Below are 64,102 nucleotides of genomic sequence, written 5' to 3'. Positions count from 1 at the left end.
AAGTCGTGTGTTTAAGCTGCGCAGCGTAAGGGACAGAGACGACGGTGCAGAGACCAGAGTCCACTTAGTATTAAAAAAAAACAAAAAAAAACCTTAATATTATTATATTTTCATTGACAAGCGGAGGAAAGGTGGTGCTTTGGGAGCTGCAGCACCGACAACATGCACGCCGCTGTTTAAAACACCGTCACGTGACGCCATAAACATGATATTTAACCAAAGTGGTGAACATGGAAGGTTTACAAGTCTTCCACTCGGCCCCGTTCACACGACAACGAATACGAGAGTATCCGCAGAACAGGCGAGAGGTTTTACTTTCTTTCTGCTCGTTCACTTGTAAACAAACATGGCGGCCGGAAGCGGAACTACTTCACGCTCGGTTTTCTAGTTTTATCGTCCTCGTCATGCAGTTTAATGGTTGAGACTCACCCCTGATTAGCGTCCGACGCTCCGTCAGTCCATACGGGTGTCGGATTCCCTCCATTTTCTTCTCCTTTATGACGTATTATCGTTCTCTGTACGCGTACGTGTGGTTCCATTACAGAAACAGGCCACAGCGCCCTCCAGCGGCCGGGCAGACTCACTGCACCCTCGTCTCTGTCCCTGCTGCTGCAGTGGAAACACACAACTTATCAAATGTTCAAAAAACAAATAAGTGATTCGCTGTGCACTTTGCATTTTCTCCCTCTGTGTGCATTAGATTCCTCTCAAGTTTCCAGTTGAACAACATGAAATTCAGATTAATTGGTGACTGTAGCCGTCATCAAAGTCAGCTATGCAATTTAAGTTAATTTGATTATTTTTGAGTTAAAACCAGGAGTAATTTAGTTAATAAAATCATATTAGTTGTTTTATAAATACGCTAAAAAAGGTTAAGAAACACAAAGGTGAATATTGTTTGAAGTGGAACCTTTCTGTGGAACAAATGTTGTTATGTTGTGGTCAGGTAATTTATGTTAGATGCACTATATCAGTCAACGCAACTGTTAACACAATGAAAGAAATGAGAGGACTGAAGAAGAGTGCAGTGTTTTCCTTTGGAAGTTTTCTTCCCCAAGTTTATGTGGCCAATGAGGTATGAAACTTATGCCTATGTTTATATTGTGCTGTTGTTTGTGTTTATTACGCATTTCTTTTAATTGTCATTTTCTGAATATGTGCTTAAACTTGTATTTATTTATTCAGTTCTCACGGCATTGACGCCGGCATTTCGCCACTTCGACATGACGTCGGGAATAAATGTCTGTATGAAAAGGAACACCTTGTCTTCCGTGATTAAACTACAGTGACCTTGAATTGCCTGAATGTGTGTGTGTGTGTGTGTGTGTGTGGACGATGGACTGGAGGTGTGTGTAACCTTCCTTCACCCAGTTACCTGGAATCCTACAACTTGATCCAGTCCCGGAGAAAATCCATGGATAGATTAAAATTGATAAAGGTACTGAAAGATCAAGGAGACGATATGTTTGTAAATAAATAAATAAATAAATAAACAAACACTCAGTGCTGGATGGGGTCCACTTATAATCACAATAGAAAGTTTTCAATAGAAGTAACTTGTTTCCCTTCATGCCCAGTGGATTTGGGTGTTTTTGTACGAGCGGACAAAGAAGATGCTGCAGCGCAAACTCCTCATTGTTTGTGTCCTCGCCATCAAAACCACACGCCACAGTCGGTTTGTAAGAAAAACAACAACAACCAAAAAAAAAAACAATGAAGGCGGCAGAATCCTGCAAATATATAACTTAAATGTTTCTGTATTTCATGAAACATGAACACATGGAAGATGCTTTTTTTTAACTGAGTCATGGTTTTTAATAGAAAATAAATGTAATTTTACATTGTAGCTTACAACATAATTATATTTGACCCCCACAAAAAAAATGTGGATTATTTAACTGATGTGGCTCTAAATGGATTAAAACGGGTTGAACAGCCTAGAATATATCGAGCAGGTTTGGTTTGTGGTTAATAATGACCAGCGAGGATATTGAGGTTCAGATGGAGCCACATAGAGGATCATCAGGAGGTCTGGACATTCCTCTGGAGGCTCAGCTTCTTCTTCTTCTGCTTCTACTTCTTCTTCTTCTTCTTCTTCTTCTTCTTCTTCTTCTTACAAAGCAGCTCACACCTCACAGCCTCTCCTCACATCCTCGACGTGCGTGTTTCCTCCTCGCATTGTTCTTCTGGTCCTCGCGGGGAAGCGTGCCAGGATATACAAGGGGGCACTTCAGGCACGCGTCCCCCGCTTCCTCATTTCAATATGAATAGACCCCCCCCCCCCCCCTACACACACACACACACGCTCTGCCCCCCCCCCTCCACACGCATGCACACAAAACAGCCTGCATGTTTCCAATGCAAGAATAATAAATCCATAATTCCTCCAACGTTTATTAAAAGCGTTTAGTGAGTTTCCAGCGTTTCTCTACTCACGTCACGCTCGCGCGTATTATTTATTACATTGGTCAGAACTTTAGAACCCGGAAAGTCTCATTTATCCAAACATAGCTGTGCTTTTTTCTTCTTCTTCTTCTTTTAAGGCTTAAACTCTAAAAAACCTAACAAGGTTTTGGTCCACAAAAGTGAGTCCAACCCGAAAAACCAGGGTTTGATTGGTGCAAATAGAATCTGAGGTGTGTTTATTTACCCTCCGTCGTCACGTGACCGCGGCGACAGGTGCTGAACCGTGTGCGTGCGTGTGTGTGTGTGTGTGTGTGTGTGCGTCCAGGGACGAGACGCTGAGGGGAGACAATAGCGGGGTCTGGAGCCGCGCACGGGCCACCATGTGCCGTTGATTACCATACAGCTGTTCGCATGAGGGCCAGACAAAGGCAACATGATATAGTCTAAATCCCCCCCCCCCCCCCCCCCCCAAGACACACACACACACACACACACACACACACACACACACACACACACACACACACACACACACACACACACACACACACACACACTGGGTAACTGCGAGACGCACAATAAGGACTCATCCGGGACGCGCCCACTCTTTTGTCACCTCACACGCGTCTGAGCAATTATAATGTTGGCTGTAAAGAAAGAAAGAAAGAAAGAACGAGAGAAAGAAAGAAAGGGAGAAGGAAAGAAAGAAAGAAGGAAAGATGCACTATTCTTTCCAGTTCCTTCTGACCCGATGTTTGTTTGGAGAAACAGAACGAGACTTTGCCCAGAATGACCCGCAGCTCTGAGGAACTCGAAGCGGCGGGCGACGCGTTCACACCAACACGAGTTCACAAAACATGAACTCTGAAACACTGTTTATCCTTGACAAAAGTATAATTGTATTAAATTGCGAACTAACGTCTGTCGCATCCCCTTATTTATATTAAACAAAAGTCAAACTGACTCATTACTTTTTTGGGGGGGGAAAGTTCCAACTTTCATCAACACTTCACTGTTTTTCCTTTATTTCTCAGTCCCACCGTCACCATTCATTTGCATTATGTTCTGGCCGATCAGGAGTCATGGACCAGATCTACCTCCTGCCAGCCTCACATGCATATTCCTCACCACTCGAGTCCAGATGTAACGTGGGGGAGTCTAAATCCCCAGGCAGGCCCCCGGGTGTCAGCCCCGCTCCCCTGAGGTCTGCCGCGGCTCCGCCCCTCTCCGCGCGTGACGCGCCACATCGCAGGGCTATAAAGCCGCCGCGCGTCTTTACGCACCAGAACCCCAAACAAGCCGGAGTGAGTCAGGGCCAGCAGGGAGGAGGGGAGCAGCAGGGGGACGCAGCAGGCGATTAAAGGATCCATTAGACATCTGAGTAACTTTTTTTTTTTCTTTTTCATTTTTTTTTTTTAAAGAGAGAATTTCTTTTTCCACGCTTTGACACAATCTTTTCCCGGAGGATATTATTGCACGCGGCGAATGAGGACATTTACTTAGAACCGGACAGCGAACTTTTTAAGAAGAAATGGCGCATCTGTACTTGAGATACCTTCTGGCTTTGGCCTTGGTGCACGTGGTAAGTTGACCTCCGCTCGCGGTGAAACTCCCGTCTTTGCGCTGCGCTTGTTTCCGTGACACAACGTCTCCCGTGCCCGCAGGTGTTCCCCTCCGGGGTGTTCGAGCTGAAGATCCATTCGTTCCACACGGCGCAGCGCATCTGCCGGAGACACCGGGACTGTCACATGTTCTTCAGGATCTGCCTGAAGCACCCGGAGGACGTGATCTCCGCGGAGCCGCCCTGCACCTTCGGCACCGGGCACACGAACGTGATCAGGGCCGACCACACCTCCATCTCGAGCAGCGCGCCCATCAGGGTGCCTTTCCACTTCAAGTGGCCGGTGAGTGACGAGACGAGTCGACCGCGGCCGCGCGCCCCTTCCACGCGTCTCCAGGTGCGCGTGCGTAAAACTAACGCGCCTTTTCGTGCCACAGGGGACTTTTTCGTTGATCATCGAAGCCTGGAACGCAGAATCTCCCACTGAATACACAGGTTGGTTGTTTCTCCTGCGTCACTACGTCACGGGTTTAATAAAAGTTTACACTTGATCGGCCTGAGAAGCGTTTTTTTTTGCTTTTTGTTTTGGTTTCAAAACGTCCCTTCGCTTTACGCAGACAACCAGAACAACCTGGTGAGCCGCCTGGCGACCCGGAGGCGGCTGGCCATCGGGGAGGACTGGTCCCAGGACGTGCACTTCGGCGAGCAGAGCGAGCTGCGCTACTCCTACCACGTCTTCTGCGACGAGTTCTACTTCGGGGACGGCTGCGCCGACTACTGCCGGCCGAGGGACGACACGCTGGGACACTACACCTGCGACGAGGAGGGGAACCGCATCTGCCTGGAGGGCTGGAAGGGGAACTACTGCTCTGAACGTGAGTGTGGATGGACGCGTGGCCGCTTGGGGCCCCCCGGGGGCCGCGCAACGCACCGGGATGCGCTCACCAGCTGCTCGTCTTATTCAACGTAACGGCCTCCTGGCGTCGTCTGGCGTTATGTTAATGTCTTATTTATTTACTCCAACTTTTAATTCATCTCACCTCAAGCAAGTCACTCTTTCATTAGAGGTTTTGTGTGAACATACTGATGAAGAAGATGAAATAAACTGTATATATATACAATAATGAAAAGACAAACACATGAATGAATAAACTTTTTAAAAGGTTTGTATTTATATACTTTTCAACTAGAAACAGCAACTTATTTTTTATGAGACTAATACATGCTTACAGTGATTAAGTTATTACACTAAAATAATACAATTCTAATGTAAAAAAAAAAAATCCAAACAATTATTTTGCTCAGAAAAGAGATATTTGATATTGAGCAGAAAAAATGAAGAAAATAGCCAAAAAACACAAGGTTATTTTTAATTTTTAGACTTTTTTTGACCCCAACAAGTACAACTGTGATTTTGTTGTCGTTTGAGAAGTAGAGAAAAATACAGACTGTGGATGAGAAGACATTAAATATAAATATCACTCAGCAAAAGATAATGTCAAGAAACTTTCGTCCTCCAGTTGAGAAATTTGACTCGAGTTGCTGCAGTTTGGCCGAAACTTGTTTCTGATCTTGATATTTGATCTCCCGTACCGCCGCTGAGCAGGAACCTTTCAGAGTTTTGTTTTGTTGGGTTTTTTTTTTTGTCTTTTATGCGAGGACTTCCTGTGGTTGTTGTGTTTTGGACCGTCAGTGATGCTCCATCTGTCCTTTGTTCTGTTACAATGAGAGAAAGAGAGAAAAAACTGCGGCCCCCCGTCTCACATACACATTTTTCAAGGTGTGTGTGTGTGTGTGTAATGGGGGGGGGGGGGGGGGAGATAAAAGAAAGCGTGGCTCCCCGGCGGTGTGCCTGCCAGCTGCTTGGGTTAATACTTAACCAACAGTGAAGTCTGGAGCAGGACGGGGTCAGACGGGGGGCCCTGTACATGTGTGTGTGTGTGAGACGTATAAGAAGGCGTACCCATTGTAACCACCCCCCCCTCTCTTTCCCCTCTCCCTCCCCCCCCCTCCAGCCATCTGCTCAGCGGACTGCAGCGAGAAGCACGGTTACTGCGAGGCCCCCGGGGGCTGTACGTGCCGGATGGGCTGGCAGGGCCCCTCCTGCGCCGAGTGCGTCCGCTACCCGGGCTGCCTGCACGGGACCTGCGGCCAGCCGTGGCAGTGCAACTGCCGGGAGGGCTGGGGGGGCCTGTTCTGCGACCAGGACCTCAACTACTGCACCAACCACCGGCCCTGCGCCAACGGGGCCACCTGCACCAACACGGGCCAGGGCAGCTACACCTGCGCCTGCAGGCCCGGCTTCGGCGGCACCAACTGCGAGCTGGAGACCAACGAGTGCGACAGCAACCCCTGCAAGAACGGCGGCAGCTGCAACGTGAGTGTCCGGAGACGAGTTTAAAAAAAAAAAAAAAACCAAAAAACTAACACTCTAGAGTAGATCAGTGTTTTTCAGCCTTTTTTGAGCCGAGGAACACTTTTTTGTTTGGAAAAATCTCTTGAAAAAAGTACAAAAGCTCAATGAGGATAATTTCATATCAATAACAGTGTAAAAGAAGTGAACGTGAAATAGATGATGGGTGTAAGAAAGCAAGAAATTCCTACAGGGGAAATGATTGATATCATGTTTACTCTGTTATACGTTCAGGATTGTTAAGCCGTGGTGCAACTTTTAAATTAAAAGTGTGTAATTTACACACACACTAGATCAGTGTTTTTCAACCTTTTTTGAGCCGAGGAACACTTTTTTCTTTGGAAAAATCTGGAGGCACACCACCACCCGGAAATGGTAAAATGTAAAACTCTGTAGCCTCTATTAACAATATAAAGTCATTCTCATTAAACAGGAATCGAATAAATACAGAAAAAAATATTTTAAATTTTTACTCTCTCGGTGTGAAACCTGGACCTGATGGATGAAGAGCTGAGATCCTGGTTTTCAAAAACTTCTCCATCACTGTCACTGACACAGTACTTTGATACAAGATGGTAGCAGGAGGTGGAGATGAACCACACTGACGTCTGTCACTTTACATTTCACCGGCAAAGTTCTGTGCTGCCCTCTAGTGGTGAAGAGTATTTATACATGATTACTCCGCAACACACTGCTCAAAAGTTTTTTTTGGAAAAAAATGTGAAATTGGATAATTTCCCACGGCACATCTGACTATATCTCCCGGAACACCAGTGTGCCGCGGAGCAGTGGTAGAAAAACGCTTTTCCTTGTGGAAACAGAAAAGCACTCATCTTTCTTTCACGCGTTACTGAAACACACAAATAATCAGAAAACGAATACAAGCCGACCCGTCGGAGTTGTCAGAGCCTCGCCGAGGACGAGACTTGAAGCCGCAGCGACTCGTTTCCTCCGGGCCGTGGTGGTAAAAGAACGTGCCTTGACCTCTGACCTCCCGCCTCGCAGGACCTGGAGAACGACTACTCCTGCACCTGCCCGCAGGGCTTCTACGGCAAGAACTGCGAGATCATCGCCATGACGTGCGCCGACGGGCCCTGCTTCAACGGCGGCACCTGCGTGGAGACCGTGACGGGGGGCTACACCTGCAGGTGCCCCCCCAGCTACACCGGCTCCAACTGTGAGAAGAAGCTGGACCGCTGCAGCAACAGGCCCTGCCTGAACGGTGAGTGGAGGGCGACGCCTGGTGGCCGCAGAGCGGAACTGCAAGCCTGATGACAAGCAGGAGGCGCAAACTGTTAGATAAGATAAGATAAGATAAGATAAGATAAGATAAGATAAGATAAGATAAGATAAGATAAGATAATATAAGCCTTTATTGATCTCCCAGTGGAGGAATTTACTCGTAACATTCAGCTGTTAAGGACTCATGAGTAGGAAAGACAAGGAATGTGCAAACAGTTAGTAAGAATAGAGGAATCTTATATACAATGACTATCAAATAGGACTAAAAATAAGATAAAAATCACAAACCATAATAAAGTATAATAAGTTCTAAGGCAAAATATACAGTAGGATGAGATACAAGGAAAATAAACTATGATGGGGGGCAAAGTGTAGGATAAGCACAATAAACATACTATAGTAAAAAATACTACCAGTGTTGGCAGTGCAGGGTCAGTCCTAACAAGTGGTCAATTAGTGGCGTAGATAAAGTGACGTAGATGCAGGAGTTGTTGCACATACTGTTGCTGTTACTTTACAGCAGGACGATTCAACTCTATTTTTGGGAGGGCCACATTTTCAGAAAGCGAAGGACCCGGGGGGGCCGGACAATTCCCTGAGCTATTACTCCTGATCTCAACCTGACACAAAGCTCTGCCACATTCAAAAGTCTTTTATTTTGGTACATGGCAAAAAAGCTGACTTTATACACATCACACTGTTTGTGTTTTTTGGAACAAAGGCTGTTACAGCCCCATAAACACATATTTGAAACATCTGAAAGATTATGCATGTCTTTCTGTATAATTTTGTAAATTCTGACATCTCTACTTGTAATACAAATCCCTTTCTTTCAAGCATTTTAAAATGTCTTTCTTTAAAAAAAAAAAAGAAAAAAGTAAACAGACGATGATGTCATCCCGCCAGTTGAATAGACCTGCCTTACAGTCTTGTTGTCCAGTGTAAGGGCAGAACGTGAGGCGCGGTTTGGCCTGAGCGCAGTGCTTCTTTCCCCCCTGCAGGTGGCGAGTGTCTGGACCTGGGCCAGAGCATCCTGTGCCGCTGCCAGGCGGGCTTCGCCGGCGCCAACTGCCAGGTGAACGTGGACGACTGCGCCGCCGCGCCGTGCCAGAACGCCGGCACCTGCCAGGACGGCGTCAACGACTACGCCTGCTCCTGCACGCTGGGCTACACCGGCAAGAACTGCAGCGTGCGCTCGGACGCCTGCGGCGCCCGGCCGTGCCAGAACGGCGGCACCTGCTTCACGCACTTCACCGGCCCGGTGTGCCAGTGCCCCAAGGGCTTCATGGGCCCGAGCTGCGAGTTCACGCTGCAGCCCAGCTTCAAGCCCGCCCTGCGCCAGACCTCGCAGCCCTCCTCCGCCGCCACGCTCACCGTCTCCTGCGTGCTGGCCGTGCTGGTGCTGGTGCTGGCGGCGGGCGTCGTGCTCCTGCGGCGGCGCTGGCGGCGGCGGCGGCTGCAGGGGAGGAAGCAGCTGAGCGACATGGCGGTGTACAACGACCTGGAGGCGGTCAACAACCTGGGGGCCGGCGAGCGGGAGGCCTTCCTGGGGCCCGCCGGCCTCTTCAAGATCAGCAACAGCGCGCCGCGGCTCTCGCTGTGCGCCGACGGGCGGTCCGGGTACCGGCACGGCCCGGCGGAGGGCGGCCCGGGCCGGGCGGAGCGGCAGGACTTCCTGTGGAGGGACGAGGCCGGCCTGCAGGGCTGCGGCGGCGGCGCCGGGATGAGATGAAGCTGCGGGGGAAAGGAAAATAAAGAATCTGTTAGCACTTGTTGCTCCGCTCTCTTCACGGAGGAAAAGGAGCAAAATCCACCGTCTGGCTTCTGCTGGAGTCTCAGAAATAATAAATGTTCAGGGTGGGGGGAGGGGGGGGGGGGGGGTAAACTTCAAAATGGAGGTGTTGTGATGTGGATGATTTACAAAGATTATTGGAAAAAGTGTAAAGGGCAAAGCTCTTCCGTGTTTCAGACCCAAAGAGACGAACAGCGTTGATGGAGGACCTACGACACAAACCAAATCCAGGAGGACGCGCCTCTCTGAGCAGACCTGGAAAGAAAAAACCTGCCCAAACTTTTAATTTTCACGGTTAATCCCTTTAATTTGCTCACTTTCTTTCGTTTTTTTAAATTTTTTTTAAATATATTTTGGAAATTTTGTTTCGCTTTTCAATCTTCCTTTGGCCATTTGTTCCTTATTGTGTGTACCATCATTTTTCTTTTATCCTTTTTATATTATTATTTATTTATTTGCGGACTTGTGTTCACGGTTTGTCACAGAGGTAGAGAGATATTTATATTTATATTTATATGATGCTGAATGAGGACCGACGCCGGATGCTGTCACTGGATGTGTTTCTGTGTGAAATGTCCCAAAGACGGAGCGACCAGGGGGATGTTATGTGCTTTTATCACACAAAGTCAGTCGTTGATGTAATTTCTATTTATATATAAACATGGATTTATATGAGATGTGCTACTGATCATGTTGCTCTTTCATGTGCCAGTTATTTTTTATTTTCTTTTTGTGTTCATGCCAAAGTTTGTGTTTCGTTTCCATTCATATTATTTAAGTTCATCATGTTGTGGTTGTGATGTGGAATAAAAACATTTGCGTCGATGCAACTCGGGAGTGAACTTTGTGAAAAACGAGGATTTAAACGAGAAGATCAAAGTCAAAAGAAGATCAAAAGGACTTTTATCTCTAGGATAAAACTGCTTTAAAAGAAACAACTACAAAAACAAGAAGCTAAAATGACTTGATTTTGGAAAAGGAAAAAAAAGAAGTTTAAAAATAAGGAAAATTAAAATAAACAAAAGTGCTTGGAAATGAGAAAATGTCTGAAAATGACACTGGATGGTGAACCGATGCATCGTATTGTTGAATTTGCAGTTCTTTTATTGAAATTCCACGTGTTTTAAAAGCACATTTCATTAAATGTGAACTTCTTCATGCTATAAATTAACATTTTCGTTTCACCAAAACAAAGACGGATATTTAGAGTTTCGGTTATTTATTTATTAAAGTGCTGTTGTTTACCAAACTAAAGCCCCTGAAGGAAATTATTCTGACACTGGTCTCAAGTTTAACAGGAAAAAAATAAATGTAGGTCAAGATTCTAATAAGATTTTTATTTATATTTTCTCGATTATAATTTCTAAGAAGCCGTGTGAAGTAGAAAACGGCTAAAATAATAATTTAAGCTCTCAACTATTCTAAATACGACCAATTAGTTTGATGTAATGTTCAGAATGGATCAAAAAGAAAATTAATAAAGTCAAAACTTCAGTGAATGGTATAATAAAATAAAGATTTAAGCAGAAAGTGAACCAGAATTATAGAAAATCTGACATACAATTTGAGCTGTAACAGTAGAAAAATATAAACAATTAAAAAAAATGAGGTCTCAACAACTGAACCTCTTCACATTTTTGTGTTTATTGTCATTAAGGCTACAACGTGGAATTATTGGGTCAGAAGAAGTTGTCAGGTTGAATAAAAAGTTGATGATTTCTGCTCTCGTGGGAAGTTTTCGCACAGTGACGTGTCAATAAAAACTTAACGGTGGTCAGAAAACGGTGATTGCAGCCGACTCTGGTCTATTCAAGTAAAGTTCACTGCTTCACAGAGGAAATTCTGAATATCGACACATCAAAGCTTTGAATTTTCCACATTTGTTCCTCTGGTCTAGAGTGATACGATCTTCATGAGCTCTTTGATGCTCTGTTTTCTCTATCTTCATCTCGCGGCTCAAATAAAGACTCAAAGACCTCCATTCAATCACAAGAACATTTTTTCCATTATGTTGTGTCAAGTGGCCGTCGTCACACTGCTTTACTTCACCAGACGTTCTCCGTCAACATGCTTCAGATGAACGGCCTCGGTTTCTCTTCAGTACTTTAGCCAGGCTGACAAAAATAAATAAATCACCGCTCAGTGGAAACTCATATCCCTTTAACTTTAGGCAGTGATGACTTTGTAAACGCTGAAACTATCGGGGATAGAACTGAAGACTTACTCTTCCAAACTGTCGCTGGCTGATTTGTCAATAGAACCTGATCTGCGGTTCTTCTATAGAACTTTGACTTATCCTCAATTATGGCTCCATGCCAAGTCAGCTCTGTGACCATTCCTGTACTGACGAGCTATTTGAGTGTGATCGGTCTGGATTTAGAGTTCGTCGTAGTGCAGAGAGTGACCCCCGAGTGACCCCAGACCCCCTTTTATTGCAACGTTTAATATCTCACTGAATGGGAAGAAACGCTGCAGTATGAAGAAGGTGGACACGATGTCAAAGGTGTGAAACTGATGATGAAGGCTGTTGATTATAACTCCAATTATAACTCCTTCATCAATCACTGCCAGTCTCAACAGTTTCTACTCATCCAGACTCAAGACTCAATCACAAGTTCTTCTTCCTTCCACGATTTAATCCACAGAGGCTGCAGACCCAACCCGAATAACCTGAAAACTTTACGATTAACGCCAGAAAATGACAAACGCTCTTCAATCAGAGGGTTACATTCTTCCACGGCTTGTTTACAACAAACACTTTGACTCTCCGCCAATCAGATGTGCGGACAGCCACACCCCACGTCAACCCGGGACAAAGTCGTTCTCATTGTTTTTTTGTGTGTTTTTTTTTTTTTACTGTCTGGAGATCTCAAGTTATTTCCTGCAATTTAGAGGAAAACAAATGACTTCCAAGGAGGAATAACTGTCGGAGTCACGCAGGGGGAGGGGAGGGTGCGGAATGGTAATCAAGGTCAGAATAAATAAACAAATGCGCATGTGTACAGAGTTTCGTCGTGTTCTTATGAATAAACATCCCAGGGGGGAGGTTTAAAAAAAAAAAGAAAAAAAAGAAGGAGAAGCGTGTGGCACAACGCGCCGCCGTCGCCTCCCCGCGCTCCTCTCGTCTCTCCTCCGCGCGTAAAAAGACGCACACAGAAAAACCACAGTCGGACCAGTCGCGCGCGCAGAGATGGCAGCCGAGCGGCCCGGAGCGCAGGACGAGCTCCAGTCCGCGGCCGGCGGCTGGCCTGAGGGGGAACCCGCGGGGCTGCACGCCCCGAAGCGCCACGCCAGGGTCACCGTGAAGTACAACCGCAAAGAGCTGCAGCGGAGGCTCGACGTGGAGAAGTGGATCGACGACGGGCTGGACCGGCTTTACGCGGGTCAGGTACGGAAGGGCTCGACTCCGGGGGGGGGGGGGGGGGGGGGGGGGGTAGCTCAGACGAAAAGCCTCAAAAGTCTTCTGAATTATATATTAGAAATAAAAAAAATATGTGCAATGAAATACAAGCTGGACTGTGCGGTTCAGACGCGGTGACGTCACGCCGGTGATGGACGAGGTGTTTCTCTGATGTTGGGGGGGGGGGGGGGGGGGGGTGCGCTTCGCCTTACAAGGCCACTCGTCCTCCAGATGTGTGGTCCCCCCCCCCCCTTTCTGCCGCATCTGTGGATGTCGTTAGAGACTTGCTGCCTTACAAGGCAGCGTGGGAGGAAGGTTTGGTTTCCTGGAGGACGGAGACGCTTAACATCTGGCTGCACATCAGCCACGAGACGTCTTCGGGGGGGAGAAAGGAGAGTTTCTGACGTGAAAGTGAAAGTTTGCCACGCCGGTTGGCACAGCGAGTCTTCCTGCTCTTAACTGCGGCTGATGATCAGTGTTGAGGGTGAATTTCAGCCGCTGATCGACGTTCCTGCGTCTTTTCTCTCACGAGCTTTGACTTCACGATGCAGGACGTGGTTTGATCTTTTTGGCTTTCCGTGGCGATGATGATGCCTTTGACGTCACGTTGCGTCCCCGATATTCTGCTACTGCATGGTTTTTTTTTTAACGGATTTACAAACATTTTTAACATCACGACACTAATAATCACTGGATTTAAAGATCCTGTTAAAATCAAAGTTCGAGGCTTTTAGAGGCTGAAGAAAGATTCAAACCTGATCTGTGGTTTTGGTTTTTACACTTCATTTGGACTTTGTCTCTTTGACACTGACCCCATATTGTCCTGCTGCTGTGACAGATTCATTCATTCATTCATTCATCTGATCAAACTCTCATTCTGTCTCTGACCTTTTCAAATTCAGCTCCACAGAAAAAGTCAGTTTCTGGATCGTTTCTTCCTTTCAAACTGAGATTCTTAAAAAGTTTCTCGGAGTTTCCGGACTTTTCCAGATCCTCTAATCGTCCGATAACATAAATATTACAATGAGCATGTATTTTATTTGATCCAGTAGGTTTTTAGTTCAGCTGGACATTTGTTTGTTTGTGCTTCAGAAAGATTCATTCATTATTTACTCTCTATTTTTGCATTCAAAACGAGTTTGTTTCTTTGTTTTTCTTAACTTGTCTTCATTCTAATCTCCTGAATAAAACATGGCGGGTCGCCACCTTCCTGGGATTGTAATAGATTACTTTATGCACAGGAAAAATGACTCAACTGATTTTCTAAAACAAAGCAGCAAACACACACACACACACACACACACACACGCACACACACACACACACACACACACACACACACACACACACACACACACACACACACACACACACACACACACACACACACACACACACACACACACACACACAATGACCTCTTGTTCAAACTCAACAGGCGACTGTCACTGAATTATGTGGTCGTTGTTGTTTGGAGCCTGGAAGCTTCTGGTCACGCAGTGTGTGTGTGTGTGTGTGTGTGTGTGTGTGTGTGTGTGTGTGTGTGTGTGTGTGTGTGTGTGTGTGTGTGTGTGTGTTTAACATGATCCTAGAAGCGATTGATCGTCTCCACAAGCGGCTACAAGGCGTCACGACTGATCAATACAGGATTATTGACTGAAGTTTACACACGTCTATTATTTTACCGAATCATGTTTTCCTCTTTCGGTGTTTGAACGACCGAGGAAAACCGTGACTGACTTCATTTGACCACACATTTGTCCTCTCGCGATTCACATTCCTGACTTTCCTTCAGTTGATGATGTCAGAAGTGGAACTGCATCGTGTGACGATGTGGAAATTCTACTTTTGGTGCTTTACTGAGATTAGAGTATTATTGAGACGCCGCCTTTGGAGGAAAACACGTAACTCGGTTACTGCATCATTTCTACAAACACGTCGACTGAAACTCACCTCTGACTCAAGTTTAACTGTTTAACTGATATTTGTTAGAGCACATTTTGATTTACTCACTAAAGTGACGCACATCTGCTTCAAGCGTCTCATTCAAAGACTCCAACTTTATTAAAAATAAAGAAATGTGTGGTCGTTGTTCCTCGAGGAGTCTGGATGTCGTTCAAAGAGTTAATTTAAAAAGATCGGATCTCATTTGAAGGATCCAAGAAACCAAAGTACAGTTCAGCCAATCACAGTCAAGGTAGGCTCCTCCCCCTTTTGACTCCTCCCATAATCAGGCAGCTCTGCTCTGGCACATGGCGCCACGAGAGGAAGTAATTGAAATGGTACTTAAACTGGAAATTAAAGCCTAAAAAGCTCAGAGAAATCAACAATCGTAATATTTTCCTCCATTAACTCAACAGTGAAACAATAAATTAAAAACATCATTAAAAACAGACTAGTGATAGACTAGTGACAGACCAGTGACTGACCAGTGACAGACTAGTGACAGACCAGTGACAGACCAGTGACAGACTGACAGACTAGTGACAGACCAGTGACAGACTAGTGACAGACCAGTGACAGACTAGTGACAGACCAGTGACAGACTAGTGACGGACCAGTGACAGACTGACAGACCAGTGACAGACCAGTGACAGACTGACAGACCAGTGACCGACTGACAGACAGTCAGACCAGTGACAGACCAGTGACAGACTAGTGATAGACCAGTGACAGACTGACAGACCAGTGACAGACCAGTGACAGACCAGTGACAGACTAGTGATAGACCAGTGACAGACTGACAGACCAGTGACAGACCAGTGACCGACTGACAGACAGTCAGACCAGTGACAGACCAGTGACAGACCAGTGACAGACCAGTGACAGACCAGTGACAGACGGTCAGACCAGTGACAGACCAGTGACAGACTATTGATAGACCAGTGACAGACTGACAGACCAGTGACAGACTGACAGACGGTCAGACCAGTGACAGATCAGTGACAGACCACTGGCAGACCAGTGACAGACCAGTGACAGACTAGTGACAGACTAGTGACAGACCAGTGACAGACTAGTGACAGACTAGTGACAGACTAGTGACAGACCAGTGACAGACCAGTGACAGACTAGTGACAGACTAGTGATAGACCAGTGACAGACTGACAGACCAGTGACAGACCAGTGACAGACTAGTGATAGACTAGTGATAGACCAGTGACAGACTGACAGACCAGTGACAGACCAGTGACAGACTAGTGATAGACTAGTGATAGACCAGTGACAGACTGACAGACCAGTGACAGACCAGTGACAGACTAGTGATAGACCAGTGCCAGACGGTCAGACCAGTGCCAGACGGTCAGACCAGTGCCAGACGGTCAGACCAGTGCCAGACCAGTGCCAGACCAGTGACAGCCGGTGTGTGTCTCCAGGAGAGCGACATGCCGGAGGAGGTGAACATCGACCAGCTGATCGACCTTCCCGGCGCCGAGCAGCGAGTCGAGAAGCTGCAGGTGAAGAACGACACTCGTCCTCAAACCGCCACGTTGTTTCCTCTGTGACGGGGCGGAGTAGACATCCTGACGGAGGCACTCTCTGACGGGGCGGAGTAGAGATCCTGACGGAGACACTCTGGAAACACACCACTGATTGTGTGTTTGTGTTTGTGTGTTTGTGTGTTTGTGTGTTTGTGTTTGTCTCAGGAGCTTCTGGAAAAGTGCAGCAGCAGCACCGAGGTACGTCTGGACGTCTCCACCAATGACTGGTCCACACACACACACACACACACACACACACACACACACACACACACACACACACACACACACACACACACACACACACACACAGCTACACAAGGGAGCTTCACAAGCCTCCACAGTCGTTCTCTGTCACTCCTTTATTTTCCAGCGAAGACGGAAACAAAGAGTCTTTTCTGGTCAGACGTTGTTCTGCTTGTTGACGTAAACACAGGAGGAGGATGAGGAGGAGCAGGAGGAGGAAGAGGAGGAAGAGGAGCAGGGATGCCGGGACTCTGACAGTCTATAGCTTTAATCAAAATAACGAAAAACTGGTGGGGAAGAAAAGATGGAAACGAAAATTAGACGTGGACTCATGCAGACAGTACCCGTATCTATTTATCTATTTATCTATTTATTTATTGGTTTGTAGGTATTTTAACAACTCCTCCACAAAAACTACTGCGTGAACTCTCCAGGGATGATTTGTCGTCGTCCAGATTTTCGGATTTTAGCAGTTTCAAATAAATTCCCCCCCAAAAAACTGCAGGAGAAACGTCCCATACAAAGCGGATGGGAGAGGCACCTCAAGGAGGAGATCTGTTGCCATGGAGACGTGGATTTCACAATGAAAAAAAACAACAATTCACCCAAATTGTACGGGAGTTTCAGGGATGATTCGTCTTCATCCAAGGACGGTTGCGTTAAACGTTGCGAGCGACTGGGTCAAAGGTCAAAGGTCAGGAAAAGGTCCAAAACCTATGTTCTGCGTGACGCCGTCACTTTTTATCCGATTGACTTCGAAACCAAAATGTTCCGTTTGTCTGCGCTCTACCGAGTTTGGAGGCGACGTCTCTGGTATGAAGCTCAAACGATTCTCACAGATTTCCTCTCCGAAGCGCCGTGAAGCTTCAAGGTCGAGTCGCTGCTTCGTTTGACGGCCTCTTCTTCCATTTAAGGACACGAACGCAGAGAGAATATTCAAAGGAGGCTGATTGGACGACGCTGGATTCCTCGTAGTGTTTGTTATTTTACGTTACGCTCTGAAAAACTCTGATGGAATAGCTTCTATTAAAAGTAGCTCTCAGTTTGATCAAATATGGAGAATATGAATATTATTCATCATTAAGGTGTCAAATTACAAAGGTTGTCACACAAAAAATAGTTTGTATTGGGGTTTTTTTTGGTTGCAATGAATATAATGAGGATTTACTGTATTTAAACTCGTGTGAACAAGGTCAGATTGTTTCAGCCAAACATCCAAAGTCATGGAAATATAGTGAGGCTTTTTAAGTTTTAACACGATCGCAGGTTAGAGGGAAACAAAATACAACTCCGAGATGATAAAAACCTTTTAAAAAGTACATCAACAAAACAAGAAACAGAAAGGCAAAGATGAGAAAAACTATAAAAATCAAAACAATACACAAGTTAAACTCATCTGTCGCCTCTGATTTACTACAACTGAGAGATTAATGCTTATTGTGATTTTATCCGAACTTTATGTTCATGCTTCACTTTGTAGACGGAGAAATTCCTGTAAAGGGCTCAGAATGTGTTAAATACTTCCTCTAAAGGTTTGATAATAATAATAATAATAATAATAATAATAATAATAATAATAATCGTCTCCACACCTGGAAGAAGTGAAGGAAGTCTCTCTCTCTCTCTCGCTTTCTTTTAAAAAGTGTGTTGCTCCCAGCAGCCAATCAGAAATCAAACCCTATGTAGTGTCATTGGGGGTTTCAGCCAATCACAATCAAGGTAGGCTCCTCCCCCCTTTGACTCCTCCCACAACCAGGCAGCTCTGCTCTGGCACATGGCGCCACGAGAGGAAGTACTTCCTCCTCTCTTCCCCATAGATGGGTGTGTATGTGGGGGCGGAGCCAGTCCGGCTCGCACAGACACAGCAGATTGTGGATGCGGCTGCTCGGTGACCCCGCTGACCTTTGCCGGGACTTTGTCCCTCCAGGCGTTCGTGGCGGAGCTGCTGGTGAAGCTGGACGGCGTCCAGAAGCAGGACGAGCTGCAGAGCGAAGGAATCGAACACCCGGTGATCTGCCACAGCGCCCACCGCCACGAGCCCTACCACTTCAACAGCCCCCACCCCCGGGGGCAGAACCAGACCCTCTGAACACACACACACACACACACACACACACACACACACACACACACACGAAGACAGATGAAGGATCACGTCACTGTAACTTGATGTAAAAGCGGCTCGTCGTCACTTCTGGACGCCGATCGGCTCCAACGAGGATCAATAAAGTTCACTGATAAAACTTCGTTGTTCAGTTTCTTCTCTGGTCGACGGAAAAAGTTTGAATCTCAACGATTCATTAGTTCAACTTTTCTTTATTGGGAGGAAATATTGTGATTATTATGATGTAAATGAGAATTAAAGGATATAATCATAACGTTGTGTGACGTCGCAGGATCAATATACGTTTTAAAGTGAATTTCTCTAAAAAAATAAATGCACAAATCTATTTGTATCTATTACATCTATTAAAAACTTCGAACCATTAAGTCAGGATTTAATGTGTTAAATCTGTTTTAAATGTGATTTATTTTAACAGGAGAAACTAAATTATTAATCTCTGTTTTGCGTCACATCATGTGTTAGATGTTTAGTTGTCATAAAATCAACAAGAGGATATGAATTTTCTGTTTAATTTGTGTTATTTTCAACATCTTGGGCTGGAAAAATAAAATCACATTACGAACTTTAAAACATCATCAGTGATAATTATTGTTATTAAATTCTGTTAATGTCATAAAAACTATCATCTTAAAAGAAAGACTAAATTACTGGAAATATTTCAATGTGATGAAATAGTAGAGGATGTAAAAGTAAAGCAGAATATTAAATGTGAATTGATTTTGAAAACAACATGATAATATGTGAGAGGTTGATTTATAAATTAGTATAAGACTTTATTGATCAGTATAGAATAAACCAGGCTCAATGGAATGACTCTCCTGAGTGACGCTGTTCTGTTTTGCTGAATCTCAAAATGAAAAAGTAAAATAAAAAACTGGGATTTACTGGTCAAGATACGTCACGTGCTTCACGTCATAGGTTGCATTTACCTGTAGTGTCCAGCAGAGGGCGATGCAATGATGAGTAATAATAATCTAACAGGTCAGATTCCTCCAGCTCGAGTTTTTTTTTTTAATTCCATGTATGATTTAAATGGTTTCACCATCGATTTTAAGTTTCATGCGCTTTCTTGCGCTTTAAAAATCTCGTACATCGCTGTGGCCTCAGCAGAATTCAAATCATTCTCATCTCAAATACACTTTATTAAAGCAATATTGTGAAAAGTGTCTTGGATTCTGCATGTGTATAATTAGACTGCCAGCAGTGACCAGTTCCATTTACCTGCTTAGAATTTCCACCTTTGATTTAATTTCTCCGACAAACAACAAAGCAGGAGTTTCAAACATCTGCAGATCGAACGTCAGTCTGAAGAGAAAACTTCCATGGTTCCTCTGATCTGGAGAACGTCGAGACGTTTGTACATATTTATTGTGTTAAAAGGAGACGAGAGCGTCGCCCCCTGCTGGCCAGCACCGGTACTTTTGCGGGATGACGATGGAGCGTGAAAAAGAGTCCGAACGAGTTCTAGACTTGATTTTTTTTTGTTTTGTTTAAATAATACATTTGAAGAGTCGATTTAAAGACAATTAAAGCGAGTGGACGGTTAAGAATTATTTCTCGATTAAAAAAAAAAAGTGTATTTTGTCAATAAAGGCTTTAAAAGTCGATCACATGGGATGAGATGTAATAGATCAGTGTTTTTCAACCACTGCTCCGCGGCACACTGGTGTTTCCGTGAGATCTCGTCAGCTGAGCCGTGAGAAATGATCCACTTTCACATTTTTTCTAAATAACATTTTCTCTCACAGCCGCAGTGTGTTGCAGAGTAATCATGTATAAATACTTTGACGAGCGCCGCGGAAGAATTGCTCTGAATCGAGATCCTATTCTGCCAGCTGATCACCAGAAGCTTTTATTTTGACATGAACACACACAACCGGAACTTCATAACAGGACGACACTCCACACAACACATTCTTCACTCCTGGTTGATCACCAACGTCCAACAAACCAAACTAGACGAAATAATGAACTACCTGAACCGAGGAACAAAAACACAACACAAGCACAAATCAACACACACAACAACCCCGACAATAACCAACAATAACGTCCGGCAACACATAGCCTGAACTCCCATCATGCCCTGCAGCGACCAACTCCGTGATCGCTACAATACTCTTCACCACTAGAGGGCAGCACAGAACTTTGCCGGTGAAATGTAAAGTGACAGACGTCAGTGTGGTTCATCTCCACCTCCTGCTACCATCTTGTATCAAAGTACTGTGTCAGTGACAGTGATGGAGAAGTTTTTGAAAACCAGGATCTCAGCTCTTCATCCATCAGGTCCAGGTTTCACACTGAGGGAGGCACTATTAAAAAAAGTCCTTTGTTTCTGGATTTACTTGATTCCTGTTGATAAAACTTTGATGAGAAAGACTTTATATTGTTAATAGAGGCTACAGAGTTTCACATTTTAACATTTCCGGGTGGTGGTGTGCCTCCAGATTCTTCCAAACAAAAAAGTGTGTCTTGCTTAAAAAAGGTTGAAAAACACAGTAATAGAGGACGAGACACACTCCAGATATTTCCCTGCTTGACCACGGTGGGTTATTTGCGCGGCGGGAGGCGGCTAGCAGCCGCGGCGGCGGTAGAAGCGGCTAGCCGCCTCGTTGGGCCGACGCTCTGCTCTGTTGTTTCTCTAAAGAGAAGCAGTGCAGCCCGGAGCCGTCCACCAACATTCCTGTCCCATCCTTCACTTGTTTTGTCCTGCTGGTGGGCTCTTTGTGGACGGCGACCTTGAGGCCCGCGCAATAAAGCAGTTAGCCACTGCCGCCGCCGCCGCCGCCGCCGCTCAGGACCGTCCACTTCAGGTCTTCCGTTGAGGAAAAACACAGTGTTGATGGCGAGAGAAAGGAATGTCTGGTGAAGGCTGCGTCACTGAATCATCTGTCTCATGGAGCCGTGACTCACTGGAATCAAACTTACAGAATGTTCTGTACAGATCGTATAAGTGGAGTCATTAGCAGGGTCTCCAGGGTGTGTGTGTGTGTGTGTGTGTGAAGTGGGGGGGTGTGATTGCGGGGGGGGGGAGGGGGGGGGAGGGGGGAAGGACGGGACGGGCCTTTCCTCAGGAAAACATATCACCTTCCACCACAATAGAGTCCGTCAGGAAACCACAGGCAGCCACATTGCTCTCTGGAGTCACAGAGGACTTTCAGACACACACACACACACACACACACACACACACCCACACACACACACACACACACACACACACACCCACACACACACTTCCCAGCCTGGCGGCTCGCTCAGCAAACAGTCTCCAGGATGACACTGGACTGAAGCACAGCGAAGCGCCGTCGTCAGGTGAGTCTCTTCTCGCCGCACCGAAGCTTTAATTCTGAAGGAGTCCTGCCGATTCCCTCACCATGTGTGTGTGTGTGAGAGTGTGTGTAGCGGTTTAATCCGCTGCCCGGCCGGACCTGCCGTCCACACGTGTTTTATTCTGAGATCAAACTGATCCTCGACTTTCCTCCGGAGACGATCTGTGGTTGAATCAACCGTTGGGTTTGATTGTTTGTTTTTTTTTAAATCATCTTTTCTCTAAGATGTCTGTTTAATAGAAAAACAGGAAGTTAAACGTGGAAAAAAAACAACGTGATAAAAATATGGAATTTCATGAAAACGTTCCCGGACGCTTGACGTTTTGTCGTCGTGTGAATCTGAAGGAACAACGACTTTTACAAACGGAGGTTTTCTGAAGAGTTTTTCTTTATTTCCAGTGCAAAACATCCAGATCTGATGAAGTTGGTTCACATTTGAATTGCAGTGCAATTTTAGACCTATATAAGGTGTATTACAGGAATTATGTGTAATGAAGGAACCAAAAGAAAACTTTATTGTGTGACAGAGACGCATATAAGTAATAAAAGAATAAAAAAAAGAAGATTCCATTAGATTAGAACTCTATTGATCACCTTTGGAAGCAAATCTTTCTATATAATCAATATATCCATGCATCTGTTTTGACTGTTTAAGCAATTTTGTTTTCGTTTATTCATTAAAAAAAAAACGTGTTTGCCACGTTTTGTTAGTTTTTTTTATGTTGTTGTTGTTTTATTAGGCTGCAGGAAAAGTGTCGCTCTCAGAAAACTGCAAAAAAGAAAAAAAAGAAAAGTACCACAAAGTGCATCAGTTTGCATCCTGAAGAGCTCCCGGGGAATTGAATATTTCAAAAAGGGAAAAAAAAAATAAAAATGAGCATGAGAACGACGAGCAAAGTCCAGTCAGGAGTCCAGAGGCGAGTTTAATACCTCAAGTTCTTTTTTTTAATTTCACAAATGTGAGATTCTCTCTTGGTGTTTCCTGCTGGACAGAAACTGTCCAGAGGACAAAGTCTTCAATGGTTCAGTTCATCAAACTGGACTTTAGACGGCAGGATTGTTGGGTAATAAAGTCACTTGGCGGCTCTGAAGGCACATTAAAGATCATGAATCTGCTCACTTCCTCACAACACTGCAGCTTTATCAACAAACGAAACAGAGGAATTCTAGTTTTGTGGAAAATGCAGCTCAGAATCAATTAACATGGAAAACAATATGGCGAGAGTCATATTTTAAATCTGCTCTGGTTCACTTATATATTTAGTTTATATATCCTTCATAAAGTTTGCTTTTAGACACCTTATTATCGTTTATAGATACAATAAACTGTATTAATTTACAGTGTGCAATCAGCCTAAACGTCAATAAATTTGGAAATAAAAGAAGAAATTTATTCCAGAAACATCTTTTTCTGGCCATTTAAGTCAAAATCTAATTTAAATGTGAGCTACTGAAGAACATTAAGCTCCTTTTTGATAACAATTCTGATTTACACTGTTTTAAAATAGATGTTTAATGTTAAACTGAAAAAAATGCTTTTAGATTTTTAGACTGGATTTTCGGAGAGTTGGGTTTATTTTTTTTAAAATCTTTTCTCATTTTCACAGATTGAATTGAAACAGGTTGAAATAAGGGAACGTCCGGTGATAATTACGGCTGCAGGAACGTTCCTGGTTTGAAACTGCAGGTTTTTCTATCTGCAGTTTGCATGTTTGCTCACGTTTCTGTTGATATTGGTAAAATAAAAACACAAATCTTAAGTCTCTTCTCATTTGCAGACTGCAATCTGTGATCGATGTGACCTCTCTCTCTCTCTCTCTCTCTCTCTCTCTCTCTCTCTCTCTCTCTCTCTCTCTCACTAAGTGGCTTTTTGTTCAACACGTGTCGCCGCAGCAATATTTTGAAGGCTTATTTCCTCTTTGCTTGGTTAAAGTTCCTTACATAACCCGCATGTGAAAGGATGTTTTGGATTCGCGTTACATAAACTGTCGCACGTCTGACAAACGGCCGGAAAAAACAAAACTGTCAACTGTCATGTACTGCGGGGAGTCGTCAGTCAAACGGGGACGAGGCGCCGTCACGTGGCTCCAGGCCCGGTGGCTCCAGGCCTGGTGGTTCCAGGTCCGGTGGTTCCAGGCCCGGTGGTTCCAGGCCCGGTGGCTCCAGGCCCGGTGGTTCCAGGCCCGGTGGCTTCAGGCCCGGTGGTTGCAGGCCTGGTGGCTTCAGGCCCGGTGGTTCCAGGCCCGGTGGCTTCAGGCCCGGTGGTTGCAGGCCTGGTGGCTTCAGGCCCGGTGGTTTCAGGCCCGGTGGCTTCAGGCCCGGTGGTTCCAGGCCCAGTTGTTTCCAGGCCCGGTGGCTCCAGGCCCGGTGGCTTCAGGCCCGGTGGCTTCAGGCCCGGTGGCTTCAGGCCCGGTGGTTTCAGGCCCGGTGGTTCCAGGCCCGGTTGTTTCCAGGCCCAGTGGCTTCAGGCCCGGTGGCTTCAGGCCCGGTGGTTCCAGGCCCGGTGGTTCCAGGCCTGGTGGTTCCAGGCCCGGTTGTTTCCAGGCCCAGTGGCTTCAGGCCCGGTGGCTTCAGGCCCGGTGGTTCCAGGCCCGGTGGTTCCAGGCCCAGTTGTTTCCAGGCCCGGTGGTTCCAGGCCCGGTTGTTTCCAGGCCCGGTGGTTCCAGGCCCGGTGGCTTCAGGCCCGGTGTCTTCAGTCACGACTTTACGTTTGAAACCGTCCGACGATTTCCTCGCTTCCCTTGTGTTGCAGTTCGTTGAGCCACCAGTTTTGCCGCCATGCCGATTCTGAAGAAGCTCCCGGGAAGGTCCAAGAGCTGCCACGAGTTCCCCAGGGTCAACGGGGAGCTGATCCTGCCCCGCCTGGACCTGGACCTAGACCTGGACCTCCGGGACCTGAACGACCTGAACCACCTGAAGGACATAAACAAGGGCCTGAATCCCTTCGAGGACGTGGACCTGGACGAGGACGAGCGGAACGGCGGCGACCGGGGCCTCATCATGGGGGAGGTCCGGGGGAACCTGCAGCTCCGCTCGTCCCGCGACGGGGAGGAGGGGGAGAACGAGGTGAACGCCGAGCGGCACGGCGCCGGGAACCCCAAGGCGAGGCCGCTGAGGGGAACCCTGGAGCGGATCTGCGGCGTGTCGCCGCTCAAGACTCTGGGGAAGCTGGGCAAGGGGCTCCGCATATCGGGGCGCAGCGTGTGGGGCCACAACCCCCCCCACTACGGCCCCGGGGACTCCAACTCGCTGCCGGCCGAGAGGGGCGAGAAGAGGAAAGGACTGCGCCGGAGCTCGGAGGGAATTATGACGCTGCTCCGGTAAGGAGGGATGAGGGAGGGATGGAACTCTGCCGGCAGCGTCTCGGTGAAATGTGTTCCACATGGAAAGAACCTATATAAACATATATGCTTTAATATAGGTTTTGATATAGGTTTGTTAATACATGTGACATATATAAAATTGGCCGTTTTCCTATATTATATGTGCATATATGTACATATAGGTGTACACCTATACATGCATACAGGTACCTATATAGGTACATATATGCATGTATATATGTGTGCATATATGCACCTATATGTTCTTCTTGCATAATTGTTTTTTAGTTGGTTCTCGGTTATTGCCTTGATAATGTATGACAGTTGCCAAAGTGATATATATATATATATATACACACACACACACACACACACACATATATATGTGTGTGTGTGTGGAAATAAAGAAGCAGTACAGGAGACCTATATGGCCTGTATATTGGATTGGATATTCACATATATGCACCTAAATTTTGCCTATATGTGGCATATATACGCATGTATGCAGCATATATATTGTCATATATGTGCATATAAACTGCTTATATGTTTCATATATGCGCATGTATCCTCATATAGGTTCTTTCCACATGGGGTGTTCCAGATGCTCGCGAAAAGGCCAAATTTACTTTTCTATCGTCCAGAAGGGGGGGTGGGGGGGGGGTGGGGGGGGGGGGGGGGGGGGGCAAAGACCGTCTTTCCTTTGGGTTCCGATTCGATTCGGATTTATTCGAGTCGATAAAGTAAAGAAGGAACGAAAGGAATTTCTGCATTTGCGGAGCTTCCGAGTTCCAGGGGCGGAAAGTCCCTCGCTAATCGAACGGCACATATAGTGTGCTTATTTCCTGTTTGGTTATGTAATGTGGAACAGCAACCTGTTGATCTACGGAACCTCCTTTGTTTGTCACTGACATAATGTGTACTCGCTGTGCTCGCTGAATGGGACTATTTTTAACCGTCGTCCGCGGCGGCAGCGTCACACATGGAAAGAACCTACATAAACATATATGTTTTAATGTAGGTTTTGATATAGGTTTTTAATATATGTGACATATATAAAATTGGCCATTTTCCTATATTACATGTACATAAATGCACAGATATGTACACATATACGTGCATACAGGCACCTATATAGGTACATATATGCATGTATATATGTGTGCATATATGCACCTATATGTTCTTCTTGCATAATTGTTTTTTAGTTAGTTCTTAGTTATTGCCTTGATAATGTATGACAGTGGCCAAAGTGAGATATGGGCTCTATATATGTGGAAATAAAGAAGCAGTACAGGAGACCTATATGGCCTGTATATTCACATATATGCACCCCAATTTTGCCTATTTGTGGCATATATACACATATATGTGCATATAAGCTGCTTATAGGTTTCATATATGCACATATATCCTCGTATAGGTTCTTTCCATGTGGGGTACGGCATTCCAAACATAGCTACACACACACACACATTCCCAGTGGCGCTAATGCTAATGCTAATGCTAACGCTAACCTCACGCTCTCGTTGTGTGTTGTTGCTGTTGGGCTGTGCGCAGCTTCACGGGCCGACGCAAGGAGGAGCGTCGGGAGAGCCTCCCCTGCGGGGACCTGAGCGCCATCGGCGAGGCGGAGGCTTCCAGGCGACCCTCCTTCCTCAGGATCAGCTTGGGCAAGTTGAAGAGGGAGTCCATGTCGGACAAAGCCTCCCAGGAGACGGAGGAGGAAACGGACGAGGACGAACCCGTGGTGAAGAAGCGAGAGCCCCTCTCAGGTAATCACGGGCGACCCCGGCCCCCGGAGCCAAGGGGAAGCTTCAAACAAGGTTTTCATCACAGGCATCGGTTGAACCGTTTCTGTTTGCCTTCAAAACATCTAATAAAAAAAAACCAGAAAGCGAGAACAAGCAGGACAATGCTGGTATTGACAGGTCACACCCTCACAAGAATTGACCCTCACATCTCAGTAAAACTTTTACTTTTACTTTGCGTTTGAAACTAATCGCCTCCTGAAACAGACGTTACTGACGTTGGACACTTTCCATGGGAATTAAGGGAAATAAATGGGAATAAACCAGGATTTTACTAAATGAAAGTTTAGCGCCTCATTGGGAATTTAAATATAGTTGTTTAAGATATATTTGAGCATAATCCAGAGCTAAAACAACCAGATTTTCATCCTGATGGAGGGATGGTTTCATGCTTTGTAGAATTTTTGGACCAAAGTTTTGAGCCCAGAGCAAAAGACTATTTGAGCCTGTAGGCAAAGTGAAATAAGTGTTGATGACATTATGGGACAATTATTTTTTTTTTTAAACAAATTTGATGCATTATTAATGTTTAACTTACAAATATCACATATAAATATTAAGGGTGTTGAATTGTTTCCACAATGCAGCTTCAAAACATAATCGATTTTAATGAATATTTAAAAAAATCCATTCTTAACTTCCCATGGAAATTTACCCTTTGCAGCCACGTCACAAGATGTCAATTGGTCGAGCTTGTCGTCTCCCAATCAGAAGGTTGTTGGTTTGATCCTCATCTGTCAAAGTGTCCTTGAGCAAAACCCTGAACCCCAAATTGTTCCCAATGAAGGGACGTCACAATTAAGCTGCTTACACGTCAGCTGTTCTTTCTTAACTTGATCAACAGAGACTCTGCCACATCCCGAGTTAGAGGGCAGTGGATTCATCAATTTTTCATCTTATCAAGAGGTTTAGTTCCTGGTCAAACATCAACCTTCAGATCGATGGAAGTGAAACGTGAGAATCCGTGAACCGTTGTCTCTCACCTGACAAGTTGTATTTTGCGAAACACTTGCGCTCTTACTGTCCCATGAGAAGGAATCTTTCATTCATTTGTCTGATCCCCTCGTTATCCACGTTTACTGGAAAACCTGAGCTCGGGTTCAATGATCTTCATGGCTCGTTGACATTCTAACCTTATTCAGTCGCTGCTTTTCAATGAGGAACGTCGATCGTTTATGTCTTAGAGTTTCTCGGGCCGACCGTACCTCTTCATATACGACTGTTTGCTTATGAAGTGAGGGTGGGAGACTTTACTGCTGCCTGTCCAGCCTCACCACTGCTTCCTCTCATTTATTGACTCCCTGATGAGAAGGAGAGGTCTCCAGACCCCTGAGTCACTGGGTTCACTCTCAAGCAGACTGTGCAACCAGGAAATGACCAGACTTCCTCCTCAACCCCAGGATCCTTCAGACAGAAGTTCAACCAATCTTCTGTTTGCAGACTCTACAGGAACCTCGCTATTAGGAGAGGAATGTGTAGAATGAGGAACATGTAACCCACATTTTCATGCACACACATGAACTGAAAACAGACAAGCCCTCCACCCTCTGCGTTGCTGGTCCCCTGTGTCTTGTTACTCTTGCAAAACAAACTCCTGTTTCCTTCTTGCGCCCCACAGTTCTGGAGATTTTACAGCTGGTCAACCACCGGGACCTCCTGCTCGCCGACACACACATCCAGGAGCTGGAGCGGGAGTGTGAGCTGCTGGCTCTGCTGCCAGCCACCTCCACCCCCAGCCTCACCCCGCCCCTGTGCCCCAGTACCCCACCTGGCATGTTCCCGCTATCGTCCGTGTCCCTGGACGAGTCCCTCAGCTCCAACGCCACGCTGGACTCCGGCCGCAGAAAGGCGAAGGACGTGGAGCTCCTGTATGAGGCGCTGCAGAAGGAAATGTGGGATGTAGTGCGCGAGTCCCTCCGTCAGCCCAGCGCCGGCCCCAACCTGGGCCTGGTGGTGCTGGTGATTCAGCAGGAGGAGCACGCTGACGCCGCCTGGGCTTTGAGGGAGGTGACCAAGCCTGAACGAGAGCCCCCGCTGGTGCAGCCCAGCCAGCGTCCCCGGCGGCTGAAGGTGAAGTGGAGGCTGGCGGTGGCGGAGGCCGCCGACTGGAGCCTCCCGCACCAGATGGACACCCAGGCGGGCCAGCTGGCCTCGTACCTGGAGCGCCTGAGGAGTCGGATGGTGGACGACCTGGACGCCGCCAGGAGGAACGCCATTGCCATTTACCCGGAGGAGTTCGCTGCCTTCCAGGTGTATGTGGAGAGTTACCATCGAGCTGTGGCCAAGCGTCTCCGGACCATTACCTGCGGCCCGCTGCAGATCACCGACGTCTACTCTCTACTCGACTGGTTCTACAACATCTACAACAGGTTGGCGATGGCAGGATGTTTATGGGATGCTCCAATGCAATGAGGATGAGTGTGTGTTATATCCATTGATCATTTTCCTTTCAGAGACGTTCTGGGAACCATTGGCACCACATCACCCATCAACTACTCAACCCTGGAACCGATTGTCCCTCAAGAAACAGTGGACAGACTGGAGCAAGACTGCATCAGCATAGTCAGGGTGGGCAAAATTTGCTGCTTCAGCTTTTAATTCTCTAGAAATCTGGAAAGACCAATTTTAATGTCATGCTCTAACTATTAGGACAAGGTAACAACGGAACTGATTCAGGTCCTGGATGAAGAGGAGAGGCGATGGGCGCAATCTCTGCACATAGAAGAATATCAGTCACACCTGGCCCGCTCAGTCATCCAGGTACAACACAACTGCACAGTATTCCCACAGCGTGGGTACATTTCTCTTGGACTGGTATGGATATATGGAGATAATTCCTCTCGTCTTTCTCCATCCCAGAGGCTGAAGGTGGACTTGGACAGATCCACATCGGTCAATCAGTTTCTCGGCGCCAGAGTAGCTCGCTGTAGTCTCATCGGATTGGCCGACTTTCTGTACAGGTGAGTTTGTACAAGCGGGTCACCAAATCACATCAGAGTTACAATAATAATCAAGGAATCAATGCAAAAGGCCGTAAAAGCGTCTACAGCTCGGAGTCCAACCGTCCCACCATGCATATATCCATCATTTCACCTATTTTATACACACACTTCATATGTATAAGACAATTCTCACGATGTCTTTATGCGTCTAGTTTCCAGAGGAAGGTGGAGATGTTTCATGACACTCAGGCAGAATTTGGAGATCGAGGGGACGGATATGTTTCCAGGACCATCGCTCTGGTCAACTGCTGCCCCCCTCTCAGGTAAACCAACAGCACCAGTGATCCCAGTGACCTGGATGTGTTCAGAGAGACTTGTAGCCAATACCGAAAGTTTCCTGATACAATTTGTTTAACCTTGCAGGTCCTTTGTGGAGCGCTGCAGGCAGTGTGACCCACAGGGCAGCGAGGACCCGGCGCAGAGGGCCAACTCCTCCCTGGACAGGATCATCAACCAGTCGGTCCGGGTTCTGACCGACAGGCTGTTCGAGCACATCAGGGTGAGGACCAGTCCACACCGGATTGATGCGGGCACATGGGGAACTCCATTAGCCGCAAACTCGAATTGTCTTTGAAATTCAGAATTAGGAAAAGCTTGAAGACCGAGGGGTTCCACGACCCTGCAAAGTTCAGAGTGCGAAAATATCTTGACTTTGCGTGTCTGAGCGTCGTCTGTTGTCGTTCCAGCCTTTCTTTGACAAACTCATCAAGAGGAAATGGCTGAACAACACGGAGGCCTTCGAGGCCATCGAAGCCCTCATCAAGCAGCACTTCAAGAAGTTCAGGAGGATGGACCCTCCACCCTACCAGGTAGACACAAAACAAAACAAAAGTGTGTGATCGGTCAAATCTGGTGGTACGAGTGGATCTCTGTCCGCTGAATCCACCCATCTGAGCCGTCTTGAAGTGAGCGTATGGAAGCTGACCAGTTGTCATTGCTGTGGCTGACAGACGATGGTGGGCGAGGTGCACCGGCGGGTCCTGGTGGAGTATGTCCGAGCCATCATGCGGGGACGGGTCATCTGCACATCCTCTAAGATGAGGAAGAGGATGGCTTTCCGTCTGCAGGATGAGGCCAAGCAGCTCAAAGGGCTCTTTAAGGATCTGGTGAGTCTGCTTTTTAGACACAAAACATGGACGTTTCCTCTTTCGATTGCCTTCCTCAGTCAAGGTCAAGACATTTTTTTTTTGGGGGGGGGGGGGGGTCTTTTAATATTGAGTGTCTTTGCAAGAAACACTAAAACACTCCCTATTGTAAAAGTGGAAATCTGATTCATACAATTCGATCTTGCAGTTTTGAGGAAGATGCTGTTTGTGATGGATGCAGAATCTTATTTAGGATTGTAACTGTTGAATGAACAGAAATATATGACACCTCTGTAGACTCTGTGACAACGGATCACTTTTATATACTCGAAATGAACTCTGGACTCTTTGAATATCGACACACTTTTTGCACAAGGGATTGTCCTTGTATGAGGCAGCGTTTACTTAGTGGATTGTGCAGTGAGGATTTCTGGTGCAGAATTAACTTGATGATCACCAACATCCAATACTGACAATCAGCCTTCTTCTCTGGACAAACAGATTTAATACTGATTCTCAAGATGGACTGATGACAATACGAACTAAATACTAAGATCATGGTTGAAGAATGTGTTTTAAGGTGCACAATTTCTCAGTGCAGTTCTTTCAGAGAAATGAAATGAGACACTTTGCCCCTTCAAATTTTTTATTCTTATTTGAGATAATATTACTGGAGCAATTAGCAACTTTTTGAAATGTGTTGTTGCTATCAGATAACAAACTACCTTGTTTTTTGCCTTTAACATATTTTATGTCGTCTGTGTTCTATTGCAAAAAAATAAATAAAAATATTGGGCAAATGAGAAAATATTAAATTATAAAACAATTTCGAATAGATTCTGTGGTGATTTAAATATGGAGTTGGAGCGATATTAGTGTGAAAACGATTCATGTTATAGATGTTTATCTCTGGTATGTGTGGGATTAAACAAGGTGAAAAGCACTGAAAAGCAGAATTGATGGGTTTTGGTTCCTCGGGGAACATCGACTGATCCCAAACTGCTGATTGTTAGAAACCCGGAGCCGAGCTGGCCGGGGATGCAGAGTGTGATAGCGGTGAATGGAGCCCGACCCGGGAACTTCCTAGGTCAGGAATAACTCAGACGGTGTTGATACAGGAGGGAAATCTGAAAAATGGCTGCCGTCAGTGAGATGGAGATGGATGAACCGGGCTTACGTTAGCACTTGCCAGAGGGGGGAAGAGGGTGTAAAACAACGAGGGCTGACAGCGTGGCATTTGCCCCCTTTCTGTGTGCGAGTTCAAACAAGTGTCCGTCACCTCGGCTGACAACAGGAAGCCGCTGTGTTCGGAAGGAACTTCCCGTTCCTGTCAGCTGGCCGGCTTTGATGTGGCTCTGGGGCGGCCTTGATGGCCTTTTTTCACCGAGGAGCCGGGGATGAGGTGTCCGTGGAAACAGGGAACTCGAACTGGACGGGGGGGGGGGGGGGGTTAATGGTTGTCTAAAAAAGACGTAGTTATTTTTAGTGAATGCCGAGCCAAAGAATTCAGCTTTCTTTTTCCTGAGACTTTGTAGGAAAAACAAGATGACGGAAAAATAGACAGTATCTGTTTTAATCTTGGTAAATGAGCCAAACCTGGCATTCGGACGTATTAACCTCAGGAACTGAAAGTATAAACACAGTCTTGATCGAGGGTCCGTCCACACCATGAACCCGGTTCACCTAAACCAGTTGCTTCTGGCCTGTTGTCCACATGAGGCGGTTCTAGAAGCGTGAAAACAGGTTTTTGTGAACCGAGTGGGGGAATTCTAAAACCCCGGCTGTCGGTAAAGTCGGTAAAGACGATCATCTGTGGAAAAAAGATGATGTGGAAATAAGATGATGACCCCCATCACCAGCTGCACCCACCAAAATTTAAAAAGAAGAAAAAGAAAGGTCGGAGTTACGCGATGCACCTGAACGCATCACCCATGTATCGACTGCATGAATCTTATTAAGTCGTAAAAATCAATAAAGTAACGGTAGAGTTCAAAGCGTGTGAAAAGAGTAGAGGCTTATAGTCCGGAAATTACGGTACTTGTGAAACGCTAACTGAAGTCCACTCCAAACGATAGAAACACACAAAAAAATCTCGATTTGGAATCTCTCTTGGAGAAACTAGAAATATATTGCTGGTCTTGTCTTTTTTGTTAATATTTACCATGCACAAAATGATTCAATACAATGAAACCATATAACTCAGTCATTGTCAAAATGTGGCGCATTTCCCTCCGCCAGCTGACGTAAGTTCAGCTAGCATCCAGATCACGGAGCATCTTCCTTCCACTTGCATGGGTTGGTTCAGATTTTGTGTTGGCACGGCTCGGTAGTGATTGTTGTCCCTCTTGGCGCTTCAGGAATCGACCTCGTCCTGGTTGGACAGCATCATCTGCCACCTCGCTGACATCATCCTCCTGGAGGACACGCCCTCCATCCAGATGGAGGTGGCCGTCCTGGTGAAAGAGTTTCCCGATATACGGTAAGGCCCCTTGCCAGGATTAAGACGAATGAGACATTGACGTTCGCTACCGGGAAACATGTCGGGAAGCGGATCCTCTCCGCAGCGGTTCCCCCCAAAGGCGCCGTTTCTTTTCTGCTTACTGCTACACATTCCCCGTGTTGTGTTTGGCCCTGAGCCCAAGCAAGAAAATGTGAGACTAAGTATGGGTTATTTTTTTGGTCACAATGGATCAAAACAAGGAAAAGGGGGCACGGAAACATAACTTCATTAACTTTGCTATTTTTGGAGAGCAGCGCGGGGCTGTTTTGAGAATGGATGAGGCACCGAGGCCTCTGGGGGGGGGGGGTGGGGGGTGGTGGGGGGGGGGCTTGTGTTCAGGTGACGGATGGTGACCTACGGGCCTCGGCGTGACGCAGGGCCCTGCCAGGAGCAGACAGGAAGCTGCTGCCGAGTACTTCCGGTTCCTGCCACCCTGCAGGAGACAGACTGGTGCCACACCGAGAATCAAAGAGGGCAGGGTGTGGAGGGGAGCGCAAAACATTGGGGGCGGCATGCTAAGTCACTGCTTCATGGCTGGATTGTTTATTACATGGCAAACCCACCCACCCCCTCCAACCCCCCCATCCCCCCACCCCCGCTGGTATTTTAGGAGATCAAAAGCCACAGGGTCTTCCTTGAGTTTTCTTGGGAATTGATTTGTTTAGCAGGCGTCTATCCTCTCACGTGAGGCCTAAACATGGATTTATATCAGCAGTTCTTCCAGCTCTAGTTCCATCTTACTATAACAACGACGCATGTCGACATGCATGAACAAAGGTTCTTTTTATCAATTGTTTGTATTTTGTGTTAATCAGTACCGACATAGGATAACTGCACAATTATCCTGGACATCATATTTGCCAATTAATCTCCAGACACTTGATATCAAATGACAGGCTCAATATAATAGCCAAAATGATGTTTGCGAAATTGTTGAATTAGATAACTGGAACGTGTGAACAAAAAGTACTCCCAAAATGCAGCACGGTGGTATCAGCACTTAGCGCTCTCACCTCAGTGTGAGAAGGTCCAGGTTCAAATGCCGGTCGGGGCCTTTCTGGGTGGAATTTGCATGTTTTCCCCGTGGGTTTCCTCTGGGTACTCCGGTTTCCTCCCACAGGCCAAAAACATCCATGTGAGGTTAACTGGTGACCCTAAGGTGCCCCGAGCTGTGTGTGTGTGTGTGTGTGTGTGTGTGTGTGTGTGTGTGTGTGTGTGTGTGTGTGTGTGTGTGTGTGTGTGTGTGTGTGTGTGTGTGCCCTGTGACGGACTGGACACTGTCCTGCACTCGCCAGGTGGCGAATTGATGGATGTGATGTTATGACCTTGATTGGAATTAGTTTTGATTGGCAACTTTAGTTCACTATTTAGCTGATCCCCTCAAGTGAGGCTGCATAAATGTGTGTGTGTGTGTGTGTGTGTGTGTGTGTGTGTGTGTGTTCCTGTATTTATGCTGTTCCAGGGCCTCCTGTGGCGTCGTACAACTGACACGAGGACATCAATAATTCTGGGGACTAATAAAATTCTAAAGGCAAAATTGTCGATGTTTTGGGTAAAAACATGTTTAAAGATCAGATTAAAGTCTAGATTTGGGAAATATTAGTCATGATTAATACACAAGCATTAATTGTGAAGATTACTGAAGACTCATCATTACTGTAAACAACATTTATAAGAAATAGAAATGTAAAACTCGCTAAATCTCTTTGTAATTTGATTTAATTTGTTAATTATTAAAATATTTGCCGATTTTAAGTAGTGTGTGCATTTAATAGAAACTCTTGCGGTTCAACCTTAACAGTCGAGCATCCTCCACCTCGTCAAAACCGTTTTGTAAAGCATTTCAGCTCCACAAGGTTGTTTTATAGTTCGACTTCCCTCTTTGGGATTCGACTCATGAATGTGATGAATTTCCCGTCTCGAAGAGATTGAGTGGTTTTGTTTAGGCTCACTTCATTTTTAGCAGTTGATTGTTTTCTTAATTTTTTTTTGGGGGGGGGGGTGGAAAAATCATCTTCCACAGAAACAGAAACAGATGTGTCCTATCAATTGTTTCATGTCGGCTACGTCAAACCAAAGTTTTGATTTCCAAAAAAAGCCTCTGTGAGTCACAGAGTTGTGTTACTCAGAGTCATGACACCTTTCGGTGGCACCAAACAGACCTGATTGCCATTAATACCCGTCTGTCTGCCCCCCCCCCCCTCCTTCCTCCCCTGTATCCTTCCTCGTGACAGGAAGAAGCACGTCTCCACCCTGCTGAACGTCCGCGGGATGATGAGGCAGACGGAGCGCCAGGAGATCCTCAACGTGGTGAAAGACTTCGAGTGCAGCGGCGCCCTGGTGTGCCGGGACCACGCCCTCTTCTCCGACATCCCCGTCACCTCGGAGGTGCACTGCATCAGCCTGGGCTTCCTGCGCCTCGCCATGACCGTCTCCAACTGGTTCTCGGAGCACCGGCCGAGGCGGCGCTGCCGCCGCGGGACGGGCGGCGGGGACGCCGCGCCGCCGCACGCCGAGGAAATGGAGGTCGCCGCCAAGCACCACAGGGAAGACTAGCCGCCGGCGCTGTGGCGGAGCGGCTCGCGGGCCCGCTGTGGCGGATGTAATGACGTGTACGTGCACCTTGACCCGAAAACAAACTGATTGTACCAACGATTACCAACCACCGATAGAAACTTGACCTCAGGTACTGCTCGTACTGTACATGCTCACTGACTTGCCAACGTTTCCCCTTCTCCTACGGGGAGGAAATTTGAAAGCGACTGCATTGTCGCCAACAACTTCGCCTTGTAGTATTTGAAGCCGTCGTATGCAGGTAAACGATCAAATATCAGCAAAAATGTAATTTGTTCACCACCTTTTAGCCTTTTATTCTTCCACATTATTGCACAAAGAACCGTCAGCAGAGGCAACGCAAGAGGACCTGCAGTGTCTTGTCGTTCAACGTATATGTGCCTCGTTGTATCCTGCAGTATTTAGAGCGGAGGTTGAGCACAGTTCATTGGTTTAGGAGTCAGAAGAGTCATCAGAATGGCCCCAAGTTCACTGGAAAGCAAGAAGGACTGAGCGGCGGGGGATTGACGTCAGGAGATCCAGAGAAGGACTGGATCCACAGAAAGGCTGTGGACGGAGCAAGTCGACCGAGGAGAACCGGTGCAGAAGAGTCTTTTCTCTCCTTGCGGCACTTTGTATGAAGAGATAAACTTTAAAGATAAAGATTTAAAACATACATAAATAAAAGCATGCATCAACTGTCTTACTTCACCTTTAGCGAGAGAAGGACACTCATGGAACAAAGCTCTGCACAGTCCTGCATGAATGGTTGTGGTGTATGCAAATGGGAACGTGTTGAACTCTCACTGTGAATTAAATGGATCTGTTGCTGGAAACTTAATAAAAACCCATTGATTGGGCAGACTAAACACGTTAAGCTGCTTTGTTGTTGTGAATTGAATTTGTGTGTCGCTGGAACCGCCGCTAAATTCTGGTCAGAAATGCTATCTCGTAGCCTGTACAGATTTATAAAACAGGTTCAAAGACATTTTAATTCAAACACGAACCTCGATTGTCAACGTTACAATGTTAGACGGATGAATGGAAAGATTGTTTAGCAGTGATTTATAGAATATTATTGAAATAACTGAGAAAAAAACTGGATGTCGTTCTTTTGTTTAAAAATATATATATATAGTGAGTTACTTTCAGATTAGTTCAAGTGTAATAAATGAAGATTTTAGTGATGATTGTATCTTTTGAACATCTAAATATGATGATGACTTTGTGATGGAAGTGCATTTAATCCGACAAATGTTCCTTGTCATAAATTGTACATGGATGCAATCGTGGCCTGCTTGGTAGAGCGGTTGTCTCTCAACTGGAAGGTTGCGGGTTTGATTTCCCTCCACATCCACATATCAAAGTGTCCTTGAGCGAGACACCGAGCCCCAGATTACTTCCAACGGATGGATTAAGTGCCTTGCAGGGCGGCTGCCTCTCTTGGTGCGTAGGTGTCAATGCTTGTGACTGACAGTGGAAAAGCCCTTTGGAGATTGTTCAAGTGGTAGAAAAGTGCTTTTTATGTGCAGTACATTTACCAAAAACTAGTATTTTGAGGAACTGAAATCCACCTCTTCCTCATCTGCATTGGCCTCCCTGCATCTCCTACTGTCCTGCTGTCTTCAATCACTATAGTTTCCACTCTCAGCGGGTGATTGGCTGTTTTGAAGCCAATGTCCCCATTAGTCCTTGACTGTATATGTATGGCCTCGAGTGTCTGACATTGTTTAGATGATGTATTTACCAGCAGCAGCTCCGTTGTCGGACCCAGAATCACCTAATTTATCCCGGTCTTGTACTGTATCTTCTGTGAAAAGTGTGTTCTCAGAACAACGACGCTGGAGTGAACTCTCAGAACCGATATTGCTTTTGTACAATTACTCTGCCAACTTCTATGTTTAGGTGACCCGGAGTACCGGGGAGTGTCGGCCTCTTAGTCTGCCGCTACGTTAAACAATACATACCAAAACGCACTGTGACAAACACTCATGGCCCGGACAGACTGACGCACAATCTATATAGTCGGCACTTGTGCGCACATACTTTATGTCTGTGATGTTTATCTAAAGGATACGGCGGCTCTGTTCAGTATACAATTCTAGAAGTGCGGAGCTCTGCTGCAATCACTTTGTGACGTCCCCCCGGCGCGCAACAAGAAGGGGTCGTACGCCCCGAGGCCAACAACGGGATGTTTTTTGGTAAACAAAGATTTCCTGTTGTCCACCAAGGTGCCAACGGATGCTTTTATTGGAGCCAAGTTTACGTTGTGCGCTAGGAGGGAACTTCCCTTTCGGCTGCAGCCGCCAAAGCTTTCTCATGTGCGAGCAGCTCGTGGGCTTCTCAAAACAAAGTGGGCTAGTCACAGCGGGGGGTCACTCTGCGCACTGACCTCTGGCTGCCGACTCGTACCTCGGGCCAAAATGAACTGTTTTTGTTATGGACTTCTGAAGTGTAGTGCACCCTGGACGCACCTTCAGTCCGTCTCAGGGATAATGGAAGAGAGAAAACTCTCACTGTTTGTCGTTTGGAGACACTGATTTACCAGCTGGAGGAGAAGATACTCGTGCACAAACGCTGGGAGTCTGGCAGAATGTCCAACCAGGTGGCAGCAGTGCTCCACTGGGCCACGTGCAGAGCTATCCCCTGCTAGCTATCCCCTGCTACGATAACTTATCCAGGTGTTGCAGAGTCTTCTGCATTGAAAGCAGATTCTTCCAATCGGATGTCTGGAACAATCCTCTCAGCACTGCGCCAATCCGTCGCGAGACGCGTTGTAGGTTTTGAAGCCGACCTGGAAAACTGGCCACGACTTTTATTTAACAGGCGTTGAACTGAACCGTCTTCACTGCGAGCTCAATCAGGATGCTGCTTCCTCTGCAGCGGAGACTGACGAGAGATTTGTGGAGCTTGGTGGAGTTTTGTGCTGGGAGGGAGTGCCACTCCAGCAATGGTCACATCCACATTTTGTTATGATCTACTTTCTGCTCTTTGTTTTCTATTAGATTTGTTGTTATATTTAGAGGAAACTCACACCCCCCCCCCCCCTTGATGCATGCTAATTTGTGGAGGAGAAAATCTGGCTTTTCCGATAGATTTTCCATGATTACATGATTTAAAAAAAAAAAAAACACTTCAAGAGATTTTGCACAAGTGGCGAAATCAGCTTTGCTAATAACTCATTGTCATCCACATGGTGCGGCTGTAGGGCGGCACGCTGCCGCCCACCGGGCCACATGCTTCACTCAAGACTCCTCATCATCGCATCCCATCACTATCAACACTTGTGCATCTGAAAGAACCCCGTTTCCTTTGACTCCTCCAACATGTTTACCTGTGACCAACAATAGATTCGAGGCGTCTGACCTTGAGCTGCACTGTGCACTTGTTTTTATTTTCAAGAAGTTCCACGAATCTGTGGGACAGAGCAGGAAAGACATTAAGGGAAGTTGGCATCGAGCGAATGTTAAGTTTGGCAGCGTTACGTCTGAGTCATATGGATATCTAAAAGTCCTTTCGTACCGCAAGGCCGAACGCGGATGTCGGACGGCTGTTTTCCAAGTGTCCCATGCGGGGATTGCCGTCTCTGAACCGAGGATTGCAGGCCGGAGTCTTGGAGGTTTCCCTCGATCGAGCCTCCGAAGGTGGAGTATCACAATGCAATCCCTGGGAAGCACTCCCCTGCTTCCTCTCATTAACGCGGCGCTGCAATGGAAAATCCATCTGGCCGTATTGGCTGTTTGTTTTCGGAAGCCGGCCGTGCCCTGCCTTTGTTCACACTGTCATGCACTTTTCGCGATTCCACTCTTCTCCACATATCTGGAGGTGCTCGGGAGACGAGGCCTTGTGTTATGGCTGTGAAGGTCCAGGTCAGGTCTGAGTGCCGGCGCTTGTTTTGTCTAGACGGGGGGTATTCCACTGTTTTTTCCCGTCCGAAACTCGTGCTGATAACGCCTCATAACTCAGTCTGGACTAATTACATACCCGTCACTCGTTCCAGACGGCTGTTCCTTGGGCATCTGGAGGGAAGGGGGGGGGGGGGGGGTATTTACTCCAGTCTGCCATCGGAAATACAACTTTTGAATTATTCCCCCCATTGGATGCATCAACAGATGCTTTACCAAAACTTCAAAAAAAAGGCTTTTTTTCCCCAGAAAGCCTCTTTGTGATTCGCCCCGATGATCCAACCTGGCGTCCTTCAGATATAAGAAACAACTGGAAGAACACTGTCTGCTTAAGTGTGTTTATTGTGTGTGTCTGCTGAATCTGAGCACATTCACAACGGGACAATACAAATACAACTTTATTTTAACGAGTCAACAGGCGCCATCAGGGGAGGTTTCCTGACGACTCGGCACTCGGCGTCCAAAAAGAATGATGAACTTTAAAACAAGGCTCATCACATGAATGTGGCCCGATTTCACTTTGAGTACATTTTGCAGTATTTTACCGGGTTCGATTCTCGACTGCAGCAGTAAAGCCATCCGAGGGAGAAACTGCAGTAACAGCCACGACTTCATTATCGTCTGACTGTGACGCCTGCAGGTCGACTGGACGAGGAATGAGGATGTCGTTTAGCTTAGGTAAGTTACTCTTGTGTAAACTGGTTGCAAAAAAAAACAACAAAACAACAACAACATGAGAAGAGGAGAAAACTATATACTGTATCTGCTTTATGTTATCTGTTATCTTTGTATGACAAAGCAGATTTTCACCGGGATCATGTGGAAATGAGTAAACAGCTTGTTTCAGATGTAAACAGTTAGTCTGGAAAGCAATTAAATGACCAACCTTCTACCAAGGAAGCAATGGATTCTGCCTTTTATTGTCTCTGGTCAACAACCATCAATGAGTTTTAAACAGTTTACACGTGTTCAAGCAGACTATCTTTTGAATTTAACGGCTATCCCCCAATAAAATAAACTTTTATTCATCGTCTCCATCATCTGTGGAGAAACTTTCTTTTTTTCCACATACAGAGCAGTGACCGTTTAAAGGAGCTTGAATATTTATATACGGTTCTCTGTGTGCATACATGAAAATGCATCACCAACTTGTTGTGCAAACTCCATGAAGGTGAACATTTTTAATCTTACAAGGTAAATAAGTCTCGCTCTATTGGTTTCGGTGAGCTGGAGGCAAAAATGGTTGTATAAGCTTCAACTTTTAGCTTTAACTCATAAAAGAAATCACGTTATACAAGATAATAAGCGGAATAGAGATTATTTACTGATGTTATTTTAGACCCCAAACTCCTGCAGATTGAAGTTGTTGGGAAAGAAAAAAAAAACACCCCCCCAAAAAAAACAGATTGTATAGGATGTGACCCATGTTCTTGTGTAACATGAAACATTGCTTGTGACAAGTTGCGTAACCAGAGACGGGCGAGACTCAACAGAAAGGACCTTGTGTCTCCCGGGTCCGTCCTGCGCTGTCCGTCAGGACGGCTGCCCACTTCAACCAACACAATGGTGCACTTCGTCATCCCTGATGGGATATCCTGATTTATGTTATCTGAGCGTATCCATCAAGTTGGATCTGTATTTATAGCAAGCGGGGGGCGGGGGAGGGGGGGGGGGTGTGTGCCCACTCCGGATCAGTCTGTGCCGGCACGCCAACCTGTTTGTTTCGTTATCAGCCGTCGCATTAAATCATCCGTCTCGGGCCGCGGGGGAGGGGGGGGTTCACCTTTGTTCGTGGCTATCTAAAATAAACTCTGGCAAAATCTTAAGGAATTCGTAAGAGAGAAGAAAAAAAATATATATATATATGCGTCAACAAAAAGCTGTGCAGAATTTCATGGTCCTGCTGTTGATGCTTTTGATTTGTGCTTCAAGTGGACCTGGGTTGGACGCGTGGGTATAAATATTTTGCTCAGGTCTGCGCTGGCCCGATGCCACGGACACTGTAAACATCCCAACCTGTGGAGGTATTTGTTTTCCTTTGTTTAAACTATTTTGACGTCTGTATAATAGTGAGAAAATACCTCGGTCGTTTCCCGATTGTCTGTATTTACGCCAGCACATCCCCCTGGCCCCGTGAACCTGGCCTCATCACCGCCGGGCGCCACGCACCCACGTCAATCAGGCGGTGATACGGCGGCGAAGAGGGAGCTGGAGCTGCAGGTGGTGACGGTCCACTCAGGAACCGGAACCGGAACCGCGCGAGGCTTCGCTTGACCTCCACGCCGTCACATGACCTCGGACTGGCTTTGAACCAAGGAGCCAATGTTCAACCTGCAGTTTCCTTTACCTGCGTCTTTATGAACTCACTGGTTGCTTGGTTACTTGGTTACTTGGTTACTTGGTTGGTTGCTTGGTTGGTTGGTTGGCTAGCTTGTTGGTTGGTCAGTTGGTTGGTTGCTTAGTTGGTTGCTTGCTTGCTTGGTTGCTTGGTCGGTTGCTTGGTTGTTTACTTGGTTGGTTGGTTGCTTGCTTGGTTGCTTGGTTGGTTGCTTGGTTGGTTGCTTGGTTGGTTGCTTGGTTGCTTGCTTGGTTGCTTGATTGGTTGCTTGCTTGGTTGGTTGGTTGGTTGGTTGCTTGGTTGGTTGCTTGCTTGGTTGCTTGGTTGCTTGGTTGGTTGGCTAGCTTGTTGGTTGGTCAGTTGGTTGGTTGCTTGGTTGCTTGGTTGGTTGCTTGGTTGTTTACTTGGTTGGCTGCTTGGTTGCTTGCTTGCTTGGTTGCTTGGTTGGTTGCTTGGTTGGTTGGTTGCCTGGTTGCTTGCTTGCTTGGTTGCTTGATTGGTTGCTTGCTTGGTTGCTTGCTTGCTTGGTTGATTGGTTGCTTGGTTGCTTGCTTGCTTGGTTGGTTGGTCGGTTGCTTGGTTGCTTGCTTGGTTGTTTACTTGGTTGTTTGGTTGGTTTCTTGCTTGCTTGCTTGGCTAGCTTGTTGGTTGCTTGCTTGCTTGGCTAGCTTGTTGGTTGGTCAGTTGGTTGTTGGGTGATTACTGGGATTACTTGATAATCTATGGTTAGTTTTCATCAAAAGTTGTCAGATAATTGGACAAACAAGAACTGATTTAATTTCCTAGAAGACTTCGGTCATATTTTCGTCAAACTGAGGTTTTTTATCTCTGAGTTGTGTATCATTATATCCGGGTACAAACCATCTGTGACCACTAGGTGTCACTGAATGACAATGGAAATGCTGCTACAGTAACACATACCATCCTGCGTCACTGCTACATTCAACTGACGGAGCAACTCAAACGTGTCTAAATTTAAATTTTTTTTAAAACTACACAGAAAATGATTAAATAAAATGTGCAGCAGAAAAGAGGAAGAGTGTGAGAGAAGCAGCTCTTATCGTAAAGGGTACGACAGTTCTGTCGATTCGACTTTAAGGAACAGGAGGAAGTATGTAAGGATTTTTTTCCTTGACCTCCTTTGACGGGTTGAGCTCCAGTCGTTGTGTCATTCTTTCTTTCGAGCTCCCGACACCAAATCGACACAAACAAGAGGCTAAAAATAGACGGGGGGGGGGGGGGGGGGGGGGGGGGAATAAGAGCGGCCACGACGGCGAGCGACTGAGCGGCCTGATCTTTTCAGAAAACAGGGTGGACTTAACGGACATCCTTGAGGGAAGTCCAGCGACCGTCCTGCTCGACTCACCTTTACACTCCAGGAGGAATTTCTCTCCTTGTGACCTAAAAAACAAAACGAAAAAAAAAAAAAAAAAAAAAAAGCTGTCAAGTGTGAGAAATTAAAGTGTTTTGATCGCCTGTTTTCACTGGTCAGGAAACAGGCGGCGTGCAGGAGTCAGTCAGCTGCAATTAAAAAAAAAGAAAGTATTTGTGCGTTTCTGTTCACAAACAAGGAGCCTTGTCCCCCCCCCCCCCTCTTGACCCCCCCTCCCCCACCCCTCTACCTGCCAGTAAGTTGTCTCTTTCCTCCTGCTAACAACAAATTTATTGGCTCCGACCAGTCGCAAGAGCGGAAACTACTTTGCATGGCAAGAACACAACAATGGCTCCTCTTGTGAAATATGGTGGCGTGGGGGGGCTGGGGGGGCTGGGGGGGGGGCTCACCTTTGGCTCCCGCAGCATTTCTCCCCTGGCTTGTTTACGTCAGCAGGTCGCGTCTTTTACCCTCACCAGGAAGAGGAGGAGGAGGAGGAGGAGGAGCAAACTCGTGACTTTGGGAGTTTATCCGATGTGAGGTGAGAGCGAGGGTAAAGTGGGAGCGTGACCCCCCCCCCCCCCCCCCCACACCTCCCTCCACCCCCCCGTGCAGCGAGGATCCACAGGGGAGATTCACTTGCGCCGCCCTGCAGGCCGGGCGAGGTCGTTTTCCACCGCGCTGGCAGGTTACGCTGACCCCCCACGGCTCATTGTGTGCAAAAGAACAACAACAAAAAAAAAAAAATTACGGTGAAGCTTTCAACAGGCTGGAGGGTGAAAACAAGACACGTACAGGAAACGACCACGGTGCAAAACGCCAATAATAACAGAACGCGAGGATCTGCAGCTCTTATTTTATTCGCCTTTAAAATATGTGATGAGCAAAGAGTCGCTCCGCTGGTCATTACAGCCGGGGGGGGAAGAACTCCGGCTCCTTTTACTGTATTTTAATAAAGAAAAGTCACGTTTTCAACCTGGTTTCTGTTTCGAATCTGTGATTGAAGGAGAAAATGAACATTGAATGGAAGTTTTCACTGCCAGAGGTCCTGCCTGCAGAAGTTCTTGATGACTGGAAAGACTGACGACCTTGTGTGGTCGTCAACATGTCGTCCATGTATTTCATTTGCAGATGTTTTGTGTACAATCTGGGTTAAAAAAAAAAAACTCCATCATCATTTATCCAATCGGGAAAAAAAACAAGTAAAGCAAATGTGTAAAGTACAGTGTCACGGAGAGCAGACAGGACCCAAGTGCAGGACTCTGGAGGCAGGCTGAGTTCAATCAAGTCTTTTATTGGCGATGGCGATACAGACAATAGCGTTGCAGGTCGCACAGCGGACTGAGGAGCGCAGCAGACATGACGGCTGAAACACTGGACCGGACGGACCAGACATCGATGACAAACAAACCAACAATGAACAAACACAGACAGGACATATAGAGGGCAGGGTGATTACTGAAAGTGGCCACAGGTGTGGTGCTGGACCGCCCAGACCTGTGGCCCGCCCACTCTTAAAGGAGACCTCAGCAGTTTGAGATCGTAGTAAAACTTTGTAGAAAACTCTCATCAGTATCAGCCACACACAATTTTTTAGCTATCTATCTATCTATTTATTTATTTATTTATTTATTTATATTATTTTTATTATTATTTTTTTTTTATTTTTATTATTATTATTATTTATTTTTTTTATATATAGTTCTTCAAAAGAAGAAAAACAAAAAAAGAGAAGAAAATATAATACAATTAAAAAATGTAATAAATAAATAAAAATAAATAAAGAGCCACACAGGAAAATCTTTGAATTTTTTATCTATCTATTTATTTATTTATTTATTTACCATCATCATCATCATCATCATCATCATTATTATTATTATTATTATTATTATTATTATTATTATTTATTTATTTATTTATTTTATATTATATTATTATTATTTATTTATTTATTTATTTATTTATTTATAGTTCTTCAAAAGAAGAAAAACAAAAAAGAGAAGAAAATATAATATAATAAAAATAAAGAAATAAATAAAGAAATAAAGAAATAAACATCAACTTTACAGCAAGAGAGACAAATTAATAAAGAAAGCATTCAGATAACATGTCTTGTACACTGTGATGATTTAAAGTTTTAGATACTTTTGTTTTTTGGAGTTACACGGATTCAGATAATATTATTATTTTGCCTTTCTAAAACTGTTTGTTTGTTAGTTTGATCTCAACTGTTTTCTTGCTGCTGCTTCTTGTTATTGTCACGAGTTCATAAAACACGTTTTCAAAGAAAAGTGGAAAAAACAGTCCAAGTTTAACCGACAAGCCAGCAGATGACTGTTACTACACGTATAAATTCATCTTTCTGTAGGAACCTTCTGGAAAATGTGACTTTTGTTGCCTCAATTCTAGTTTCAGTCACACAAACAGAGTCTGCATGGGGGCAGTGAGGCGCCGCAGCGTGAAGCCGGTCGTCACGGATCCGGGGAGGACTCGTGACGCTTCTTCACGTCCATCGTCGCGTCAACATGTCCTTGGAGCGTGGACAAAGCGAGGAGGAGCTGCAGCCTGCCTCCGCCCTGCTGGCCTGCTCCACCTTCACACCATCACTCGTCGGCTGAGTTCAAGTCTGGTCCTAATGACTCCACATCCTCTCTGCCGCCGCTGCTGACGCTGCAGACCTTTGACACTTGAACCCGAGCTTTTATTTTGAAACCCCCCCCCACCCCCCCAAGCCGCCACAGGTGTGTGGTGTGTGAACACCACCCTGCCGGGATGCAGCAGGTCTCTGCAGGACTGGATGGCGGGAGGCGGAGCCTCCATCAGACCACGTGCATCACTAATTCCTCGGCGTCCATCAACCTGTCACTGCTTCGCCTCGTTTCCTTCCTGCAGCCACTTTCTATAGATGCTGCCGACACGGAACACCCGAGAAGAGCTGCAGCTTTGAAGATAATCGCTTATGTAACCGTCACAATGTGGCCATTTCTACTTTAAATCATTACTCTGATTCGTTTTTGTTGTTTTTTTGTTTGGTTTTGTTTTTTTGCTCCTACACAGAGCCTCAATCATCACCTGGACTCAATTACATTGATACTGATATTATCTATTTATTCATCTTGCTTTTATCTCCTGCTTAGTTCTAAGTGCTTTATTTTATGTCTTATACCCAGATTTTTTTATTTTTTTATTTTTTACTTTTATTACTATTCTGTTGTATTTTATAATCTTAATATGTACCAGATTGCTGCAACCAAACAATTTTCCTTCGTGGATGAATAAAGTCATTATCAATCTATCTATCTATCTATCTATCTATCTATCTATCTATCTGTCTATCCATCTATCCATCATCCATCCGTCCGTCCGTCCGTCCATCTATCTATCTATCTATCTATCTATCTATCTATCTATCTATCTATCTATCTATCTATCTATCTATCTATCTATCTATCTATCTATCTATCTATCTATCTATCTATCTATCTATCTATCTATCTATCTATCTATCTATCTATCTATCTATCTATCTATCTATCTATCTATCTATCTATCTATCTATCTATCTATCATCCATCCATCCATCCATCCATCCATCCATCCATCCATCCATCCATCCCTCTCTCTCTCTCTCTCTCTCTCTCTCTCTCTATCTTTCTATCACTGCTTCATGTCACCGCTTCATTAGATTGACAAATATTAGTTTCATCTCCCAATCTGGTCTCTCGTGACGTCAGCAAACTTGCCAAACTGATGTTTGCTTCATGTTCCATGTGAAAAGTGTTCGTGCCAGTGATCAGTGAGTCGCTCCTCCAGGTTGGCCTCAGAACCGCCGTTCCACACGACACACGCTGCTTCCCCCTAGTGGCCGGACGGCAGCATTACAAGGTGAAGGGCAGCCGGACCCGAACTGAGTCGTTTCCTGGATAAAGTTGCTAAAGTCACTCGTTGATCCGCCAGTCGACTGGATTTATGATCGGCGCGTCGTTGAACATGTGTAATTTGGCCACGTCAGCATCATGGCGGCCCTCGAAGGGCCAAAAGTAACTGTAGAACTGTAGAAATGTAACTAAATGTAAACAGATATAATGCAAAATAAGTGTAACTACGCCTCAATTTTATATAACTCTCACTTTATTGCTTATTACAGATTACAAATATGACATTTGCCTGAATATAAAACAATATAGTAGACGAACTTTGACCTACTTCATTTATTCAAACATTTATTCTCCTTCCCGTCGTTTCATGAAACCACCTTTCCTCTGCACCCATTTTTCTCCTCCTGGACATTTTGTATTTCTCAGTTCTACTTGTTCAAAATTGCATTCATGTTTATACGCTGCAGTCTTCAAGCTAACATTTATTTATTTATTTATTCATCTGATCGGGGCAACACACATTAATGAGCAATCATATTGAAGCTGTACACAAATTGTAAATGTGCCAGATTGTAGCAAATCTGCACATTTACATCTTTCATATTGTAAAAATAATACAATCGGCATGCATTGTGGGAAATGTGGTTCATGGTCAAAGCAGTTTTACAGGAAACAAACCTCACAACTTGATCGAATTATATTTTTCAGTGGCCGCAAAAGAGCATAAACAGTCAAAATGTTGCAAATATTACTTGCAACATAACTTAATTCAGTACATTTTAAAGGACTAGCTAGTAATCAGCAATCTAATTACTTTTTTGATGGTAATCGCTTTGATAATTACTTTACAATGGTAATTGCTGCAATGTGGGAGGAGCTTCGGTGTGGGAGGAGCTTCAGTGTGGATGTGGGCGTGGTCTAATTTGCATACGATATCAAAGGACGGTGCCTTGTTTCATTTGACATAGAAGAGATTAAAGGATCAAAGCCATATACATCAAAACAGGATTGGCCTTTGATCTCGGGCACAAGACTCATTTCACAACAACATTCACTTCACACCACTGTGATCTTCCGGAGAGACGGCGCGACTTCCTGCTCACAGCATCGATCAGCCTTGACCACGAGAGGAACCATGAGTTTCATCGACCAGCAGCCAGCTCAACACTGGGTACCGCAGCCAGCTCAACACTGGGTACCGCAGCAGCCAGCTCAACACTGGGTACCGCAGCCAGCTCAACACTGGGTACCGCAGCCAGCTCAACACTGGGTACCGCAGCCAGCTCAACACTGGGTACCGCAGCAGCCAGCTCAACACTGGGTACCGCAGCCAGCTCAACACTGGGTACCGCAGCAGCCAGCTCAACACTGGATACCGCAGCAGCCAGCTCAACACTGGGTACCGCAGCAGCCAGCTCAACACTGTGCCCCGATGTACTGGGTCCCACTGTACTGGGTCCCGATGTACTGGGTCCAGCCGCCAACTCAGCCCACCAATGCTCCACAGGTACGTACCACTTAGAATATGAGTAAGTACCTGTAAGTACAACTGATGACGAGTATGTTGGGTCCAGGCAAGGATCTATTACAGGAGGTTGTAAATGTCCATTGTGTCCAAAATGTCCATAGTGTCCACCGCTACTCCTTCTTCTGAATCCACAATTAGATACTCTGATTTGGCTGAACAAATTAAATTGTGATAATTTGGTGCATTTCTGACAATAAGTACAGAAACGTGTGAGTCCAAAAACACAAATCCTGGATTTTGTCTCTAAAGTAAAGTCAAAGTTTTAGTGGAAGAAATTCAAGCCAGAATCTGTTGTTTGAATTAGAACTTTTTGAAAAACCAACATAAGAGGCTCGTTTCCATGACTTTGCAGAAGACGGAGTGACGTCTTCGTCCCCGTGTCCTTCTGGACCTGAACACTGTCTTTTTATGCCACGTTGTAAATAATTCTTCATCTTTTTACCCTCTTTTCACCTTGATCCTCCTCCTTCTACCTCTTTGCTCCTTCTTCTCCTCCTTTGCTGTTCTCTCTATCTGACCACACCAGCATCCGGAGGCGGAGCCTGAACACCACCAGGAGGCTGAGCCTGAACACCAGGAGGTGGCCGAGCCTGAACACCACCAGGAGGCCGAGCCTGAACACGTCGAGGTTGCTGAGCCTGAACACGTTGAAGTCGCTGAGCCTGAACACCAGGAGGAGGCGGAACCTGAACACCACAAGGTAGCTGAGCCTGAACACCACGAGGTTGTTTGAATTAGAACTTTTCTTTTTTTTTAACCAAAAGAGGCTCAAACTGGACGTTTCCATGACTTTGCAGAAGACGGAGTGACGTCTTCGTCCCCGTGTCCTTCTGGAGCTGAACACTGTCTTTTTGTGCCACGTTGTAATTAATTCTTCATCTTTTTGCCCTCTTTTCACCTTGATCCTCCTTCTTCTACCTCTTTGCTCCTTCTTCTCCTCCTTTGCTGTTCTCTCTATCTGACCACACCAGCATCCGGAGGCGGAACCTGAACACATAGAGGTTGCCAAGCCTGAACACCAGGAGGAGGCTGAGCCTGAACACCACGAGGTTGCCGAGCCTGAACACCACGAGGTGGCTGAGCCTGAACACGTTGAGGTTGCCGAGCCTGAACACCAGGAGGTGGTCAAACAGGGTCAGAAGACCAGGAAGCGTCGACAGACCAGGAAGCATCGGGAGGCCCAACAACAGTCTGAGGAGGCAGAACCTGAACACATCGAGGTTGCCCAGCCTGACCACCACAAGGTAGCTGAGCCTGAACACCACAAGGTTGTTTGAATTAGAACTTTTTTTTTTTTTATACCAAAAGCGTCTCAAACTGGACGTTTCCATGACTTTGCAGAAGACGGAGTGACGTCTTCGTCCCCGTGTCCTTCTGGACCTGAACACTGTCTTTTTGTGCCACGTTGTAATTAATTCTTCATCTTTTTACCCTCTTTTCACCTTGATCCTCCTTCTGCTACCTCTTTGCTCCTTCTTCTCCTCCTTTGCTGTTCTCTCTATCTGACCACACCAGCATCCGGAGGCGGAGCCTGAACACTACGAGGTTGCCGAGCCTGAACAACAAGAGGAGGCTGAGCCTGAACACCACCAGGAGGCCGAACAGCGTCAGAATTTAAAGAAACCTGGGCAGAACAAGAAGAGTTGGCAGACCAAGGTTTGTCGAGAAGCTGAACACCTTGGGGAGGCCGACCGGGGTGCGGGAGCCAAACCTGGACCGCGTGAGGAGGCCGGGCAGCGTAAGAGGGCCGAGAAGTCTCAGAAGGACAAACGGCATAATCGAGCTCAGAGGCATCAGGAGGCTGAGCAGGATTTGGAGCAGGAACACATCCAGATGCTTCAGAACACCCAGTGGATTCAGCAGCTCAAGCAGCGCCAGGAGGCCAAGCAGCGCCGGGAGGCCAAGAGGTCCGCCAAGGTCAACCAGCGTCCGGAGCCCAATCAGCGTTTGGAGCCCAGGAGGCGTCGGCAGAGTTCACCAGTCTTTGCTTTTACGGATAAAAAATAAAGCAAATAAATTAAAATGATAAAGTTAGCAAGCGTTTGTTCATTGCAAGAGCAGCAGAGCACATTAAAGGTGTACAGGAGGATGTTCTTCTTCCGGGTGGATCATCAACACTATTGGTCCTCCCAACTGTCAATCATTCTGGTGATATATTACGTAAGGCCGTCGTACGTGTTCGTCCCTTGGTAGCGTGGATCTATTAGTTTTCACTTTCAGGTGTATATGGTGAGCTACGCCTTCAGCTAGCTCACAGTTCTCACCGGGTACTTTGAAAATGGCAGAGGGTCGCAAGAGAAAAAGTGTCTTCGAAGTGTATGAGAAGAAGAGAAAGGCTTCGGAAGAGAGAAACAAGACCAGAGTGTTTTTGGGAGATTGTTTCACACGATGGCGTGCGCTGAATCACTTCCAGTAAAAGTCATCGACGTCTATATTGTAACTTTCCAGGGTTGATTAGTTTGCAAATCTTCTTGTAAAGTGAGCTTGTGTGAGCGATGCCGACTTGTGACTTGTAAACAGAGCGTGCACGAGGAGGACTGGGCTCGTGCACGTTTTAGTAGGCGTTCCGTCTCGGGAGCAGGTAGAGCGTTGCGCATGTGCATTTTTTTTTAAAAGGTGGAGAGGGCGGTTCTTTCCTAAAATTCGGGAAAATCCTCCTGTACACCTTTAACTAATAATAAAACCACAAAAATGTGAAAACCACAAGCCATCAGAGTTGCGAGGTTGAAAATCTCAGCAGCAGTGTAGTGATGTCGTACGACAAAACAGCCCAACAGCTGTGGCTGTAAGCAGGAAGATGTAGTAAAACAAACAATGGAATTGACACAATAAAAGCAGGTTTATCGTCTCAAACATGGTTCAAAGCCAGAGAATGAAAATGAGCGCTGTAATAACATTTTCCACCACAAGATGGAGTCATGAGACACTTTTTCTGCTCTCAACATTTGACTTCCAGCCACCAAATCTGTCATTTCTTTCCCCGCTCAGGATTATTTGTGCAGCCTGATATTAGAGCATGTTTGCACTTCGTCTTCAGACGAGTCTGAGGACAAAGAAGGACAGGAGGACAGGAGGACAAAGAAGGACAGGAGGACTGTTCTTGCATGTTTTGTGCAAACGTCTTCCCGTCTCTCAACTTACTTTACTACCGTTCTTTCTCCAGCGCGGCGCCGTCTGGTTTCTTGTCACACAAAAAAAGGTTCTACGTCACAAATTAAAGCCCAGAGCTCCAGTCGATTCAGACGTTGGTCGGTTTCGACATAAACTTCTCACCAGACAGTTTGGGTGTGAGTCGGACAGTGTTTCAGGCACACTACATGATCTACAGATGTATTTTGCTTTTCTTTTCCTCTGCGGACTGTATGGATGCGGGGCACCACCCGAGACTCTGGGCAGGGCCTCCTTGTGGCATTATTGGATTTACAGGCAGTTTTTCACCACCGTCACTGTCGTGTTCTCTGAGCTGATGGCGTGACGGGTGGAAGAAGGTCCAGCTGTGTGTTTCCACACAATTATCTGCTAGAGGAACAATCCTGCCTATTGGACTTGTGTCATTTTGTACGATCAGCAACACGACCAGCAGTTTTATCGTTTCTTTGCATTGGTGCTAAATGCAAATCCTTTCATTCCAACATGTTAAAACGATGTTTTTGATTTGCTGGTCAGGGGAATGTTACGGTGAAGCTTTCAACAGGCTGGAGGGTGAAAACAAGACACGTACAGGAAACGACCACGGTGCAAAACGCCAATAATAACAGAATGCAAGGATCTGCAGCTCTTATTTTATTCGTCTTTAAAATACGTGACGAGCAAAGTGTGGCTCCGCTGGTCATTACAGCCGGGGGGGAAGAACTCCGCCTCCTTTTACTGTATTTTAATAAAGAAAAGTCACGTTTTCAACCTGGTTTCTGTTTCGAATCCGTGATTGAAGGAGAAAATGAACATTGAATGGAAGTTTTCACTGCCAGAGGTCCTGCCTGCAGAAGTTCTTGATGACTGGAAAGACTGACGACCTTGTGTGGTCGTCAAGGTGTCGTCCATGTATTTCATTTGCAGATGTTATGTTTACAATCTGGGTAAAAAAAAAAACTCCATCATTATTTATCCAATCGGGAAAAAAAACAAGTAAAGCAAATATGTAAAGTACAGTGTCACGGAGAGCAGACAGGACCCAAGTGCAGGACTCTGGAGGCAGGCTGAGTTCAATCAAGTCTTTTATTGGCGATGGCTATACAGACAACACTGGACCGGACGGACGAGACATCGATGACAAACAAACCAACAATGAACAAACACAGACAGGACATATAGAGGGCAGGGTGATTACCGAAAGTGGCCACAGGTGTGGTGCTGGACCGCCCAGACCTGTGGCCCGCCCACTCTTAAAGGAGACCTCAGCAGTTTGAGATCGTAGTAAAACTTTGTAGAAAACTCTCATCAGTATCAGCCACACAGGAAAATCTTTGAATTTCTTATCTGTTTATTTATGTATGTATGTATTTATTTATTTATTTATAGTTCTTCAAATGAAGAAAAACAAAAAAGAGAAGAGAAATATAATACAATTAAAAATGTAATAAATAAATAAAAATAAATAAATAAATAAACAATCAAGTCCAAATGACTAACTTTACAGCAAGAGAGACAAATTAATAAAGAAAGCAGTCAGATAATATGTCTTGTACACTGTGATGATTTAAAGTTTTAGATACTTTTATATATATATTATTATTATTTATTTATTTATTTATTTATTTATTTATTTATTTATTTTTATATTATTATTTATTTATTTATTTATTCATTTATTTATTTATTTATTTATTTATTTATAGTTCTTCAAAAGAAGAAAAACAAAAAAGAGAAGAAAATATAATATAATAAAAATAAAGAAATAAAGAAATAAATAAATAAATAAACATGAACTTTACAGCAAGAGAGACAAATTAATAAAGAAAGCATTCAGATAATATGTCTTGTACACTGTGATGATTTAAAGTTTTAGATACTTTTGTTTTTTGGAGTTACACGGATTCAGATAATATTATTATTTTGCCTTTCTAAAACTGTTTGTTTGTTAGTTTGATCTCAACTGTTTTCTTGCTGCTGCTTCTTGTTATTGTCACGAGTTCATAAAACACGTTTTCTAAGAAAAGTGGAAAAAAACAGTCCAAGTTTAACCGACAAGCCAGCAGATGACTGTTACTACACATAGAAATTCATCTTTCTGTAGGAACCTTCTGGAAAATGTGACTTTTGTTGCCTCAATTCTAGTTTCAGTCACACAAACAGAGTCTGCATGGGGGCAGTGAGGCGCCGCAGCGTGAAGCCGGTCGTCACGGATCCGGGGAGGACTCGTGACGCTTCTTCACGTCCATCGTCGCGTCAACATGTCCTTGGAGCGTGGACAAAGCGAGGAGGAGCTGCAGCCTGCCTCCGCCCTGCTGGCCTGCTCCACCTTCACACCATCACTCGTCGGCTGAGTTCAAGTCTGGTCCTAATGACTCCACATCCTCTCTGCCGCCGCTGCTGACGCTGCAGACCTTTGACACTTGAACCCGAGCTTTTATTTTGAAACCCCCCCCTCCCCAAGCCGCCACAGGTGTGTGGTGTGTGAACACCACCCTGCCGGGATGCAGCGGGTCTCTGCAGGACTGGATGGCGGGAGGCGGAGCCTCCATCAGACCACGTGCATCACTAATTCCTCGGCGTCCATCAACCTGTCACTGCTTCGCCTCTTTTCCTTCCTGCAGCCACTTTCTATAGATGCTGCCGACACGGAACACCCGAGAAGAGCTGCAGCTTTGAAGATAATCGCTTATGTAACCGTCACAATGTGGCCATTTCTACTTTAAATCATTACTCTGATTCGTTTTTGTTGTTTTTTGTTTGGTTTTGTTTTTTTGCTCCTACACAGAGCCTCAATCATCACCTGGACTCAATTACATTGATACTTATATTATCTATTTATTCATCTTGCTTTTATCTCCTGCTTAGTTCTAAGTGCCCATGTTCCGTTCTGTGCTTCATTTGATGTCTTATACCCAGATATTTTTATTTTTTTATTTTTTACTTTTATTACTATTCTGTTGTATTTTATAATATTAATATGTACCAGATTGCTGCAACCAAACAATTTTCCTTCGTGGATGAATAAAGTCATTATCAATCTATCTATCTATCCATCTATCCATCCATCCGTCCATCTATCTATCTATCTATCTATCTATCTATCTATCTATCTATCTATCTATCTATCTATCTATCTATCTATCTATCTATCTATCTATCTATCTATCTATCTATCTATCTATCTATCTATCTATCTATCTATCTATCTATCTATCCATCCATCCATCCATCCATCCATCCATCCATCCATCCATCCATCCATCCATCCATCCATCCATCCATCCATCCATCTATCTATCTATCTATCTATCTATCTATCTTTCTATCACTGCTTCACGTCACCGCTTCATTAGATTGACAGATATCAGTTTCATCTCCCAATCTGGTCTCTCGTGACGTCAGCAAACTTGCCAAACTGATGTTTGCTTCATGTTCCATGTGAAAAGTGTTCGTGCCAGTGATCAGTGAGTCGCTCCTCCAGGTTGGCCTCAGAACCGCCGTTCCACACGACGCACGCTGCTTCCCCCTAGTGGCCGGACGGCAGCATTACAAGGTGAAGGGCAGCCGGACCCGAACTGAGTCGTTGTCTGGATAAAGTTGCTAAAGTCACTCGTTGATCCGCCAGTCGACTGGATTTATGATCGGCGCGTCGTTGAACATGTGTAATTTGGCCACGTCAGCATCATGGCGGCCCTCGAAGGGCCAAAAGTAACTGTAGAACTGTAGAAATGTAACTAAATGTAAACAGATATAATGCAAAATAAGTGTAACTACGCCTCAATTTTACAAAACTCTGATTTTATTACTTTACTACAGATTACAAATGTGACATTTGCCTGGATATAAAACAATATAGTAGACGAACTTTGACCTACTTCGCTCTGCTCGGTGTCAAAATGTGGATTTATATCGTCTCTTTGACAACGACACCCTCACAACGCTAAAGAAACATTTATTCAAACATTTATTCTCCTTCCCGTCGTTTCATGAAACCACCTTTCCTCTGCACCCATTTTTCTCCTCCTGGACATTTTGTATTTCTCAGTTCTACTTGTTCAAAATTGCATTCATGTTTATACGCTGCAGTCTTCAAGCTAACATTTATTTATTTATTTATTCATCTGATCGGGGCAACACACATTAATGAGCAATCATATTGAAGCTGTACACAAATTGTAAATGTGCCAGATTGTAGCAAATCTGCACATTTACATCTTTCATATTGTAAAAATAATACAATCGGCATGCATTGTGGGAAATGTGGTTCATGATCAAAGCAGTTTTACAGGAAACAAACCTCACGACTTGATCGAAATATATTTTTCAGTGGCCGCAAAAGTGCATAAACAGTCAAAAAGTTGCAAATACTACTTGCAACATAACTTAATTCAGTACATTTTAAAGGACTAGCTAGTAATCAGCAATCTAATTACTTTTTTGATGGTAATCGCTTTGATAATTACTTTACAATGGTAATTGCTGCAATGTGGGAGGAGCTTCAGTGTGGGAGGAGCTTCAGTGTGGATGTGGGCGTGGTCTAATTTGCATACGATATCAAAGGACGGTGCCTTGTTTCATTTGACATAGAAGAGATTAAAGGATCAAAGCCATATACATCAAAACAGGACTTGGCCTTTGATCTCGGGCACAAGACTCATTTCACAACAACATTCACTTCACACCACTGTGATCTTCCGGAGAGACGACGCGACTTCCTGCTCACAGCATCGATCAGCCTTGACCACGAGAGGAACCATGAGTTTCATCAACCAGCAGCCAGCTCAACACTGGGTACCGCAGCCAGCTCAACACTGGGTACCGCAGCCAGCTCAACACTGGGTACCGCAGCAGCCAGCTCAACACTGGGTACCGCAGCAGCCAGCTCAACACTGGGTACCACAGCCAGCTCAACACTGGGTACCGCAGCCAGCTCAACACTGGGTACCACAGCAGCCAGCTCAACACTGGGTACCGCAGCCAGCTCAACACTGGGTACCGCAGCCAGCTCAACACTGGGTACCGCAGCCAGCTCAACACTGGGTACCGCAGCAGCCAGCTCAACACTGGGTACCGCAGCAGCCAGCTCAACACTGGGTACCGCAGCAGCCAGCTCAACACTGTGCCCCGATGTACTGGGTCCCACTGTACTGGGTCCCGATGTACTGGGTCCAGCCGCCAACTCAGCCCACCAATGCTCCACAGGTACGTACCACTTAGAATATGAGTAAGTACCTGTAAGTACAACTGATGACGAGTATGTTGGGTCCAGGCAAGGATCTATTACAGGAGGTTGTAAATGTCCATTGTGTCCAAAATGTCCATAGTGTCCACCGCTACTCCTTCTTCTGAATCCACAATTAGATACTCTGATTTGGCTGAACAAATTAAATTGTGATAATTTGGTGCATTTCTGACAATAAGTACAGAAACGTGTGAGTCCAAAAACACAAATCCTGGATTTTGTCTCTAAAGTAAAGTCAAAGTTTTAGTGGAAGAAATTCAAGACGGAATCTGTTGTTTGAATTAGAACTTTTTGAAAAACCAACATAAGAGGCTCGTTTCCATGACTTTGCAGAAGACGGAGTGACGTCTTCGTCCCCGTGTCCTTCTGGACCTGAACACTGTCTTTTTGTGCCACGTTGTAATTAATTCTTCATCTTTTTACCCTCTTTTCACCTTGATCCTACTTCTGCTACCTCTTTGCTCCTTCTTCTCCTCCTTTGCTGTTCTCTCTATCTGACCACACCAGCATCCGGAGGCGGAGCCTGAACACCACCAGGCGGCTGAACCTGAACACCAGGAGGTGGCCGAGCCTGAACACGTCGAGGTTGCTGAGCCTGAACACGTTGAAGTCGCTGAGCCTGAACACCAGGAGGAGGCGGAACCTGAACACCACAAGGTAGCTGAGCATGAACACCACCAGGTTGTTTGAATTAGAACTTTTTTTTTAAACCAAAAGAGGCTCAAACTGGACGTTTCCATGACTTTGCAGAAGACGGAGTGACGTCTTCGTCCCCGTGTCCTTCTGGACCTGAACACTGTCTTTTTGTGCCACGTTGTAATTAATTCTTCATCTTTTTACCCTCTTTTCACCTTGATCCTCCTTCTGCTACCTCTTTGCTCCTTCTTCTCCTCCTTTGTTGTTCTCTCTATCTGACCACACCAGTATCCGGAGGCGGAGCCTGAACACCACCAGGAGGCTGAGCCTGAACACCAGGAGGTGGCGGAGCCTGAACACCACCAGGAGGCCGAGCCTGAACACGTCGAGGTTGCTGAACCTGAACACGTCGAGGTTGCTGAGCCTGAACATGTCGAGATGGCTGAGCCTGAACACCAGGAGGTGGCGGAGCCTGAACACCACCAGGAGGCCGAGCCTGAACACGTCGAGGTTGCTGAGCCTGAACATGTCGAGATGGCTGAGCCTGAACACGTCGAGGTTGCTGAGCCTGAACACCAGGAGATGGCCGAGCCTGAACACGTCGAGGTTGCTGAGCCTGAACACGTCGAGGTGGCTGAGCCTGAACACCAGGAGGAGGCAGAACCTGAACACCACAAGGTAGCTGAGCCTGAACACCACAAGGTTGTTTGAATTAGAACTTTTTTTTTTTTTTAACAAAAGAGGCTCAAACTGGACGTTTCCATGATTTTGCAGAAGACGGAGTGGTGTCTTCGTCCCCGTGTCCTTCTGGACCTGAACACTGTCTTTTTGTGCCACGTTGTAATTAATTCTTCATCTTTTTACCCTCTTTTCACCTTGATCTTCCTTCTGCTACCTCTTTGCTCCTTCTTCTCCTCCTTTGCTGTTCTCTCTTTCTGACCACACCAGCATCCGGAGGCGGAGCCTGAACACCACGAGGTTGCCGAGCCTGAACACCACGAGGTTGCCGAGCCTGAACACCACGAGGTTTCCGAGCCTGAACACCACGAGGTTGCCGAGCCTGAACACGTTGAGGTTGCTGAGCCTGAACACGTTGAGGTTGCCGAGCCTGAACACCACGAGGTTGCCGAGCCTGAACACCACGAGGTTGCCGAGCCTGAACACCCCAAGGTTACTGAGCCTGAACACCACGAGGTGGTCAAACAGGGTCAGAAGACCAGGAAGCGTCGACAGACCAGGAAGCATCGGGAGGCCCAACAACAGTCTGAGGAGGCAGAGCCTGAACACCACAAGGTAGCTGAGCCTGAACACCACAAGGTTGTTTGAAGTAGAATTTTTTTTTTTTTTTTAACAAAAGAAGCTCAAACTGGACGTTTCCATGATTTTGCAGAAGACGGAGTGGTGTCTTCGTCCCCGTGTCCTTCTGGACCTGAACACTGTCTTTTTGTGCCACGTTGTAATTAATTCTTCATCTTTTTATCCTCTTTTCACCTTGATCTTCCTTCTGCTACCTCTTTGCTCCTTCTTCTCCTCCTTTGCTGTTCTCTCTTTCTGACCACACCAGCATCCGGAGGCGGAGCCTGAACACTACGAGGTGGCCGAGCCTGAACACCACGAGGTTGCCGAGCCTGAACACCACGAGGTTTCCGAGCCTGAACACCACGAGGTTGCCGAGCCTGAACACGTTGAGGTTGCCGAGCCTGAACACCAGGAGGTTGCTGAGCCTGAACACCACGAGGTTGCCGAGCCTGAACACCACGAGGTGGTCAAACAGGGTCAGAAGACCAGGAAGCGTCGACAGACCAGGAAGCATCGGGAGGCCCAACAACAGTCTGAGGAGGCAGAGCCTGAACACCACAAGGTTGTTTGAAGTAGAACTTTTTTTTTTTTTTTTAACAAAAGAAGCTCAAACTGGACGTTTCCATGACTTTGCAGAAGACGGAGTGACGTCTTCGTCCCCGTGTCCTTCTGGACCTGAACACTGTCTTTTTGTGCCACGTTGTAATTAATTCTTCATCTTTTTACCCTCTTTTCACCTTGATCCTCCTTCTTCTACCTCTTTCCTCCTTCTTCTCCTCCTTTGCTGTTCTCTCTATCTGACCACACCAGCATCCGGAGGTGGAGCCTGAACACCACGAGGTTGCCGAGCCTGAACACGTTGAGGTTGCTGATCCTGAACACATTGAGGTTGCCGAGCCTGAACACCACGAGGTGGTCAAACAGGGTCAGAAGACCAGGAAGCGTCGACAGACCAGGAAGCATCGGGAGGCCCAACAACAGTCTGAGGAGGCGGAACCTGAACACCACAAGGTAGCTGAGCCTGAACACCACGAGGTTGTTTGAATTAGAACTTTTTTTTTTTTAAACCAAAAGAGGCTCAAACTGGACGTTTCCATGACTTTGCAGAAGACGGAGTGACGTCTTCGTCCCCGTGTCCTTCTGGACCTGAACACTGTCTTTTTGTGCCACATTGTAATTAATTCTTCATCTTTTTACCCTCTTTTCACCTTGATCCTCCTTCTGCTACCTCTTTGCTCCTTCTTCTCCTCCTTTGTTGTTCTCTCTATCTGACCACACCAGCATCCGGAGGCGGAGCCTGAACACATAGAGGTTTCCGAGCCTGAACACCAGGAGGAGGCTGAGCCTGAACACCACGAGGTTGCCGAGCCTGAACACCACGAGGTGGCTGAGCCTGAACACCACGAGGTTGCCGAGCCTGAACACCAGGAGGTGGTCAAACAGGGTCAGAAGACCAGGAAGCGTCGACAGACCAGGAAGCAACGTGAGGCCCAACAACAGTCTGAGGAGGCGGAGCCTGAACACCACAAGGTAGCTGAGCCTGAACACCACGAGGTTGTTTGAATTAGAACTTTTTTTTTTAAACAAAAGAGGCTCAAACTGGACGTTTCCATGATTTTGTAGAAGACGGAGTGACGTCTTCGTCCCCGTGTCCTTCTGGACCTGAACACTGTCTTTTTGTGCCACGTTGTAATTAATTCTTCATCTTTTTACCCTCTTTTCACCTTGATCCTCCTTCTGCTACCTCTTTGCTCCTTCTTCTCCTCCTTTGCTGTTCTCTCTATCTGACCACACCAGCATCCGGAGGCGGAGCCTGAACACTACGAGGTTGCCGAGCCTGAACAACAAGAGGAGGCTGAACCCGAGCCTGAACACCAGGAGGAGGCTGAGCCTGAACACCACCAGGAGGCCGAACAGCGTCAGAATTTAAAGAAACCTGGGCAGAACAAGAAGAGTTGGCAGACCAAGGTTTGTCGAGAAGCTGAACACCTTGGGGAGGCCGACCGGGGTGCGGGAGCCAAACCTGGACCGCGTGAGGAGGCCGGGCAGCGTAAGAGGGCCGAGAAGCCTCAGAAGGACAAACGGCATAATCGAGCTCAGAGGCATCAGGAGGCTGAGCAGGATTTGGAGCAGGAACACATCCAGATGCTTCAGAACACCCAGTGGATTCAGCAGCTCAAGCAGCGCCAGGAGGCCAAGCAGCGCCGGGAGGCCAAGAGGTCCGCCAAGGTCAACCAGCGTCCGGAGCCCAATCAGCGTTTGGAGCCCAGGAGGCGTCGGCAGAGTTCACCAGTCTTTGCTTTTACGGATAAAAAATAAAACAAATAAATTAAAATGATAAAGTTAGCAAGCGTTTGTTCATTGCAAGAACAGCAGAGCACATTAAAGGTGTACAGGAGGATGTTCTTCTTCCGGGTGGATCATCAAGACTATTGGTCCTCCCAACTGTCAATCATTCTGGTGATATATTACGTAAGGCCGTCGTACGTGCTCGTCCCTCGGTAGCGTGGATCTATTAGTTTTCACTTTCAGGTGTATATGGTGAGCTACACCTTCAGCGAGCTCGCAGTTCTCACCGGGTACTTTGAAAATGGCAGAGGGTCGCAAGAGAAAAAGTGTCTTCCAAGTGTATGAGTTTGCAAATCTTCTTGTAAAGTGAGCTTGTGTGAGCGATGCCGACTTGTGACTTGTAAACAGAGACGTGCACGAGGAGAACTGGGCTCGTGCACGTTTTAGTAGGCGTTCCGTCTCGGGAGCAGGGAGAGCGTTGCGCATGTGCATTTTTTTTAAAAGGTGGAGAGGGCGGTTCTTTCCTAAGATTCGGGAAAATCCTCCTGTACACCTTTAACTAATAATAAAACCAAAAAAATGTGAAAACCACAAGCCATCAGAGTTGCGAGGTTGAAAATCTCAGCAGCAGTGTAGTGATGTCGTACGACAAAACAGCCCAACAGCTGTGGCTGTAAGCAGGAAGATGTAGTAAAACAAACAATGGAATTGACACAATAAAAGCAGGTTTATCGTCTCAAACATGGTTCAAAGCCAGAGAATGAAAATGAGCGCTGTAATAACATTTTCCACCACAAGATGGAGTCATGAGACACTTTTTCTGCTCTCAACATTTGACTTCCAGCCACCAAATCTGTCATTTCTTTCCCCGCTCAGGATTATTTGTGCAGCCTGATATTAGAGCATGTTTGCACTTCGTCTTCAGACGAGTCTGAGGACAAAGAAGGACAGGAGGACAGGAGGACAAAGAAGGACAGGAGGACTGTTCTTGCATGTTTTGTGCAAACGTCTTCCCGTCTCTCAACTTACTTTACTACCGTTCTTTCTCCAGCGCGGCGCCGTCTGGTTTCTTGTCACACAAAAAAAGGTTCTACGTCACAAATTAAAGCCCAGAGCTCCAGTCGATTCAGACGTTGGTCGGTTTCGACATAAACTTCTCACCAGACAGTTTGGGTGTGAGTCGGACAGTGTTTCAGGCACGCTACATGATCTACAGATGTATTTTGCTTTTCTTTTCCTCTGCGGACTGTATGGATGCGGGGCACCACCCGAGACTCTGGGCAGGGCCTCCTTGTGGCATTATTGGATTAACAGGCAGTTTTTCACCACCGTCACTGTCGTGTTCTCTGAGCTGATGGCGTGACGGGTGGAAGAAGGTCCAGCTGTGTGTTTCCACACAATTATCTGTTAGAGGAAGAATCCTGCCTATTGGACTTGTGTCATTTTGTACGATCAGCAACACGACCAGCAGTTTTATCGTTTCTTTGCATTGGTGCTAAATGCAAATCCTTTCATTCCAACATGTTAAAACGATGTTTTTGATTTGCTGGTCAGGGGAATGTTACGGTGAAGCTTTCAACAGGCTGGAGGGTGAAAACAAGACACGTACAGGAAACGACCACGGTGCAAAACGCCAATAATAACAGAATGCAAGGATCTGCAGCTCTTATTTTATTCGCCTTTAAAATACATGACGAGCAAAGTGTGGCTCCGCTGGTCATTACAGCCGGGGGGGGGAAGAACTCCGCCTCCTTTTACTGTATTTTAATAAAGAAAAGTCACGTTTTCAACCTGGTTTCTGATTCGAATCCGTGATTGAAGGAGAAAATGAACATTGAATGGAAGTTTTCACTGCCAGAGGTCCTGCCTGCAGAAGTTCTTGATGACTGGAAAGACTGACGACCTTGTGTGGTCGTCAAGGTGTCGTCCATGTATTTCATTTGCAGATGTTTTGTTTACAATTTGGGTTAAAAAAAAAAAACTCCATCATTATTTATCCAATCGAAAAAAAACAAGTAAAGCAAATATGTAAAGTACAGTGTCACGGAGAGCAGACAGGACCCAAGTGCAGGACTCTGGAGGCAGGCTGAGTTCAATCAAGTCTTTTATTGGCGATGGCGATACAGACAATAGCGTTGCAGGTCGCACAGCGACCTGAGGAGCGCAGCAGACATGACGGCTGAAACACTGGACCGGACGGACCAGAC

At 45.9% G+C, this 64,102-nt stretch overlaps 3 protein-coding genes across 3 annotated transcripts; all 3 read left to right on the top strand.

Moving 5' to 3' along the window:
- Positions 1-3,937: 3,937 nt before the first annotated feature.
- dlb (deltaB) lies at positions 3,938-9,354 on the top strand (the record flags this gene model as incomplete). Its single annotated transcript, XM_080509092.1, has 7 exons — positions 3,938-3,988; positions 4,071-4,310; positions 4,405-4,462; positions 4,585-4,842; positions 5,983-6,344; positions 7,386-7,602; positions 8,624-9,354. The coding sequence occupies 7 exons, from the start codon at positions 3,938-3,940 to the stop codon at positions 9,352-9,354; spliced, it is 1,917 nt and encodes a 638-aa protein (XP_080365218.1).
- A 3,085-nt stretch (positions 9,355-12,439) lies between these two features.
- Positions 12,440-18,755, top strand: ppp1r14aa (protein phosphatase 1, regulatory (inhibitor) subunit 14Aa). Its single transcript, XM_080509102.1, has 4 exons — positions 12,440-12,802; positions 16,192-16,272; positions 16,462-16,494; positions 18,470-18,755. The coding sequence occupies exons 1-4, from the start codon at positions 12,605-12,607 to the stop codon at positions 18,629-18,631; spliced, it is 474 nt and encodes a 157-aa protein (XP_080365228.1). The 5' UTR covers positions 12,440-12,604; the 3' UTR covers positions 18,632-18,755.
- Positions 18,756-21,863: 3,108 nt separating this feature from the next.
- On the top strand, positions 21,864-37,145 carry exoc3l2a (exocyst complex component 3-like 2a). Its single transcript, XM_080509089.1, has 13 exons — positions 21,864-21,982; positions 24,752-25,319; positions 26,883-27,097; positions 28,752-29,502; positions 29,587-29,701; positions 29,783-29,893; positions 29,993-30,093; positions 30,288-30,398; positions 30,499-30,634; positions 30,822-30,944; positions 31,086-31,241; positions 33,578-33,699; positions 35,955-37,145. The coding sequence occupies exons 2-13, from the start codon at positions 24,778-24,780 to the stop codon at positions 36,274-36,276; spliced, it is 2,805 nt and encodes a 934-aa protein (XP_080365215.1). The 5' UTR covers positions 21,864-21,982; positions 24,752-24,777; the 3' UTR covers positions 36,277-37,145.
- Positions 37,146-64,102: the final 26,957 nt, after the last annotated feature.

Source organism: Blennius ocellaris, assembly GCF_963422515.1.
Source record: "Blennius ocellaris genome assembly, chromosome: 14".
NCBI classification, from domain to species: Eukaryota; Metazoa; Chordata; class Actinopteri; order Blenniiformes; family Blenniidae; genus Blennius; species Blennius ocellaris.
This window is presented reverse-complemented; position numbering and strand designations above follow the sequence as displayed.

Excerpts from the sequence above, each read along its gene's own strand:
- exoc3l2a (XM_080509089.1), top strand. The coding sequence starts at position 24,778 with ATGCCGATTCTGAAGAAGCTCCCGGGAAGGTCCAAGAGCTGCCACGAG. Across the intron at positions 30,399-30,498 it reads AACTGCTGCCCCCCTCTCAG|GTCCTTTGTGGAGCGCTGCA; the intron begins GTAAACCAACAG and ends TTAACCTTGCAG. Across the intron at positions 30,635-30,821 it reads GGCTGTTCGAGCACATCAGG|CCTTTCTTTGACAAACTCAT; the intron begins GTGAGGACCAGT and ends TTGTCGTTCCAG.
- ppp1r14aa (XM_080509102.1), top strand. The coding sequence starts at position 12,605 with ATGGCAGCCGAGCGGCCCGGAGCGCAGGACGAGCTCCAGTCCGCGGCC. Across the intron at positions 12,803-16,191 it reads ACCGGCTTTACGCGGGTCAG|GAGAGCGACATGCCGGAGGA; the intron begins GTACGGAAGGGC and ends GTGTGTCTCCAG. Across the intron at positions 16,495-18,469 it reads AGTGCAGCAGCAGCACCGAG|GCGTTCGTGGCGGAGCTGCT; the intron begins GTACGTCTGGAC and ends TTGTCCCTCCAG.